The sequence below is a fragment of the Manis pentadactyla genome, chromosome 4 (assembly GCF_030020395.1).
Source record: "Manis pentadactyla isolate mManPen7 chromosome 4, mManPen7.hap1, whole genome shotgun sequence".
Classification (NCBI taxonomy): domain Eukaryota; kingdom Metazoa; phylum Chordata; class Mammalia; order Pholidota; family Manidae; genus Manis; species Manis pentadactyla.
This window is the reverse complement of record NC_080022.1, coordinates 113,935,653-114,007,741: the sequence shown is the minus strand read 5'-3', so window position 1 is coordinate 114,007,741 and position 72,089 is coordinate 113,935,653.

Genomic DNA, 72,089 nt, shown 5'->3' with positions numbered 1-72,089 from the left:
ATTCAACTTTCATGAAGCTCTGAGAGTAGTCCAATTCAGAGAGACAGAAAGTAGAATAGGGGTAGCCAGGGACTTGAGGAAAAAGGAATGGGAATTATTGTATAATGGGTACAAAGTTTCTGTTTGGGATGATGAAGAAGTTCTAGAAATGAATAGTGGAGCTGGTTGCACAACATTGTGAATGTCCTTAATGCCACTGAACTGTACACCTAAAAATAGTTCAAATGGTAAATTTTGTTATGTGCATTTTGCCACAATAAAAAAAAAGAAACTAAAAAAAGACATAATGGACACTGAGGTAAAGTCAAACTAGCACAATGAGTTTATAGAATTAAAAGTTTTTTAAAGCTTTTGGAAATGGCAAATGAGAAATAATTTTCCATCCAACATTCATACAATCCAGTTCCTTAGACTTTAGGAACAATAAGTACCACAGACAGCCTACAAGACAGAGTTAATGTCAGATCTTCTCTAAAAAACACTTCTCAGCTCAACTGACTGAGAGAGGATTTTTTGAATACATGGTTACAGGTATGGGACTAACACTATAGCAGGGTCTAAATTCACAGCATGGACAGATTATTTGCTACCCCTAAACACAAGAAATCCTTAGGCAGCATTCAGCCAAGAAGCATAAAATATGTTGAGTTTATAGCCACATACATACACACAGGAACACACACATGACATATATGTGCACACATGCATTCACACACACACACAGATGTTCCAGGTGGAAAAGCTTGTCCTCAAAGTAAGATTTATTTCCATTTATTTGAGAACCCTACTGTTTAGTAGATACCCATTTAAATTTGATAAATTCAGGGAAGACCTCAGCCTGGGCAAAACCTTCGGCTTAGCTATGATGGATTTGGTGGTGGTCATGGCCCTATGAAATAAGGTCTCTTTCATCCTACATCATTTGTTCTTATTCCACTGTTCCCTCTCCATACTAAGCTGCTCAGCATCTTGGAGCCCAGCCCTGCCTGCACAGGGTGTAATGGCCTGATTGGGGATGAAATGAGGAAGAGGAAGGCAGATTCTCTCCCCCTCAAGATAAGTCTGTGAGCCCTGAGCAGAGGGGTAAGTGCCCATCAGAGAAAGACTAGAGTTACACCTTTCCATCTGTGATCCTTCAGTGAAAGGGCATCATGAGCTCTGTGCACATAAAGAACATCCTACATTCACCACTTTCTCAGATTGAGCACCACTGATGAAGACACCCCTAGCCCCCCAACCCCAGGAAAGGGCCCATGTCTGTGCAAGGGATTCTGTCCCAGGTCCTCCCCAGCTCCAGCCTCACCAGACAGAAAAGAGATGGTTCCACACAGAGGTAGGGAGTATGGCCTCCATTCCCTTGCTGTGGCAGACTTTGGCACTTGGAGTAATTGCTCATAAAGGCTTGTGCAAAGTTACAGCACTTACAACATTGCATTTAACTCAGTTGGTCCCTATGTGCCCATTATAATTGTGAGATTCCAGAAAACAGTTTGAATTCTCTCAGTATTGCCACATTTTGCAAGTATTTGGCACATATTCATATGCTGAGTAAGTCAGCAAGGAATTGTCTAAGGAAGTTTAAGATGCAGAGTTAGGGCTTCCTGGGTCCTTTGTGGGGAATCTGTCCAGAAACATGCTGGAGCCTGGGCATGAGGAGGATGTCAAGGTCTGGGCCTCACCAGGATAAAAGGGCCTTTCCCCCTTTTTGTTGTCCCTGTTGATGATTCTTAACTCTGTGCACTATAACTCTGGCTTTATTATGCTAAAAGGGCCTTTGTTCCCTTTCCTGACCTCAGGTACTATTACAAGAATTTAATTTATTAAATTTGTTTATCTAGTTAATTTGTCATTGAAGATTTCTTTAGTCTCTTCACTCCTTCCTGATTTCTTGGTCTTTCCATTGGCTACACAAGCAGAGGGTACAGGGAAAAATAGGGGAATGACCAGAACTGAGTGCAGGTGCTGGGATGGAAGAGAACTGAGGTGTTGGCACACAGTTCAATGTTTGGTACAGAAATGGCAGGATTTAGGGCCTGACTGGAGGTTGACAGGTTAGAGAAAGGGAGTAACCAATGATGATCCACAGGTCTCAGACTTGTGTCAGGGTAGACTGGTGTTATTTTATCTCTGAACTAAAGAATACAGGACAAGATGCTAATTCAGGGGAAACTAACAAGGGCAACCTTAGACATGCTAAGTTTAAAGATTTTATGAAGTTTTCAAATGTATAGAATGCTTAGATCACTGTACAGGTAAGGAAACTTTCTTAAACTTTAGGGTCAAATATACCCAGATTTTATTCCCAATTCTGCTATTTTTAAACTGTGAGCCCAAATTATTTAACTTCTCTGAGCTTCTAATTCTTCATCACAAAAGGGATGATGTTTTAGCCCTCTCTCATAGCCAGTGAGTGCTGTGAGAGGTAAATGAGATAAAAGTGTCAAAGCCCAGTACCTAACACAGAGAAAGTGTTGAGTTAATGGTAGCTTCAGTGGCGATGAGGACAAGGAGGATGGTAATGGTGAGGATGGTGAAGAAAACATCAGCAAGTGATCAGTATATTATATCCATTTTTCATCTCCCACTATGCCAGGTCAGTGGTAGCAGACTGCAAGCTGGACCAGAGTCACCTAGCAGCTGTCTGCTGTGGGCAAACCTCAGCCATTCCCCAGAGATGTCTTCCAAATCAGTGTGGAGCTGCCCCAGCAATTTACAGCTCCAGGGGGCAAAAATTAAGTTAAGGAAGTTTAAATAAGGAAAGAACAAAGTAAAATTGTTTTAGTATTTACTCAACATTAATATTATTACCTGGTATCAGTTCTACATAATTCCAATATTGTGCAAATAGAAGAGTCCTAATATATTAAGGAATAAAAAGTTATCTCCCAATTTTGGAAAATTAAGAAAACAAAGGGCAACTCACAAAAGAACTGTAAATAGACAATAAATATGAAAATACATCCAACTTTTAATGAACAACAATAAAAAAATCTTTTCCACCTGTCTTTTTGTAATTACCAGATCCTGGGCACTGAGGTTGTCAGAAGTGGGCACACATGGCAGTGGTACTGGGCAATGTAGCACTGTGACTTAAAAAGTCATTGGATTTGACAGGATAGTAACTATTTCTAGGAAAATGCCCTCAGTTAAGTCACCAGAAATTTGATTTAAACTGTATTTCATTCTTTAGAGGAGCAATAAAGTAGAGCCTGCTTCAATGTCCAACAATAGTGGAGCAGTTAACTAAAATATTGTGCATCCACAATATGGATGGAGTATTGCTCAATTATCAAAACCCCTTTTAAGGATGGACAAATTCCCATGGTGTAATGTGTAAAAGCAGCATATATAGTATGCTGATGATGTGGATTTTGTATTCACACAAAGACATAATACTTTTCATGTTTCTGTAGTTTTAAAAAATTAAGGGAATGTGCATTAATGTAGTTATCAGGAAATAACTAACTTTATTTTAAAAAGAAATTATAAGGTAGGATAGAATTCCTAAGAATTAGGTCCTTTCACAACCTGGTCCAGATGAGTAGGGTGAAGCTTCAGCACAGGACAGGATATCCCCTTCATTTTATCAGTGAAGAAACAGACGTCTCTGCTCTCCCCTGGTCACCCCAAGTCAATGACCACTACTGCAAGGAAGAGGGCAGCCCCTCAACCAGAAGGAAAAAGAAGGGGGACTAGCACCCATAGCAGCTCTGCCTGGATCAGGCTATGCTACAGCAAACAAACTAAGGCTGTCCCACTAGCCCCAATGTCAAAGGTGATTTTTCCCTCCCCACTTGCAGTACCACTGCTCACAGCTCTCTACCAACATTGGGTCAGTTTTGTGGTTGCTTTAAAAACAACCTAGTTCCATTCTGTACATGTGAACTACTTATGGATGTCCAAATGCTCCCCTGTCAAAACCTCATTTCAAACAAACAAAAAATGCAGACATTATGGGGATGCTTCCGTGGATCTTTTCTAAGTGGAAAAGGGATGCTGGGAAAGCCACCTTATTTTTGAGTTCTGCTCTCAGCCTACATAAGTCCCCTTTATATAAAAACCTTCTGCCTATCATTGTCTTGGGAAGGAGAACAAAGCAGGGGAGAGGCTTCCCCACACTTTGAATGTTCACCTGAGAAGTTTCCAAGCACCCCAGCCCAGCACTCAGCTACCTCTGCTCCTCCTTCTCCACTCATCTAAAGTGAATAAGGGTGTAGAGGGGTATGGGTGGAAGAAATCCTTTGATGAGAAACAGTACCATAGGATTTTTATGGTCATATTGCCCAGTTAGGCAAGTTGAAGTCCCTGTTTTCTTCCTAGTTGTCAGTGCATTTAAAATTAAATTGAATTAGGAAGAAAAATAATAATAAACTTGGAGTCCTTTTAAACTCAGGGGACATTTTAGGATTTTTATTGTTAAATGTACATGACCTGTAATGGGGACTTCACAAGCTGTGCTATGTTGTTTAGTGAACTGTTACCTCATTAATTTCAAAACTATTTTCCTCTTGTAAATGGTCCCCACATTTGCCCGAAGGGTGATTCCAGGGATAATGCCATTGTGTAACTAAATTCCACATCACCATAGTAAGTGTTAGAAGAAAATGACAGCTTTGGGTGATAATTTGTTTCCCTAACAACACACACACACACACACACATGCAGATACACAAACACTTACTCACACATATTTACTCCCATGTTTTTTCTACCTCCAGACACCAATACAACCTGGAGTCCAAAAACAGCTGTTATACTTATTTTATGTAATTTGAAAGTAGGAGGAGTAAACACTGAAGCAATAAGTCTATTTAATTTGGATGTCTACCCTAAGAGTGACCAGATGACTGTATCTCCTTGATGAAATTCCTCAGGATATCTGTGGAGGGGAGTATGAAGAAGGGAAAGTACAGGATTTGGATTCTGATGCTATTAAAAGAGGGTTGTGCTACTTCCTCTATAATGAGATGAAGATAATAATCACTTTTGTGGCTACATAGAAATGCTAGAAATAAGATTAACAGTTAAAGAAACTGTGGGCTAAACTTAAAACTAATAAAAATGATTATATATAGGAGAGAGAGAGATGGGACAAAGAAGAAGGCAGAAGATTATTGAATGTATCTTGTTAATAGTTTAGACTTCAGAATGATGGAAATGTTTAATACATGATTAAAAACTAAAGTAGAGGTGGAGCCAAGATGGCGGCGTGAGTAGAGCAGCGGAAATCTCCTCCCTAAACCACATATATCTATGAAAATATAACAAAGACAACTCTTCCTAGAATAAAGATCAGAGGACACAGGAAAACATCCAGACAACATCCACAAATGCGAGAACCCAGTGACTCGTAAAGGGGGTAAGATACAAGTCCCGGCCCAGCAGGAACCGAGCGCCCCTCCCCCCAGCTCCCAGCGGGAGAAGAGTAGGCAGAGCGGGAGGGAGACGGAGCCCAGGACTGCTGAACACCCAGCCCCAGCCATCCGGACCAGAGCGCCGACACAATGCGTGCATGGCGCCCTGGATACTAGGGAAACAGGGCAGCAAGAACGGTGAGAGGATACCGGAGGCCTGGCGCCAGAGAACATAAGAAAAGCGAGCGGCCATTTATTTATTTATTTATTTTGCTGTTTTGTTTTGGCGAGCGCTTTTTGGAAGTCTTAAAGGGACAGGAAACCCAATACTAGGGAAAAAGGGCAGCAAGACCGGCGAGCGGTATCAGAGGCTGGCGCTGGAGAACTAAAGAACAGTGAGTGGACAATTTTTTTTTTCTTTGCTCTTTGGTTTTGGCGAGCGCTTTTTGGAAGTCTTAAAAGGATAGGGACCCCAATACTAGGGAAACAGGGCAGCAAGACCGGTGGGCAGGTGCCTGACACTGGCACCAGAGAATAAAGAAAAACGAGCAGCCATTTTTATTTTTTAAATTAAAAAAATTTTTTTTTGTGTGAGTATGTGGTTGTTGTTTTGTTTCAGCAAGAGCTTTTCGGAAGTCTTAAAGGGGCAGGGCAGGACACTTAATCCAGAGTTAGGGAATCTGGGGATCTCTGGGCATCCTAATCCCCTGGGCTGCAGGGAGCACGGAGGCCCATTAAGGAGATAAATAGCCTCCCAGCCGCTCCCCCTCCAACACGACTCCACCACTTTGGAGCAGAGCCCGAGCAAGGCCACACCCACAGCAACAGCGGAGATAAACTCCGTAGCAGCCGGGCAGGAAGCAGAAGCCTTGTCTGCGCGCAGCTGCCCAGCACAAGCCACTAGAGGTCGCTGTGCTCCCAGGAGAGGAGGGCCACAAACCAACAAGAAGGGAAGTTCTTCCAGCCGTCACTCATTCCAGCTCTGCAAACTATTCCTATCACCATGAAAAGGCAAAACTACAGGCAGACAAAGATCACAGAGACAACACCAGAGAAGGAAACAGATCTAACCAGTCTTCCTGACAAAGAATTCAAAATAAAAATCATAAACATGCTGACAGAGATGCAGAGAAATAAGCAAAACATATGGGGTGAAGTCCGGAGGGAGACCACAGATGCCAGAAAGGAGATTACAGAAATGAAACAAACTCTGGAAGGGTTTATAAGCAGAATGGATAGGATGCAAGAGGCCATTGATGGAATTGAAACCAGAGAATAGGAACGCATAGAAGCTGACATAGAGAGAGATAAAAGGATCTACAGGAATGAAATAATATCAAGAGAACTGTGTGACCAATCCAAAAGGCACAATATCCATATTAAAGGGGTACCAGAAGAAGAAGAGAGAGGAAAAGGGATGGAAAGTATCTTGGAAGAAATAATTGCTGAAAACTTCCCCAAACATGGGGAGGAAATAATTGAACAGACCACAGAAATACACAGAACCCCCAACAGAAAGGATCCAAGGAGGACAACACCAAGACACATAATAATTAAAATGGCAAAGATCAAGGACAAGGAAAGAGTTTTAAAGGCAGCTAGAGAGAAAAACGTCACCTATAAAGGAAAACCCATCAGGCTAACATCAGACTTCTCAACAGAAATCCTACAGGCCAGAGGAGAATGGCATGATATATTTAATACAATGAAACAGAAGGGCCTTGAACCAAGGATACTGTATCCAGCACCACTATCATTCAAATATGAGGGTGGGATTAAACAATTCCCAGACAAACAAAAGCTGAGGGAATTTGCTTCTCAGAAACCACCTCTACAGGACATCTTACAGGGACTGCTCTAGATGGGAGCACTCCTAGAAAGAGCACAGAACAAAACACCCAACATATGAAGAATCGAGGAGGAGGAATAAGAAGGGAGAGAAGAAAAGAATCTCCAGACAGTGTATATAACAGCTCAATAAGTGAGCTAAGTTAGGCAGTAAGATACTAAAGAGGCTAACCTTGAACCTTTGGTAACCACGAATTTAAAGCCTGCAATGTCAATAAGTACATATCTTTCAATAGTCACCCTAAATGTTAATGGACTGAATTCAATAATCAAAAGACCCAGAGTAATAGAATGGATAAAAAAGCAAGACCCATCTATATGCTGCTTACAAGAAACTCACCTCAAACACAAAGACATGTACAGACTAAAAGTCAAGGGATGGAAAAACATATTTCAGGCAAACAACAGCGAGAAGAAAGCAGGGGTTGCAGTACTAATATCAGACAAAATAAGACTTCAGAACAAAGAAAGTAATAAGAGATAAAGAAGTACACTACATAATGATAAAGGGCTCAGTCCAACAAGAGGATATAACCATTCTAAATATATATGCACCCAATAAAGGAGAACCAGCATATGTGAAACAAATACTAACAGAAATAAAGGGGGAAATAGACTGCAATGCATTCATTCTAGGAGACTTCAACACACCACTCACCCCAAAGGATAGATCCACCGGGCAGAAAATAAGTAAGGACACGGAAGCACTGAACAACACAGTAGAGCAGATGGACCCAATAGACATCTACAGAACTCTACATGCAAAAGCAACAGGAAATACATTCTTCTCAAGTGCACATGGAACAGTCTCCAGAATAGACCACATACTAGGCCACAAAAAGAGCCTCAGTAAGTTCCAAAAGATTGAAATCCTAACAACCAACTTTTCAGACCACAAGGGCAGAAAACTAGAAATAAACTGTACAAAGAAAGGAAAAAGGCTCACAAACACATGGAAGCTTAATAACACGCTCCTAAATACTAAATGGATCAATGACCAAATCAAAATGGAGATCCAGCAATATATGGAAACAAATGACAACAACAACACTAAGCCCCAACTTCTGTGGGATACAGCAAAAGTACTCTTAAGAGGAAAGTATATAGCAATCCAAGCATATTTAAAAAAGAAAGAACAAGCCCAAATGAATGGTCTAATGTCACAATTATAGAAATTGGAAAAAGAAGAACAAATGAGGCCTAAGGTCAGCAGAAGGAGGGACATAATAAAGATCAGAGAAGAAATAAATAAAATTGAGAAGAATAAAACAATAGCAAAAATCAAAGAAACCAACAGCTGGTCCTTCAAGAAAATAAACAAAATAGATAAGCCTCTAGCCAGACTTATTAAGAGGAAAAGAGAGTCAACATAAATCAACAGTATCAGAAACGAGAAAGGAAAAATCACGACATACCCCACAGAAATACAAAGAATTATTAAAGAATACTATGAAAACCTATATGCTAACAAGCTGGGAAACCTAGGAGAAATGGACAACTTCCTAGAAAAATACAACGTTCCAAGACTGACCCAGAAAGAAACAGAAAATCTAAACAGACCAATTACCAGCAACAAAATTGAAGCGGTAATCAAAAAACTACCAAAGAACAAAACCCCCGGGCCAGATGGATTTACCTCGGAATTTTATCAGACATACAGGGAAGACATAGTACCCATTCTCTTTAGAGTTTTCCAAAAAATAGAGGAGGAGGGGATACTCCCAAACTCATTCTATGAAGCTAACATCACCCTAATACCAAAACCAGGCAAAGACCCCACCAAAAAAGAAAACTACAGACCAGTATCCCTGATGAACATTGATGCAAAAATACTCAACAAAATATTAGCAAACCGAATTCAAAAATACATCCAAAGGATCAAACACCATGACCAAGTGAGATTCATCCCAGGGATGCAAGGATGGTACAACATTCGAAAGTCCATCAACATCATCCACCACATCAACAAAAAGAAAGACAAAAAAAATATGATCATCTCCATAGATGCTGAAAAAGCATTTGACAAAGTTCAACATTCATTCATGATAAAAACTCTCAGCAAAATGGGAATAGAGAGCAAGTACCTCAACGTAATAAAGGCCATCTATGATAAACCCACTGCCAACATTATATTGAACAGCGAGAAGCTGAAAGCATTTCCTCTGAGATCGGGAAGTAGACAGGGATACCCACTCTCCCCACTGTTATTTAACATAGTACTGGAGGACCTAGCCATGGCAATAAGACAAAACAAAGAAATACAAGAAATCCAGTTTGGTAAAGAAGAAGTTAAACTGTCACTACTTGCAGATGACATGATACTGTACGTAAAAAACCCTAAAGACTCCACCCCAAAACTACTAGAACTGATATCGGAATACAGCAAATTCCCAGGATACAAAATCAACACACAGAAATCTGTAGCTTTCCTATACACTAACACTGAACCAACAGAAAGAGAAATCAGGAAAACAAATCCATTCACTATAGCATCAAAAAAAATAAGATACCTAGGAATAAACCTAACCAAAGAAGTGAAATACTTATATTCTGAAAACTGCAAGTCACTCTTAAGGGAAATTAAAGGGGACGCTAACAGATGGAAACTCATCCCATGCTCGTGGCTAGGAAGAATTAATATCGTCAAAATGTCCATCCTGCCCAAAGCCATATACAGATTTGATGCAATCCCTATGAAACTACCAGCAACATTCTTCAATGAACTGGAACAAATAATTCAAAAATTCATATGGAAACTCCAAAGACCCCAAATAGCCAAAGCAATCCTGAGAAAGAAGAACAAAGACGGGGGGATCTCACTCCCCAACTTCAAGCTCCACTATAAAGCCATAGAAATCAAGACAATTTGGTACTGGCATAAGAACAGAGCCATAGACCAATAGAACAGATTGGAAAATCCAGACATTAACCCAAACATATATGGTCAATTAATAGGAGCCATGGACATACAATGGCGAAATGACAGTCTCTTCAACAGATGGTGCTGGCAAAACTGGACAGCTACATATAGGAGAATAAAACTGGACCATTGTCTAACCCCATATTCAAAAGTAAACTCAAAATGAATCAAAGACCTGAATGTAAGTCATGAAACCATTAAACTCCTGGAAGAAAACTTAGGCAAAAACCTCTTAGACATAAACATGAGTGACCTCTTCTTTAACATATCTCCCTGGACAAGGAAAACAACAGCAAAAATGAACAAGTGGGACTATATTAAGATGAAAAGCTTCTGTACAGCAAAAGACACCATCAATAGAATAAAAAGGAACCCTACATTCTGGGAGAATATATTTGAAAATGACACATCCGCTAAAGGCTTGATGTCCAGAATATATAAAGTGCTCACATGGCTCAACAAACAAAAAACAAATAACCCAATTAAAAAATGGGCAGAGGAATTGAACAGACAGTTCTCCAAAAAAGAAATACAGATGGCAAACATACACATGAAAAAATGCTCCACATTGCTAATTATCAGAGAAATGCAAATGAAAACTACAATGAGGTATCACCTCACACCAGTAAGGATGGCTGCCATCCAAAAGACAAACAACAACAGATGTTGGCGAGGCTGTGGAGAAAGGGGAACCCTCCTACACTGCTGGGGGGAATGTAAATTACTTCAACCATTGTGGAAAGCAGTACAGAGGTACATCAAAATACTCAAAACGGACTTACCATTTGACCCAGAAATTGCACTCCTAGGAATTTACCCTAAGAATGCAGTAATCAAGTTTGAGAAAGAGCAATGCACCCCTATGTTTATCACAGCACTATTTACAATAGCCAAGAATTGGAAGCAACCTAAATGTCCATCGATAGATGAATGGATAAAGAAGACGTGGTACATATACACAATAGAATACTACTCAGCCATAAGAAAAGGGCAAATCTTACCATTTGCAGCAACATGGATGGTTCTGAAGAGTATTATGCTCAGTGAAACAAGCCAAGCGGAGAAAGAGAAATACCAAATGATTTCACTCATCTGTGGAATATAAGAATAAAGGAAAAACTGAAGGAACAAAACAGCAGCAGAATCACAGAACTCAAGAATGGACTAACAGGTACCAAAGGGAAAGGGACTGGGGAGGATTGGTGGGTAGGTAGGGATAAGGGGGGGAAGAAGAAGGGGCATATTAAAATTACATGCATGGAGGGGGTGGGAGAAAGGGGTGGGCTATACAATACAGAAAAGGCAAGTAGTGATTCTACAACATTTTGCTATGCTGATGGACAGTGACTGTATAGGGGTGTATAGGGGGGACCTGGTATAGGGGAGAGTCTAGTAAACATAATGTTCATCATGTAAGTGTAGATTAATGATACCAAAAACAAAAACAAAAACAAAGGCACTTCCTGTGTGGTGACCTCCAATGAGTTCTACACAGAGGTATAAAGGGCATATAAAATTGTAGGCAAAGGGTCTGTTTGTGTTTATACAGAGGATCAAAGCCTAATTTTCTACCCTGAAAATGAACTAAGATACGATATGAAAAAGAACTTCCAACATCAGCACTCTCAGGAAGACTCATGCCAGAAGATGATCATCAAAAAACCCCAACAAAGATCCACGCACTGCTACAGCTGTAGATGCACTCATCCAACCAGTTCCTGGACTTGCCATGGGAATGAAGAAGGAGATATCTATGCTGGCCTGTGCATACAGTAAAACAACAAATTTGACTGGATCTATACTGTTGGAACTCAACCAAGAATTAGGAGAAGTGCAAATTGTAGTGCTCCAAAATCTTACAGCTACAGACTATTCACTGTTAAAAGAACATAGGGGATGTGAATAGTCCCCAGGAATGGGTTGTTTTAATTTGTCTGATTTCTCTCAGACTGTTCTAGTTCAGTTGGACAATATCCACCATATCATAGATAAGTTTTCACAAATGCCTAAGGTGCCTAACTGGTTTTCTTGGTTTCACTGGAGATGGCTGGTAATTACAGGTATGCTTTGGTTATGTAACTGTACTCCTATTATGTTAATGTGTGTGCGCAATTTAAGTAGTAGTTTAAAACCTATACATGCTGTAGTTACTCTACAAGAAGATATATCAAAGAAATAATCAATCTTCCCATGTTTTCTTCCGCCTGCTACTTCTATAGCTTTTCTTCTTCCTTCCTAATTACAACCCTTAAATAGAATTCGTGCCTCATATCAAATTTAGTGAGTATCATAATTCTTCCAAGTGGTAAAGATACCTCAAGACAAATGCTGGGCATAGAAGCCACAGGGCATAAATATGCAAAGAAGTAAAAAGCTAACCTTTTCAAACAATAAGGCTTCTCTCTCACTTACCAACTTTACATTTCCCTGTATGGCCCCGGAAGATGACTGGTTAGCCAGAGACGGGTAAGATTCCTCAAGGGAAGAACAACCTAAGACAGGCACCGTCGGAGGGGGGCCATCAGGTGAGAAATTGGGGATCAACAGAGGTGAGGCTTAGAACTTCACCCCCCCTGTTCTGAGAGAAATCTTCTGCATCCGTGGATGTTTTATTGCCCTTGTCTAGCTTGGATTAACATAGTCTACAGGCACACACCTGATCATCTACATTTGCTCTCTTACAAAACTAAACTATGTTTTCTACCTTTATCTTGTAGCTACCTATCACTTCAGCATTTTATTAAAAATAATATTAATAAAGAGAGAAATGTGGTATCCACATATAAATCAAGTATAAAAATCAAATGAGTATTCATATTTGAACTGACTGTTCATAGTTCATAATGCATGAGCAAAACCAAAAGTTTCTGTGATGACTGCCCTTGTACTGTTCACCATGTAACTTATTCACTATGTAAGAATTTGTTCTCCATGTAAGAACTTGTTCGTTATGCTTCAGAAGTTTGGAGACTGACGAAAACTAGGCTTGGTGTGGATTAATGATTGTGCATTGAGCATTGACTCCCCTATACAGAATTTTATTGTTGTTAACCACCATTTGATCAATAAATATGAGAGATGCCCTCACACACACACAAAAAAAGTACACAGTTCCAATTGTAAAATAAATAAGTAACCGGGATGTAATGTATAGCATAAGGAATATAGTCAAAATATTGTAACAGCTTGGTATGGTGATAGCTGGTACCTAGAATTATCATGTATATAAATGTTGAATCACTGTGTTGCACACCTGAAACTAATGTAATACTGTGTGTCAACTACCCTTCAATAAAAAATAATTATCTACAAAAAAAACTAAAGTATTAAATTTAAAAATCTCTAAATAGCAAAAAAATCTACAACAAATGAGTTTGACTGGTTGATGATATAATTACACTGAGAAAGTAATTACTTCAAGCAACTTTCTATTTTGACTCAACATCTCCATTCCAAAGATCAAAATGCCTCAAAGAAACCTTCAATAGCACTGAATGGCCTTATTAGTAGTAGTAGTATTGGCATTATCATTTGAACAATAGGACAGCTCTGTTGTAGAATGAAACAAAAAAGGACCAAAAGTTTAAGAATGAAAGGAAAAAGATACAAGAATAATATGAAAGAAGAATATATATCCTAAAATGTCAATTTAAATTTAAATATTATTCATTTGTAATATTTTTTATTGACAAATAAAGGTCTTCCCTAGTGTTCTCCACTAAAAAGACATAGCAGCAATAAAAACTCAGTAGTGCCCACAGGAGAGGTATAAAGATGGTGACTTGAGAGGTGAGACAGAAACCTCCTCCCAAAACCACATATAATATGAAAATACAGCAAATACAACTATTCCTGAATCAGCAACAGGAAAGAAGGCTGCAAGCAGACTTCCTACCCATGGGGAAAACAGCAGACCTCAAGGAAAAGGGTAAAGTACCAAAGCCATGGTCCAGAGGGATCCAAGTCCTTCCCCCACCCCTTCTGACCAGTGGGAGGAAGACAAATGGAGTGGAGAGGGGGTGGAGAACTGGGATTGCTGAACACCAGCCCTGGATATCTACTCTGGGAACATGAACCTACATTACATGGTGCTGTGGAGATTAGTGGGGTTGGAAAGCTAAAACAGGTGGAATACTTGGAGAGACTGAGATTTCAGCTGCTTTTGGAAAACAGGAATCCATATCCAGCTGCTATTGGGTGAAAGAAAGGCAGGCAGTCTGAGAGACTTCCTCCCAGTGAGAGGACTGATAAAGGGGCAAGGATTGCACAGAGCTTGCAGCTCAGGAGAAAGGACAGATGGACAAAATTTTCCAGGTGCTTTCTGCCCAGCAGGTAGGGAGTTTTAGGATCTTCAGGTGCTCCATCCCCCTGGATGGCAATGCAGCTATGAGGCCCCCCCACTGTGATACCTAGCCTTCTGCTCCTTCCTCCAGATCAGCACTGGATCACAAACTGGCTGCCCCTGCCATTGCACCAGGCCAGGCAGAAGGCATCCCTACCTACAGCAGCTACAACTGCAAAGCATGGAGGCTTCTCCCTGCATGCTCAGCCCACTGGCCCTGGCAGTGGGGTCAGGCACTGCAGCCAGGAAGCAGGAAAGAGCTCTTTCCTCATGACAGGCACCAGCACTTCTCTCCTGCAAACCGCACCATCACTCCAGGGACCAAGCAGCTCTAGAGAGTAGAGCTTCTGGGCACTAGAGGGCACCATCTACAAATATGAAGGGTCAAAAGAATATGGTTCAAACCAAAATACCACAAACACCAGTAAAAGTGCAAAGTGAAACCAAACTCATCAATCTTCCTGAGAGCAATTTCAAAATAAAAATCATAAACATGCTCATGGAGCTACAGAAAAATATTCAAGAGCTCAGGGAGGAATTAAAAAATGAGATACAAACTTTGAGAAAATATAATACTTGAAATGAAACATACAATGGAGAGATTTAAAAGCAGGTTAGATGAAGTAGAGTAGATGGTAAATGAAATAAAATTAGAGAACAGGAATACAAAGAAGCTGAGGCACAGAGAAAAATGGATCTCTGGGAATGAAAGAATATTGAGAGAACTGTGACTAATCCAAGTGGAAAAATATTTGGATTATAGTGGTACCAGAAGAAGAGAGAGGAAAAGGGATAGGAACTGTCTTTGAGGAGGCAATTGCTGAAAAATTCCCCAATCTGAGGAAGGAGATAGTCTCTCAGGCCTTATAGGTGCACAGATATCACAACACAAGAGACCCAAGGAAGACAACACCATTAGAACAGATGGACCTTACAGACATCTACAGAACACTCTACCCAAAAGCAGCAGTATATATATTCTTCTCAAGTGCACATTGAATATTTTCAACAATAGATCATATACTAGGCCACAAAAAGAGTTTCAGTAAATTAAAAAAGATTGACATCGTATTAACCAGTTTCTCAGACCACAAAAGTATGAAACTAGAAATAAATTATACAAAGAAAACAAAAAGCCCACAAACACATGGAGGATTAGCAACATGCTACTAAATAATCAATTATCAATGACCAAATAAAAACAGACATCAAGCAATATATGGAGACAAAGGAAAAGAATAATTCAACACTCCAGAATCTGTGGGACACAGTGAAGGCTGTGCTAAGAGGGAAGAATATTGTAATTACCTCGGGAAATAACAACAATCCCATATGGACAGTCTAAACTCACAGTTAATGAAACTAGGAAAAGAAGAACAAATGAGTCCCAAAGGCAGTGAAAGGAGGGACATAATAAAGATTAAAGCAGAAATAAATAAAATTGAGAAGAATAAAACAATAGAAAAAATCAATAGAAGCAGGAGTTGGTTCTTGGAGAAAATAAGAAAAATAGATAAACCCCTAGCCAGACTTATTAAGAAAAAAAAAAGTCTACACACATAAACAAAATCAGAAGTAAGAAAGGAAAAATCACTACAGATACCACAGCAATACAAAGAATTATTAGAGAATACTATGAAAAATTATATGCTAACAAACTGGATAACCTAGAAGAAATGGACAACTTTTAAGAAGAAGACAATCTTCCAAGGCTGACCCAGGAAGAAACAGAATATCTGAACAGAACAATTAACAGCAATAAATTGAGTTGGTTATCAAAAAACTACCTAAGAACAAAACCCCTGGACCAGATGGCTTCACCACTGAATTTTATCAAACATTAGTGAATACCTAATACCCATTCTCCTTAAAGTTTTCCAAAAAGTAGAAGAGGAGGGAATACTTCCAAACTCATTCTATGAATCCAGCATCACTCTAATAACCAGGCAAAGACACCACAAAAAAAAATCACAGACAAATATCCCTGATGAACATAGATGCAAAAATACTCAACAAAATATTAGCGAACCAAATGCAAAAACACATTAAAAATATCATCCATCATGATCAAGTAGGATTTATTCTAAGGATGCAAGGATGGTACAATATTAGAAAATCCATTAACATCATCCACCACATCAACAGAAAGGACAAAAACCACATGATCATTTCCATAGATGCTAAAAAAGCATTTGACAAAATTCAACATCCATTCATGGTAAAAACTCTCTACAAAATGGGTATAAAGGGATAGTACCTCAACATAATGAAGGCCATATATGACAAACCCACAGCCAACATCATACTTAACAGTGAGAAGCTGAAAACATTTCCTTTAAGATAGGAAACAAGACAAGAATGCCCACTCTCTCACTTTTATTCAACATAGTTCTGCAGGTCCTAGCCATGGCAATCAGACAACACAAAGAAATAAAAGGCATCCAGACTGGTAAAGAAGTTAAACTGTTACTGTTTGCAGGTGACATGATATTGAATGTAAAAAACCCTAAAGAGTCCACTCTAAAACTACTAGATCTAATATCTGAATTCAACAATGCTGTGGGATACAAAATTAATACACAGAAATCTGTTGCATTCCTATACACTAATGATGAACTAGACAAAAAAGAAATCAGGAAAATAATTCCATTCATGATTGCATCAAAAAGAATAAAAATAGGAAGTGAAAGAACTACACTCTGAAAACTGCAAGACACTCATGAGAGAAATTAAAGAAGATACCAATAAATAGAAACACATCCCGTGCTCATGGTTAGAAAGAATTAAAATAGTCAAAATGGTCATCCTGACTAAAGCAATCTACAGATTCAATGCAATCTCTATCAAATACCAACAACATTCTTAAATGAACCAGAGCAAATAGTTCTAAAATTCATATGGAACCACAAAAGACCCCAAATAGCCAAGCAATCCTGAGAAGGAAGAATAAAGTTGGGGGAATTATATTCCCTAACTTCAAGTTCTACCACAAAGCTGCAGTAATCAAGATTATTTGGTACTGGCACAAGAACAGACCCATACATCAATAGAACAGAAATGAGAGCCCAGATATAAACCCAAGCATATATGGTCAATTAATATATGATAAAGGAGCCATGGAAATACAATGGGGAAATGACAGCCTCTTCAACAGCTGGTGTTGGCAAAACTGGGCAGCTACATACAAGAAAATGAAACTGGGTTATTGTCTAACCCCATACAAAAAAGGAAACTTGAAATGGATCAAAGACCTGAATGTAAGTCATGAAACCATAAAACTCTTAGAAGAAGACATTGTCAAAAGTCTCTTGAATATAAACATGAACAACTTTTCCTAAATGCATCTCCTCTGGCAAGGGAAACAAAAGCAAAAATGAACAAGTTGGGACTATATCAAGCTAAAAATCTTCTGTACAGAAAACAATACAATCAGTAGAACAAAAAGGGATTCTATAGTATTGGTGAATGTATTTGTAAATGACAAATCCTGCAAGGGGTTAACATCCAAAATATATTATTAACTCATATTCTTCAACACCCAAACAGCAGATAATCCTATTAAAAAATGGGCAGAGGATATGAACAGACAATTCTCCAAGGAAGAAATTCAGATGGCCAAAAGACACATGAAAAGATGTTCCACACCATTAATTATCAGGGAAACACAAATTAAATAATGACAAGACAAGGAACACAAATTTAAAAATGAGATATCATCTCACAGCAGTTAGGACGGCCAACATTGACAAGACAAGGAACAACAAATGCTGGTGAGGATGCAGAGAAAGGGGAACCCTCCTATACTGCTGGTGGGAATGTAAATTAGTTCAAACATCATGGAAAGCAATATGGAGGTTCCTCAAAAAAACTAAAAATAGAAATATCATTTGACCCAGGAATTCCACTCCTAGGAATTTACCCAAAGAAAACAAGATCTCAGATTCAAAAAGACATATGCACCCCTATGTTTATCACAGCACTATTTACAATAGCAAAGATATGGAAGCAACCTAAGTGTCCAGCAGTAGATTAATGGATAAAGAAGAGGTGGTACATATACATAATGGAATACTATTCAGCCATAAGAAAGAAATAAATCCTACCATTTGCAACAACATGGATGGTGCTAGAGGGTATTATGCTCAGTGAAATAAGTCAGGCAGAGAAAGACAAATACCAAATGATTTCACTCATCTGTGGAGTATAACAACAAAGCAAAACTGAGGGAACAAAACAGCAGCAGACTCAGACTCCAAGAAGTGACTAGCAGTAACTAAAGGGGAGAGGTTGGGGGGTGGGTGGGGAAGGAGGAAGAAGGGGATTGAGGGGTATTATGATTGGCACACATGGTGTGGGGGGCATAATGGGGAAGGCAGTGTAGCACAGAGAAGGCAAATAGTGACTCTGTGGCATCTTACTATACTGATGGATGGTGACTGCAATGGGTATCAGGGGGGACTCGATAATATAGATGAATGTAGTAACCAGTGTTTTTCATGTGAAACCTTCATAACAGTGTATATCAATGATACCTTAATAAAATAAAAAGTTAGTAATGCCCATATTAAGGTCTTTAAATATTATTTGCCACTATAAGAAAACAAGGCTACTCAAATGCCTGAGGCTGGATATGAGGCAGGTGATGTGCTGGATGACCCTGGAACATCTTATGGTACCAGAAAGCAAGGAAACCACAGTAGACTACTGGGATTGTGTCAAAGAGATACAGGAAGCTAAGAAATGAGACAATTTGATAATCAAAAAGAATCATCTTTGCACTGAATCAAAATTCTTTAATGGTTACTGATGGAAATTGTTTAGGCCACCAATTCATTGTGATGCTGGGGTTCTTGCTCATAGAGTCAAAGAATGAACTTCTCAAACACAAGGTAGTAGAGCCAGGGAGAGGCTCTTATTTAGACATAAAATGAGAGGACAGAGCTCCTGGCATACACCAGGAGGGGACAAGAGAATCTGTGCTTGCGTATTGTCTAGGGGTTTTATGGACAGTTGAGGATTTTCAGGAATCTGATAAAGAGCCAAGGGTGCAAACTTCTTAAGTGATCACCCAAATATTCGTATTTGATGAGGTTTTAAGCTTTTATATTTCAGGTAATTTTGCAAAATTAACACAAGTAATTTACTGCTCTGATTCCTTCCCAAGATAACAGCTTCCATCTGGGAGCGTATCAATCAAGACTGCTTGCCCTGTCCCGAAGGTGAGCTAAATTATTTATTATCTGTTTGCTAAAGAATAAGTGAAGAATCTTACTTCTTAACTTCCTGGGTTTTAAAATGTAATCTTAGCTTTAAGATGGAATCCTTCCTGCTTTTGCTATGCTGTATGGATGGGATGGCTTACTAGAATAATTGCCCTGGTTGCAGTTTACTTGATTAGGGGATGGAGGAGGAAAAATATCATATGGGAAAAGTTAAAAAAAATAAGCTGGGCCTTTTAGGAGGCTTAAGTGAGTTTTACAATGGCATGATTTGATTAACATAATAAAGACATGGGCTATGCTGAGATACTTTTCTTTACCGGGAAATATCCAAACATCCCAGGCCAAGTTACTCCTAGCTTTTTGAGCTTTAACTGACCTTACTGAAGAATGCCTACATTCCTTCCTAGTTTGATTCAAGTTTTTACCCTAGAGAATTAATGTATCTCTGACTTTGTGTAATGTTTAATACGGAGTTTTGGTAGGGGTTCTCTGCACATTGTTACATTGTTCTGACTATAATTATCTTGCTTTGCTTTTTTCCAGAGGCTCTCACCCTACTCTGTCTAAACCCACAGTCCCTGTTGATAGAATCTGGACAGGAGTACCACCTTTCTGAAAAAGCCCACCCACCACCTCAGAGAGACCTAAGTGTCATCTTACTGAGGCTACAAGCATTCTCCAGAGGACATGTCATCAAGCCACAAGCCCACCTTTCCCCTGACCTCTCCCCTCAGAAACCCCACCAGAAAACTGACCATAAAAAGCCTCTTGGCATGCAAGAGACTCCTTCTTTTTTCTGCTGGCCAGGACAGAGGGGCCCCTCTCAGGTTCAGCAGTACACCTGCCCGAACTGTGTAGTTCACTTCCCCTTTTCATCTGGTGCTGAAACCCGGGATTAGGAGCCAAGCACTGGGGCTTTTTTGCAGAGTAGGAATCAGTGGGCAGTGGCAGTTCATCCCAAGCTAATGCCTAGTTGCTGAGAGCCTCCTGTGTCACTCCGTTTCCCTTCCCTCCTTTACTCAACACCCCCTCATGAATTCCAGTTCAGGGACCATCTTGCCAGACTTCAATCTATATATCCACCACCAGCCACTAATCCATTGCAAGTCCCAGGAGGATAAGATTTTGGCCTCATCAACTCTCTCTTGGTACTGAGAGAAAGCTGATCTGGTTTCCTTTTCCCTTTCATCCTTTCATCCTTTCTCTTCCTCTCTGTTCTCCAGTTGAGAACACTGCTAGGGTATCTCCTGCATTCTGACTAGGGAGGACGCTTCCTTTCAGTGTGCAAGAAAATCTTATCTAGCTCTGGGAGACTATGGAATCAAGCTGATCACAGGGAGAAATCCCTGTGGCCTGTTTCCCAAACCTCGGCCACCCTTTCTTGTTGAAATAACAGAGAGAACTATGAACAAGGGACGTTCAGCAAGAAGCAGCATTTGTTAGTCCCAGCCCTGGCTCCATGGATTCTTATCCAAAGGCTGAGCCTCAAGTGCAGGAGGGCCATGTCTTTTACACATTCACTACAGGGTTATGGGTGAGTCAGCACCTAGGAACCATTGCAGTGGGAGCTATTAGGTCACTACAGGTATATTCAGAATGCTAGTTATATTTTAATCTCTCTCTTTAAAGATTACCCGGACACCATATTACAAACTAATGGCTTCCATGACTATGATCAACAAGCTGTTCCATACCACTGAGTCCCAGTGGAGGGGGGATACATTGTTGCATTGTTTCAGTCTCAAGCACCCAAGCACCTTGTGATTCCTCTACAATCCTGAATCCTCAACATAAACTTTTTTTTGTCTCCTTGGCTTCCACCACACTCTCACCCTCCCACAATGGACAATTCTCCCTCAAAAGCATCAGAGACACCCCCTCAGCTTTCTCCTATGTAATATTTCCCAATCGGGATTAAAAGGAGACATTAATCTTAAAAAATGGTCTTTTACTCCTCTTTCGTGTGGCCCAATACAAACTTGATAACAGTCACACAGGCAAGCTGAGGGCTATTTCAATTTTCAAATTCTCTGAGATCTTAATAACTTCCTCTGTTATGGAATTTACTGGAAAAATCTGGACTGGATCACTGATCCAGTGGCACTCGGAGGTCTTGGAGTGTTGAGGTTTATTTTACACTGGCGGGCTCAGAGGGGAGCAATCTTCCAAGGTCTGAGCCTTGAACAAAGGCAAGGGGAGCAATCTATATCTTTCTTCTTCTGTATCTGTAACATTCCTATGTGCACAGCAAGCAAGCTAGGAAAAGTAAGTTTAAAGGGTGAGCTTAGGGAGTGAGTGCCTGGCAGAGCCCAGGAAATAAGGGAGTGTTGTTTTTGCTGAGAAGCAGAAGGAAGCCACCTGGACTAGATTGCTATCCTTGTAAATTTTCCCCTATCACCTCCAGAGGACTGGCAAATGGTCAGACGTTCCTTAAATCCAAGACTTCTTCACCCTCCATGAGCAACCTCCCTTTCTCTTCAAATCCTTCTCACTGATAACCTTTTGTACTTTTTCCACTGAGTTCCTTCTATTGTCATGTCTACTCTATTTTTCATTTAGAGAAGGGAAACGGAGACTTTTACTCTGATGGGATTATTCTCTGGTGGGATCTGCAATTCCCACTTAACTGTGACCTCCCACTGAGAACCCACCTCTCCGGCCCAGCTGCAGCCTGCAGGGGCACATAGCCCAGAGCCAAGGGCCAAAACTTCTAACTCTGAAAAACAGTTTTTTCTCACAGCTGCCTACCTCAACCCAGGCAACTGGAGATGATCTTTGCTAACTAGTCTGGTAGTCTCCCCAGTGACCATAACTTCCTATTGTCCCCAGATGAGGCTCCCAGATCTCCAGCAGGTTTGCCTGTCCAGAACCCTCCCTTATGCCTTTTTTTACTAACTCTAAGAGCTCAGGTGAGAGCTTAATAAAACCCTCTAAAGTTCTCCTCTCTGAACAAAAATCCCGTGCCCCTACCCTGACAACATGGTATATTTACCCATCTCTTCTCTCTTCTGTTGTGCTTGGCCTGGCTGATGACTCTCCACCTTATAGTCGTCCTCCTTCCCAAAGTCCAAATCCCTACCCACCATTGGCTTCCCCTGAACACCCTTTCCCTCCTCCTTTTCCAGCAGTCTTCCTCTTTTAATCCAACCCCCTCTCCAGACCTGCCCTTTTCCTCCACATCAGACATGCTCTTGCACTCTCACTTGCACCCAATACCTTCCCTGGCCACTTCTCACCTTATACTACCCCTCTGTAAGGAAGCAGGCACTGAAAGGCCCATTTGAGTTCACTTCTCTTTTTCAATTAAAGAACTGAAGCGTATTAAAGAAAAGATCAGGAGAGTTCCTCCTTGTTACTCAAATGTACGATCTCACTTGCGGAAACATTCACCTCATGCTGAGTTGCACCTCCAGCACCCTGCTAATCATGCTCCAGCAGCTCGAGTGGTCTCCAGGGCTGAGCCCCCAAACCCTAATTGGACATAACAACTCAGTGACCATGGTAGAGCAAGTCATGATCATATGATCACTTGCCTCCTGGAAGGATGGAAAGAAATAGAAATAAATAGGTCAACTAAGAGTACCTCAGGTAAATGACCCAGGGGGCAAATGAAAACCCAGCCCTTTTTACGTTTCCCACTCTTACCCAGATAGTTATAAAAAGCTCCAAAATTAGAAAATGTACTCCAAACACCTTTAAAAAAGCTTGTAGACCCTGCCTTTAAAGTTTTCAACAACTGGGATAAGGAACAAATATTCAGAAAGAAAAGCAGGCTGTGGGTAAAATTGTAACATTTTCAGAATATCTCGCCAGCCTTTAGTACATCTGCATACCAATAAATGTTCAGAAGTGGAAAGAAATGTGGCCTTAGTGCATTTGCATCATTCCTCAGGGATGGAGAGGCATTCATCTCCATATCAGTGGGTAATTCCTGGGCAAAGGAGGGCTTATCTGTACCTAATGTAAGACCTACAGGCCTTATTCCGGTCAGTGTTTCCCCCCTGTGAGAAAACGAGGGCCACAGCAGATCGATGCAACAAGCAAGAGGTTTATTATTCCAGCTACCTGGGGTCCAAGTGTCTGCCCGACACAGCGGGTTTCAACAAGGACCCCGAGCACTCAAAGCCAAGGGTTTATATAGCATTTTCAAAGCACTCAAAGTAATTTTCCACAGCAACACATTATTTTTGCAAGTCACACATCCTGGGAGTTAAGCAAGAGCAAGATAAGACCACTCCTCAATTGCCAGAGCGGTTCTGCATGATAAGCTGACCAGTGTCACAACCGCCCACAGCTTGGTTTGCACGATTAGTTGACCAAGTGTCACAGCTGCCCACAACCTGGTGTTCATGATTAACTTGTTTTTCAAGCCTTACCCAGTTTCGGTTCTTCTTTCTAAGTCACATACTCAGAAAATGGCTTCTTGGCCCCTCCCCTCTTCTTCTTGTATCTATTTCAATCATGAAACTAGAGGTCATCTTCTTGGTCAATACTCTGATAGTTCTGTCTCAACATCATGATTTGCACGGTGTTAATGCATTCTTTGATAAAGGTAACTAGGCAGTTTAGGATGCAGGGGCCAAAGGTTAGAATTAATATTAAGATTATTAGTGGCCCTACTAGAGTAGAGATGAGGGTAGTGAACCATGGCGAGGAGTTGAACCAGGACTCAAACCACCCTTGATTTTGTTCTCTTTCTCTTTTTCTTTTAGTCAACCCTTCTCTAACTTTGGCCATAGAGTCTTTTACTACTCCTGAATGGTCTACATAAAAGCAACATTCTTCTTTAAGGGCAGCGCACAGTCTGCCTTGCTGGAGGAACAACATGTCTAAACCTCTCCTATTTTGTAGAACTACTTCTGACAAGGAAGTTAAAGAGTCTTGCAGGGTGGATATGGATTTTTCTATCTCTTCTAAGTCTGCATCTATGGCTTCTCTGAGACTGTGGTAATGCTTGCTTTGGAGAACTAGTGAGGATGCGCCTGTGGCTACTCCCGCTGCTCCTAGGCCGAGGCCTAGTAAGGGGGAGAGAGTCAGACCTAGGGGTTCTCGTTTGACTCGAGGCAGAGACAGGCCTAGTTGGGACAGGACCTCATCATAGGAATGGTAAATGAGGCAGGGTATTAGCTGTACTAGTACACAAAAGTCAGAAGTTTCATCTAACTTCTGGGAATGAACACATGGAGTGATTCCGGTTTGGCAGGCCAACCACCTGTTAGATGGGGGAATATAATAAGTTGGGGTGGTGCTTATTACTTCTGTCCTGTTGCAGAGGGAAGTGTAAGTTTTAGGAACTTTCCCAATGCAGGTTTCTTGTCCATTTACAGAGGATAAAGTGAGTCTTGGCCCTTTCTGCTGCCATCTACACTGGGAGGGGTCAGAAGACTAGTTGAGAGCATTAACAAATGCTATACCTTCGTAGTAAGGGGGGGCAACATCATAGCATAGCCAGCAGGAGCGAGTTAGCTCAGGACGGGAATTGTTGATAACTTGGAAAGCGCCTCTGATTAAACTAAGGAGCTGGGATTGCTGGCTTTCTATAGCGGGGGCTGGTGTCCAAGCTGGGCTCAACAGGCTCTGGGTGAGGGACTTAGGGGGCTGTGTTATCTTGAGGGGCTGTCTAGGGGCTTCAGGTGCTTTAGGATTCGGTTTCAACAATTTATTTGGACCTAAGGCCATGGTGACCATTGGCTGAACTTTTAATTTGACTCGGATAAGGGTTCCAAAAGGAGAGTTCTGATAGAGATATAGGCCCCAGGTTAACCCTGACTGCCATCAGGTGTCTTTTTTTCCCTGTCCTGTGAACTGGAGCCTGAGCAGATTACAGTCTTGATTGTACCTACTTAGGGTGCACAGTTTAACAAATGAGAGAGTGATGAGCTGGGGAGTTACTTGCCACTTCCACTCTCCATCATTGGTGGTAACACAACTCCAGCGTGCACAGTATCGGGACTCGGCCCCTCCGCACTGCTGCTTCTCTGGCCCTGTTCCAAACCCCGAGCACGCATAAAACCCATTTCGACTCACAGAGACTCGGCGCTGTTTTTCTCGCCAGTCTCCTCCTCCCATTCCAACATGACAGAGCTGGGGGGCGCAGGGAAGAGGGGGGCCTGAATACTGACTCCTGTCCTTACCACCCCTCTTTTCTAAGTCTGCTACTCTGTCTAGGTTAAAGTACAGGTCAGAGAACCACATGCCTAAGGGGGTCGTTTGGGAAGTGCGGTTGTATATTTCATGTGTTTCCCAGTTCTCTATTTCCCAGGTGAGCTGATAGGGGGTATGGGAGTTATCTATTACAATAGGGTCGCTGGGTGCAATAGGGGAAAGGCATAGTATAAGTAACATTAGTGGGATAGGTGTGAACGGTGCAGTCTTAGCTTTTGAGGATTGTCCTTGTCCAGCTGACGTTGTCATTCTGGAATGCAGTTTTTGAGAATGTGCGCAGGTCAGCTAGGCAGCGTTGGTGTCTCCGGACGTGCACCTGGTTACTTTAGAGGTTTTCTGGTGATTTTAGGCTGGAGAGGGTTCTCAGTAGATTGGGCTTTCCACGCGAGATGGTCATCAGCTGTCTCGGCTGAGACAACAGGTTTCACATGAGATGCATGGATCCCGGCGGCGATTCCATCGACATTGACTGCTGCAGGGGTGGTCAGCAACACTAAGTAGGGTCCTTTCCACCATGGCTCGAGGGTCTGTGCTTGGTGCCATCTTACAAACACAAAATCTCCAACTTGGAACAGGTGGGCTGCTTCTGAAGTGCCGGGCTCGTAGACTGCTTTTAGTTGGGTCCACACTTCTCTTTGGACTGTCTGGAGAGCTTTCAGCCTATTATATAAATCACGGTTGTCAGTCTGGGTAACGGGGAAGGGGTCATGCAGGCAAGTAAGCAGGGCGGGGAAGCCGTACAAGATTTCAAAGGGGGTTAGATTGAGACAGGTAGGGGTATTCTGAGATCGGAACAAGGCTAGGGGAAGGAGCACCACCCAGTCTGAGCCAGTCTCTGTGGTCAATTTAGTTAAGGTCTCTTTTAGGGTTCGATTCATTCTTTCTACTTGCCCTGAACTCTGGGGTCTGTACATACAATGTAATTTCCAATCGGTCCCCAAATACTTAGCGACTCTCTGACTTACCCGGGCAATGAAAGCGGGTCCGTTGTCAGATCCTATTACCTTAGGTATCCTGAATCGAGGAAATATTTCTTCTAGTATTTTCTTTGTTACTACTGCAGCCGTTTCCTGTCTTGTTGGAAAGGCTTCGACCCATCCTGAAAAGGTATCTACAAACACTAGAAGATACTTAAATTTATACTTTCCTGGTTTAATTTCAGTAAAGTCTATTTCCCAAAACTGTCCAGGCTGGTTCCCCTTGCCCATTTTCTAGTCCATTTCTTCTTCCCAGGCGAATTTGTTTCTTGACAAGGAATGCACGGCTTAACTACTGATTCAGCTATCTGCTGCAGGTTCGGCAGATACCACCTGGAGTTTAAGACAGTCTGAATAAGTTTGTGCGCTCCTAAGTGTGTCCAATGATGCATCTGTTTGATATGGCTTTGGCAGTTGCTTGGGGTAGGATGATTTTTTCATCTTGGGTGTACCAGGCTTTCTTCTGTTCATCAAAATAGTGAGTACGGTCTTTGGAGATTAGTTGTAGATCTGCAGGGCTATATTGATAGGGTGGCAGGTTTGGCTCAGGCGGGGTTTCAGAGAGGAAGATTTCTACTGTCTTTAAGGCCGCTTCTCAGGCTGCCTGATCAGCCATATTATTGCCTACGGTGATGTGGGACTTCCCGTGTTGGTGACCGGGGCAATGAATTATACTTACTTTGGCTTGTTTATGCAGAGCTTCTAAGAGTGCTGTGATTTCCAGCTTGTTTTTTATTTCTCTTCCTTCGGAGGTGAGGAGTCCTCTTTGTTGGTAAATGGCTAAATGCGCATGTGCCATCGCAAAGGCGTACCTACTATCTGTATAGATGTTAATTTTCTTCCCAGCGCCCAGTTCTAGCGCTCTCGTAAGAGCAATGAGCTCAGCTTTTTGCGCAGAGGTTCCCTCGGGGAGGGGCTGAGCCCACACTATTTTTTCTCCATCTACTACTGCTGCTCCTGCCTTACGCTTTCCTTGGTCTAGGTAGCTGCTTCCATCTGTGAACCAGGTGGCTTCAGCGTCTGGTAAAGGCAGGTCAGTCAAGTCTTTACGCCACCCATGGGCTTCGGCTAATACTTGCTGACCTTCATGCACCGGGGGTTCAAGATCGGGATCTGGCAGCAAAGTGGCCGGATTGAGACTGGTTGGTGGAGAGAATGTCACCCGGTCGGAATTGAGTAACAGGGTCTGGTAGTGGGTTATCAGGGCATTTGTAAGCACCGATGTGGGGGCTGCTGGATTATGCTTTCTAGGGCGTGCAGAGCAGTCATGGTTAGATTTTGCCCTAAAGTTAATTTGTCCGCATCTTTGACTAGCACTGCTGCTGCGGCAATTATTTTTAAACATGCAGGCCAGCCGGTGGCTACTGGATCTAGTTTCTTAGACAGGTATGCTATGGGCCGTTTCCATGGTCCGAGCTTCTGAGTCAGCACTCCTTTGGCTATCCCCCTGTTCTCTGCCACGAACAGGTGGAAAGGTTTTGTCACATCAGGGAGTCCCAGAGCTGGGGCAGACGTCAATGCTAGCTTAATGGCATTAAACGCCTTCTGTTCTTTCTCTCCCCAAGAGAACAGTCCAGCTTTGGTGAGAGGGTAAAGGGGGCTGCCATCTCTGCGAACCCGGGGATCCATAGTCTGCAAAATCCCACTGTCCCCAGGAATTCTCTGACTTGCTTAGGAGTCTCAGGCGGAGGGATATGGAGAACAGTCTCTTTCCTTGCATCTGACAGCCACCTCTTCCCTTCTCATAACACATAGCCCAGGTAGCTTACCTGTCGTTTGCAGATTTGTGCTTTCTTGGCTGATGCCCGGTATCCTAGAGTTCCTAATTCTGCCAGAAGTCTCTCCGTCCCTTTCAGACAATCTTCTTCTGTTTCGACTGCAAGCAGAAGATTATCAACATATTGCAGCAAGGTTACCTGGGGGTTAACTTCTCGATATAGTGCCAGGTCTTGGTTGAGAGCTTCATTGAAGAGGGTGGGAGAATTTTTGAATCTTTGCGGGAGCCGAGTCCACATGAGTTGCCCCGTCACCCTCCGTCTGGGTCTCTCCATTCAAAGGCGAAAAGCTCTTGACTCTTTGGCGCAAGTGGGAGGCAGAAGAAGGCATCTTTTAAATCTAAAATGGTATACCAGCCTTGGAGAGGTGGCAAGGAACTTAAAAGATTATAAGGATTAGGAACCGTGGGATGAATGTCTATTACCTGCTTGTTAACTTCTCGCAGGTTCTGCCTGGCTTCCTGACAGGAAGGAGTGTGGTGTTCCGTGCAGGTTGACATCTGCGAAATATCCCCAACTGGAGGAATCAGGTGATATGGGGCCGGATTCCTTCTCTGGCTTCTCACAGCATAGGGTACTGACGAACTGCTATGGGGGTGGCTTGTGGTTTTAGTTCAGCATAAACAGGTGGCCTATGTTTAGCCTCCCCATTTCCCACCGTCTCTGCCCATGCCTGAGGGAACTTTCTTAGCCACAGGCTGAGGTCTCCTGAGCCTGGGTTCTCCTTTTTGAATTCAAAGAGTGTATACTCATCTTCTAACATCACAGTCAGTATCTGGATGGGGTCATCTGAGGGCTTTTTAAGCTGCGGCCGCTCTGGCAAGAAATGTATCTGGGCTTTCATTTTCGTGAGCAAGTCTCTTCCTAATAAAGGATACGGGCTATCTGGGATCACGAGGAAAGAGTGAGACACTAATCCTGTTCCCAGGTCTACTGTCTGTGCAGTGGTCCAAGAATACAATTTATTTCCCGTTGCTCCCTGGACCCATGATTTCCGATTTGAGAGCAATCCGTCAGCCTGTTGCAATACTGAATGTTGTGCCCTGGTGTCTACTAGGAATTGAGTAGGCTTCCCCTCCACAGTTAAGGTTACCCTAGGTTTGGGGAGGGTCTCCGAACCCCGTCCCCCCTAATCACTGTCTTCGTGCATGGTTAGAATTTTGGGGTGGGCAATGGGTTTTTCCCACTGCTGAGGTTTCTTTTTCTTGTTTGGGCATTCTCTGGCCCAATGTCCCTTCTCTTTACAGTATGCGTACTGATCTTTATCTAGCTGTTGTCTCCTGCCGCCTGGCCCTGGTTTAGGTTCTCTGGTCTCTCTCACAACAGTGGTGAGGATTTTATGGAGGTTGCATTCCTGCCATCTTTCTTTCCTCAGCTCTCTTTCCTCAGTCTCTCGCAGCTTCCTACCCTCTTTGTCTTCTTCTGTCTCTCTTTTATTATACACTTTATCTGCCACCTGTACCAAGTCTCGCAGGGTTTTGTCCTGCAGTCCTTCTAGCTTTTGCAATTTCCTCTTGATATCTTTACTAGACTGATCTATAAAAGCTACAGTAACTGTGGCTTTATGTTCTTCACTGACTGGATCATATGGAGTGTACTGCCGAAAAGCCTCCATGAGTCTTTCTAAAAATGCTGAGGGGAATTCGTCAGGTCCTTGAAGGACTCCCCTTACCTTAGCCAAATTGGTGGGGTGCCTCACTGCTCCCCGGAGACCTGCCATCAGAGCCTGGCAGAAGACTTCCAGGTGCTCCTTACCTTCCGGGGTGTTGAAGTCCCAATCAAGTCTGGTCAGAGGGAACCCTTCCTCGATAATGGCTGGGTTCTGAGTGGGTCACCCATCAACTCCCGGTAAATTTTTCCGGGCCTCTAGGAGGATCCAGTCTTTTTCCTCTGTTGTAAACAGGACCTGTAACAACTGGTTGCAGTCATCCCAAGTGGGCTGATGGGTGAAAAGTAAAGATTCAATCAGATTGGTCAACCCTCTGGGATTTTCTGAAAAAGGGGGATTTTGGGTCTTCCAGTTGTAGAGGTCTGAGGAAGAGAAAGGCCAATACTGTAGGAGTTGCTGGCCATACTCAAAGGGGAGGCCGAGGGCTCGAAGGGGAAGTGCCACAGTGGCCCCTGGTGAGGGGGCCCGGTGGCTCCTTGTTCCTCTGGCTGGGCCAACATTCTGCCCTCCGCTGGCCTGAAGGATCAGAGGAGGTGGGGGAATGACGGGAATGGGAGGGACAGGAGGAACGGGAAAGGGAGGGGGGCAAGGAATAGGGACTGGTGGGGTGGTAGGTTAGAGGGGAGCTGTAGGAGGATATGGAGGGGGAAAATCGAGGAGGGGGAGATCTGCATCGGGGGGTGAAGGCAGAACTTTCTTAGGTTCTTTTGGGTCGCTGCGGAGTGCAAAAACCTGTGAAGATGGGTGGGGTAAGAAGGGCTGAACCCAAGAGGGGGGTTCTGTGACTAAGTTTTCCCAGACAAGAATGTAAGGAATTTGGTCTTGGTGTGCATGGGATCCGGTACTGAAAATTTTTTTCTTAACTGTCTGTATAAGGGGAAGAGAGAAAGATCCCCTGGGAGGCCAGCCAACCTGAAAAACTGGCCAATCGGCCGAGGCCAGAGTGTTCGATTTATCCTTTTTAACAAGAACAGACAGATTATGTGCTCTACTCTTTACATCTCCCCAGTGTCTTAAAGTCAAGTCTAAAGGAGTCATCTGCATCTGTCCCATTTTTTCCATCAACAACGAAACTAAGATAAACACAACAGCTAACAAACAGGCGCCTACAAAGAAGAATCTCATCGCGGCCGCGGAGGCAAAACTGAAAGTAAGTTGAGGGCCTGTCGGACTGCAGTGGCAACCGACTTTCCTCACAGATGAGGACCTTGTCCTCCAGACGGGGGCAAGCGTCGTCTGCCAAGACCCCTGGTCGGCGACCTGCCAGCGCGTCCGCCTAAGTCAATGCCAACCCAGATACAGATTGGAGCTCCTACAGGCTTATACAGGCTTGTTCACGAACAAAAACACTGAGTGCGCTCACCAGCTGGCAAGGCACTTTCAGATTAAACACAGAACGTTATTACAGGTTTGGCAAGAGACACACGAATACAAACACAGTAATACCTGGCTGGGGGAAGCCTCCGATCATTGGCTAGTCGTTCCTCCGGGAGGGGGCACGCGATCTCTGATGAGCCCCCAAATGTAAGACCTACCGGCCTTATTCCAGTCAGCATTTCCCCCCGGTGAGAAAACGAGGGCCATGGCAGATCGATGCAACAAGCAAGAGGTTTATTATTCCAGCTACCTGGGGTCCAAGTGTCTGCCCGACACAGCGGGTTTCAACAAGGACCCCGAGCACTCAAAGCCAAGGGTTTATATAGCATTTTCAAAGCACTCATAGTAATTTTCCACAGCTACACATTATTTTTGCAAGTCACACATCCTGGGGGTTAAGCAAGAGCAAGATAAGACCACTCCTCAATTGCCAGGATGGTTCTGCATGATAAGCTGACCAGTGTCGCAACCGCCGACAGCTTGGTTTGCACGATTAGTTGACCAAGGGTCACAGCTGCCCACAACCCGGTGTTCATGATTAACTTGTTTTTCAAGCCTTACCCAGTTTCGGTTCTTCTTTCTAAGTCACATACTCAGAAAATGGCTTCTCGGCCCTTAAGCTGGCTACTCTTATGTTAACCTATTCCCATTCTTTCACTGAGAGGTGAGGGGTAAGGCCAGTTTTCGGTTCTGCTGGAGCAGGAAAGAGAGAAACGGCCCCAAACTGCAGTTTGTGAGCAATAAACGGATTTTAAACTTTCTTTCTCCCTTTGATTTCGGTTTTTAGAGGTATTTTATTCCAGGATTTTCTCTCCCCGGATTTACACAGGCTAAAGCCAAATATCAGATTATGGCCTCCTGACAGGCCTGCAAAAGTCTCCACCCCACACCCTCCTAGCAACGGTTTCCTCTGTGGCAATCAGGGCCTCAGAACAAGAGCTTGCCCTAATCCCAGGCCTCTTACAAAGCCTTGTCCTTACTGCACACAGTGGGGTCACTGGAGAGTGAATTGCCCTCTAGGGAAGTCAGTTCCTATCTTGAGTTTTCTCCCCTCCAGGTGACCTGACCCATCTAGAGAGGACCTGGTGGGCCTCAGGGCCTTGTCTTCAGTGACTGACTTGGCCCAGATCCCAAGGCCTGACACCAGCAGATCCATGGGTAACAATGGTGTTGGCAGGAAGGAAGTCAGGTTTCTTTCCTGGTTGACACTGGAGCCAGCCTCTCTGTCTTACTGAATAGTCAGGACTTTTGCTCCCCTCCTCTATCTTGGTTGTTGGGATGAAAAGCTAAATAGAAATTGAAAGGTTATCTCGCTGTGACCCTCCTTAACCAGAAGGCCTCAGGAGACACAGGCCCAAGCAAGAGATTTTATTATCTGAAAGAGAAAGTGGCTGCCCCAGAGGGAGAGGGTGGGGGAGGGAGTGAGAGAGGGAGCAGCAGCGTGGTACAGAGCTTTTATTGTGGCAGATCTGCTTGGCCTGTTGCCTTGGGAGGGGGTCGGGATGTTTAGAGATAAGGTGGGGTAAGTCCAGGCAAGCCCCAGGCAAGCCCAGGCAAAATTCTCACCTGCTTATGTGCTTGGGACCATGCGATAAATGGAGGATAAATTACTATTTTCTTATATTCCTCCCTTTTCTGTTTTATAAGTGGTAGAGGATTTGGGAAGGGTGAAGGTCAGTCTTCAGTAACTGCTTCGTGCTAATTAGGGGCGATTAAGTTCATTTTTGTATTGATGGGGGGCAGTCCTCAGTTGAGCCCTTGGTCTGAAGTGGCAATGGCATGTTCCAGGTTTAATAAGGATCATTGTCTTTGGAGAGGAGTTGGTAATCCTTTAATACAAGCTGGTTAAAGGTCTGGTTAGAAATTTTTTGCATTTGGGCTGATTGCTATGTTTGCATAGGGTGGCTGAATTATAGTATTTTGGGGGACATATGTGTAGACAGCAAAGCAACCTGTAGGGTAAAGGGAATCCTTGATGGAGCAATCTTTTGGACAGTCTGAAAGAGAAGAAAGGGCTGGTGTTGGGAAAATAGGTCTCGTGAGAGAATAAGTGTTGAGACCAGGGTTAACAATGTTGAAGCATGATGCATGGCTGTTGTAAGGGAGGTCTTAGGACTCTGTGCTGGCAGAAACTTCTTCAGTGATGAGTGGAAATGGAGATTGAAAGGAAAGGAGTGTCACACAGCAGCAATTCACCGGAGAATTCCGCTTTATTAGGGAAAGGTGCTGGGTTATATACGAAGGGGCATGAGCTGATTGAGGTGTCACTTCTACAGGGCTGGTGGCTATAAGCTAGGTGCTGAGATTAGGGGGGCGAGGGGTGATTGGGCTTCAGGTAGTGCCGGCGGGAAACGAGGACCCGGAAGAGAAGCAGGAAGTTCGCCATGTTACGGGTGGGGGCCCTTCATTGTCCCCTTTCTCCTCTATGGGGTTATGGATGTTGCTTCCTCTCTGACTGCTTCCTGCTGAACGGGGGCAGAGAAGGGAGTGAGGGCTTGAGGACTGGGAGGAAAGGGATGATAGGACTCCCCACAGTAAGGACGAATAGATGTGGACTTCTAAAGGTTGGAAATCAATGAAGGTTCCCTGTAACCATAGGTCAAGGACTTGTTGATTCTAATGGTGCTAAGAGTCTACAGGTGCCAGAAGCCAGGCGTCTGTGGCCATTGTTCCCAGGAACAGTTTCCAGTGGACAGAGGGGTCCATCTCAGCGTGTGGTGAGGAGGTCATGTGAGGGTGAGGGATCTTCTGTGGCTAAAAGCTGGTAGTTCCTGAGTAAAAGCTGGTTGAAAGTTTGATTAGAGATTTTACCAACTTGGGATTTGATAAACTTTACAAGGCAAGAAGAGACAGGCGAGGAGAATGATTATTATAGGGCCTTCAATGGGCCAAAGCCAGGTAAGGAAGGGGTTTGTTAGTATTGAAGAGAATGGGTTGGAGGAGTAATAATGTGGGTACCAGGAGTTACCCATGTAGTGAATGGCGCAAGACCAGTAGGGACATCCTCCGTAGGTGTCTGGCCATCGCCTGCAACAAGCTTGTTTTTGGTCATAGAGGAAGCAGAGGTAGGGAGAATAAAGGTAGCTGGCAGTGAACACTTCAGTGGAGGGAGGAAAGTGGAGGTATAAAGGCTCGGAGCAGCCTTTCAGAGGGCAGTCTGATGTGGCAATGAGGGCAGTAATTTTTCTTTGATGCTGTGCATAAGTCTGCTGACTTTGAATCGCCATACAAAGGAGGCTGGGGTGGTGGGGAAGACAATAGGAATGAGGAAAAAAGCGAGAGAGAGCGAGGGAGCAGTAAAGGAGGAAGAAGTCATGATTCGGATATGGATGACAAAGGGGGTGAACGGGATTTTGGAGGAAAGAGGACAGTAAGGTCAGGAGTCTGGAGGGAGGGAGAGTCTGTAAACTTTTGTAGGTTAAGAGGTCTTTTAGGTGATGTGGGGCAGAATGGTAAGGGGCGCCCCGATTGTCAGTTTATGAGCTTCTTTCTGTGAGAGCTGTTCAACGGCTAATGCCCATAGTCAGGGAGCCCATCCCCGAACTGTGGGGTCTAATTGCTTGGAAAGATAAGCTACTGGGGCAAAGGATGGGTCATAATATTGGCTTAGGACTCCTAGAGCTTGACTGGACCTCTCATGAATGCATAATGAGAAGGGCTTCGACAAATCAGGAAGATGGAGAGCTGGGGCTTCCACAAGGGCTCGACAGAGCTTAATGAAGGAGTGTCGGGTTGAGGAGGATAATGGTTCTTCAGGGGGGCCCTTGCTGAGGTCGTATAGGGGTCTTGCCAACAGGGAGAAGTTAGGGATCCACGCTCTAAAATACCCAGCCAGGCCTAGAAAGGAAAGGATTTCTGTCTTGGTTTTGGGAATGGGCAGGTCAGAGAGGAGCCGTTTTCTGTCTAAGGTAATGGTTTTCTTTGTTAAGATAGAAGGAATCCGAGGTAAGTGACAGAAGGGGAAGAGAATTGAGCTTTGATGGAGGATACCCGGTAACCTCTGGAAGCTAGAAGGTTAAGTAGGGAGGCAGTGTCAAGTTGATACTGTTCCCACGAGGGACTGCAGAGTAGAAGATCATCCTTGTATTGTAATAAGGTGGACTCGGAGTGATCATGATGAAACTGTTTGAGGTCCTGAGCTAGGACCTGTCCAAAAATATAAAGACTATCTCGGAAGCCTTGTGGCAAAACTGTCCAAGTGAGTTGTTCAGAATGTCTTGTGTATGGGTCCGTCCAGGTGAAGGTGAAGAAATCTTGGGAGGAGGGTTCCAGAGGGATAGGAAAAAAATGCGTCCTTGAGATCTAGGACTGAGAAGTGGGAGGCCGAGGCAGGGATCTGCGATAAAATGGTGTATGGATTTGGGACTAAGGGATGGATAGGGATGATGGCCATGTTGATGAGGCGAAGGTCTTGGATGAGGCGGAAAGATCCGTTGGTTTCTTTAACAGCTAATATGGGGGTATTAAATGGGGAGTGAGTGGGTCTGAGGTAATTTTTGTTTAAAAGATCTTGAATGATGGGTTGAAGGCCTATGAGTGCTGAAGTGGTTAGGGGGTATTGGGCCTGACAGATATACTGAGAGTGGTCATGTAATTTGATAGAGGCAGGAGGAAATAGAGCCACGGAGGGGCTTTTAATGTCCCAAACTTTGGGATTTACAGGGTGTATGAGGGCGGAACTGGAGCTTTCATTGGGTAGAGGGGTGTCGTCAGCTATGAGGGCCATTAGAAAAGGAGTACTGGGGGCTGTGGGAGTGGATATAGTTATGGAAACATGGAGGAGAGAAAGGATGTCCCGTCCTAGTAAGGGATGGGACACTGGGGCATAACCAGGAAGGAGTGGGAGAAAGGTATGGGATTGTCCTGGATTGTGCATAAAAGGGGGGGGGTTAATGGGAAAATATGTTTACCTCCTACCCCGACTATAGGAGTAATGGCAGGCGTGGTAGGGCCCCGGTATTCTCGCAAGACTGAGAAGGTGGCTCCTGTATCTAGGAGGAAGGAGATGGGGTGACCATCTACTATTAACGTAACCCTGAGCTCCTCTTTGGTGATGGAAATGGTCGGGTAAGAAGCCCCCGGGCCCCGTCAATCTCCTACTGCCAGTCCCACTATGGCGGGCTTAGGATGTGGGTTGTTCGTCCAGCCTCCCCTTTGGGTGGTTGGGCAATCAGACCCCCAGTGGCCCTTTTTGTGGCATCTGGGGCATGGGGTGGTAGGAGATCTGGGGGAGGGGCATGCCCCTAACCAATGTCCCTCTTTTCCGCACTTGAAACAAGCTCCTTGGGGGGGCTTGTTTGTAGAGGAGTGCCCAGGTTGCGGTTTTATCAGCTGGGCCAACATTTGGAAATTGGCCTGATCAGCGTTTTGTTTATGGCGTTCTTTCTCCTCCTCCCAGTTATGGAAGACTTTAAAGGCCACTGTTAGTATCTGTCTGTGGGGTAGCGGGGCCCTGTTCTAACTTTTTGAGCTTAGCTTTAATGTCGGGGTAGCTTTGAGCTAGGAAGTATGTCATAAGGACATGTCTCCCGTCAGACGTTTCTGGGTCTAGGCTGGTATACTGTAATAGGGATTGAGTGAGTCTGTCCAAGAACTCAGAGGGAGTCTCCTCCCTCCTTTGAATTATGTCTTGGAGCTTTTGAAAATTGACTACTTTACGAGCTGCCTTTTTCAGACCTCTATGAAGCAGGAGGCGAAAATATCTCGAGAGCGGAGACCCACGGCAGTGTCATAATCCCAGTGTGGGTCTTGTTCCTGGACAGCGGTGGGGCCAGGGGAATAGGTTGGGTCAGTCCTGTGGGTTTTGGTGGTGTGCGTTTGGGCGAAGTCCCAAACTCATCTACGCTCTTCAGGAAGGAAGGTATTGGCCAGGAGCATGAAAATGTCATGATGTGTGAGGCTGCATGACTGGAGGGTCCATTGAAACTCCCTGATATATGTCGTGGAATCAGTGGAAAAGGAACCTAGGCGTTTCTCAAGTTGGCCTAAATCTCCTAAGGAGAAAGGGACGTTAACGCGCATGATGCTTTTGGATCCTGCTACCTCCCGGAGGGGGGCGATAATTTTGGGAGGCCCTCGGGACCGAGTCTGAGGGGGACTGAAGGGTTCAGGCTCAGTCTGTGGGGGAGAAACAGGTGATGGGGGCAAAGACGGAGGAGGCTCCTGGGACTTAGTTAGAGCGGGGCTGAAAGGCTCAGGCTTGAACTGCAGGGGGGTGAGGTGGGGGAAGAGATGGTGGTGGAGGTAGGGGAGGGGCTGTTGGAGAGGAGGGGGAAGGGAATGAACGGGAGGCTTCTGTAGGAGAGACGGCTTGCAGGCTAGGAGAACTTGGGGGGAGGTGGGGGGAGGAGGAGGCGGTGGTGGCGATGAGGGCGGGAAGAGGCGGAAAGTTTCAGTATAGGGAATCTCCTTCCATTTTTTCAGGTGCTGCCAGTAGTTAAAGAGATCACGAGTGATGTTAGGATCAAGAGTTCCCCTTTGCGGGCCACTGGTTATTGTCTAGGTGTATGTCGGCCAATCTTGGGAGCAGTATTTACGGAGAAATTTTGATTTTATATCAGGCATCAGGAAGAGGGTGGCTAGATACTTGAGCAGGCATTCAAGAGGTGAACTTTCAGGAAGGGATGAGGAGGCTCCCATGGCTAAAGGACAGTGGAAACAAACAGGGGAAGATGAACGGAGATCCTCGGACTGGGAGCAGACCACAAGGATACAAAGGGTGTCCCGGATGATCCTTGGTGGTCTGCAGAAACTCGTATATGAGTCGGAATTTCTTAGGAAAAGTGGGTCATCACCCAGACTTCTCTAAGAAGGCAGAGTGCCAGAGTCACGAGGAACCTAGTACTAGGAATTTTCGGTGGAAGGAACGAAAGGATGGGGGGAAGGGAGCTTTCTCATCCGCAAAGGAGTCACTCGTTTATGGCTGTTGGAGGAGGGGCCTGAGGGTCCACCACAGCTATGAAGGCCTAAGGTGGGGAGAGTTCTCTCCTCGTCCCTGAGCATCAGGGCCTTGCCAGACGTTCATGGTCAATGGCTCTGTGATAGCTCAGAGCGGCCCGTTCCTGGGGAAAACTTACCCAAAGGCCAAAGAGGAGTGGTGTGAGAAGCCAGCACTGGAAAAAGAGGACAAGGGCAAGCTGCTGCTGGTGTCGGGGGAAGATGGGGCCCAGTTGGGGTGTCCTGTCTCCCGGGTTTCGGCACCAATGAAAAGAAAGGAGCGACACACAGCAGCAATTCACCGGAGAATTCCGCTTTATTAGGGAAAGGTGATGGGTTATATAGGAAGGGGCATGAGCTGATTGAGGTGTCACTTCTACGGGGCTGGTGGCTATTGGCTAGGTGCTCGGATTAGGGGGGCGAGGGGTGATTGGGCTTCAGGTGGTGCTGGCGGGAACCGAGGACCCGGAAGAGAAACAGGAAGTTCACCATCTTATTGGTGGGGGCCCTTCAGAGATGAGCATCGTGAAATGTGGAGAGTAAGAGGTCCCATTAGGGTGAAGAGTAGGAACATGTTGGAGATTTGGTGGGAGGGGAATAAGTGGAGACAAACGGTTTACTGTGGGAGTTGTGTATCCAGTGGGAAGACCATGGAGTTTAACTGCAGTTGGCGTGGAAAGGATTACTGTGTATGGTCCTTGCTGTAAGATAAATTTTAGCTGAAATAAGCAGGCAAAGAGAGGCAACAAAGGGCCAGGTAGTTTATTTGAATGCAAATTCCCGGGCGAGGTTTCTTAGTCTACAGAAATGGAGGCTGGGAAAGTCACGCCCAGCAGGGCAGGCAGCAAGTTTTTAAAGAAGGTAGGGGGAGGGAGAGCTTAGATTTACAGTGGTGTGATTGGCAAGCCTAAGACACATTTTTCAGGTTGGGAGGGGGGCAGCAGCAGGGGACTTTGACATGTCATCAGTGTCTGATGTTCTCCACCCTCCCCCCAGTGCCTTCAACCTTACATTCAAGCCTTTTGGTCAGAATGGGCGATGACTTCATCTTGCTACTTATGGCTGCCAAGGGGCATCATGGGGAGGGTTTTGTAGCATGTAGTTACATTGTTCTGACTGCAAATATCTTGCCTTGCTTTCTCCAGAGGCTCTCACTTTATTCTGTCTAAGCTTATGGACCCTGTCTCATTCTCTCCTCTACAGATAGAGACTCTAGATGCTGCTAGGGAAAAGGAGCGATGACCACTCTGGCTGCTTCATGCTGAGAGGGGGCGCAGTAAAGGGTGCAGCTAGGTCTCCATCACTGGTCAGTTGAGAGGGCCTCGGAAGGTTGGTGCATCTATTCTGGGTTTCATTTCTATTACTCTTTGCAGTTTTGTGGCTTCTAGGCAAGATAGAACAAATTGTTATTAGGTTAAGTAGCAACATCTGGAGTTAGTTGGATTTTCCATTCTGGAAGGACAGACTTGATGAGATTAAGAACGCATGGCTGAATATGAGAACTAGAAATATGAAGATTCTAATTGAGAATCACAGCCAGGTATCATGGGGAAACTAGAATTCTGGATCGAGTTTACATCTCAATGACTAGTATAGATAAGACTGCATTATTGAAACAGTAATTTTCTCTAAAATCACCCTCATTTTCATTAGAAGTAACTTGGTTAACAAAATAAGTAACACTTGGCTTAATTATTTGCATAAGTGCAGCAAGAAGAGCAATTGATTACATAGGCTCTTTTAAATATGCTTTGCTGGAACTTTTTGTAAAGAATTTCAGATTGAATTTCTGAAAGCCAAGCCAGACTTGCCATCAGGTTGTGCCTGCAGTACCTGTACATTTGGGTGAATTCCTCTCTTCTTGAGGTTCCCAAGAAATTCCTGAGGTTCCTGCACCTGCCAGGAAGTGACCTACCTTACTCACCTGGTAAGGCTGCTGGAAACTGTAAGCAAGGTACCAGGCCAGTTCTTCTAAGGGGCTTTGTTGGCTTTGTAAAGCCAATCTTAGTTCCTTAAAGCTGTCTGTTCATATCTGAGTTTATGCACGTGTCTCTCAGGTATGACATTCCAGTCAAAGCCTTGTTAATATAACCAGTGTGTCTAATTGGTCTTCTTACAAGGAAAGCAGATTCTTATTGAACTTGTGCAAATAAACATACTGCCATGAAATATAAAAATAGTCACTGAGAGTTTTTTTTCTAATTCTTGAGGGATCAGGTAGAGAGAAATATAAAGTCTCAATTCTGCTTATGAAGGCAGTCATCTACTAAACTGTTGTCAGCTTACGAGAAAAAGCTTAAAACACTTTATCAGCAACATTTGAAACAAAAAGCTACACAATCATCTTCTTTAGTTTACTTAATCTTATGTAACTAATACTTGTTCTGCTGAAAACTAGTTCTTTACTAGCTTGAGAGTAATAAAACAGTGACTATAAATAATAAAAGACTTAGAAATGACAATGGTTAAAGATCTGATGAGAGCTGACAGTAAGACAGTTGACATAGGAAATTCTGATATTTCTGTAACACAAAACATTCAGTATAAAGTTTAGCATTATTCTTTTTGACAGTGCTTTCTAGGTAATTAAGCAGGTAATTAAGCTAAATTAGCCAAATACTTTCTCCAATGAGAAAAATTTCCTCTGACATGTTCCAGGGGCCCTCTGGAAAATATCAGAGTTAACTAGAGGTAAAAGTACCTTTTTGAATTTGATTTTGGGAAGCTGTTAAACGTTTTAAGGCACTTGCTTAAATAGGATTATAGGTTGCTATGAAGTAATACTTATCTATTTAACCAGAATGATAACAAAATACCTCAAAGGCAAATAAAGTTACGCAGTTGTTAGCAAACTTTAGCTTTTAGTCCTTTTAATATTAAGATCTTTTTTTCTTAAATACTCTGATAACTCATTGAGCTTTAAGCATGAGAAACTGCTTTGATAAAACAATTAGAGAACTTTTTGCAATGTTTCAATATTGAGAGCAGACTAACAGTTAAGAAAACTTTGTCTTTTTAACTGAAAACAAAATTCTAATTTTGCTGTGTACTTGATACCAAGACTCATTTGCTTTAATTTTATATAGCATGACCATATTAAATTCTTCTACAAACTTTCTACAACTTTCTTTTTATATTTAGAGTTCTCTCTCTAAATAAACAGCTGTACTTCAGAACAAAGTTACTTTCTTTTATCAAGACACATTCTTTAGTGTGCAGAAATGTTTTCCTTATTACTTTAAGTAGTTTTAATTAGAACTTAAAACTATTAGGTACCTTAATTTTTAGTGAACACTGAGAAGCAGGCTATTGTAAACTGTTACATTAGAATTCTTTAGATTGACAAATTTATGAGCATTTTATAATTTCTGTAACTATGAGCTTCACAGCACAATCTCTCACTAAACATAAAGTATATCTTCTTAACTTAGCAAAACTTTAAGGTTTTAGGTTACCACAAATATTCTCAGGCTGTATGTAGGTATATGCACTGTAACACACAATTAAATAGGTGTTCATTTACCACACTTATTTAGTTCATTCATTCATAACAATTATGCTAGGTTACTTACAAGAACTTTACTGAATATTAGACAAAGCCAAGCCTTTAAGCATTTTATTCTTAAAAGATTTAGCAAATAACATCAACTTAAATGATGTTAGGTAAACTTAGGCAGCTGATAACTACAAGGACATGCCTGCCTCAGCCAAACCCAAATTAGCATTAATGCTTAACATTTTTTATCAGATTTTCTGGAAGTTTTAGAATGCCCAATTTTCACAAGCACTTATTTTTAAATCAATTTTTATTAATACCATCCAGAAGTAGGAAAATATTTTTCATTTACACACCTAGACACACAAGCATACAAACTGAGACACAACTACAGTCAGCAACACCTCCCACACAGAAACATACACACAGACAAACCAATATAAAGACTTGAATCACTGATATCTAATTGCTTTCCCTCTCCTCAGCTTCTTGTCCATGGCTTCTGCAACCAGAGGGTGGGAGGAGCATGTTCTGGTGGGGGAAGAGGGCAGTGAAGGTGGAAGGTGAGGGGGACGGGGTGGTGCAGCCACCAGGAGAGCAGAACAATGGCATGGTTGAGAATGTAGGACTTTAAGATGGCGGCGACACGTGTGAAGACAAAGGACTTAAAGATGGTGGTGGAGAGAGGGGAAGGGGATTGCGAGCTGAGGGAGGCAGGTGACTTGAGGACTTCTGGTAGATCTGAAAAGGAAGAAGGACTGGGCAGACTAAGAGGCTGACAATCTTTAACTGGAGATCAGGCTAGGAGAACCTGAGTCATTGAACACTTAACATAAATGTCTGGGTGGGAGCGCAAAGTCCAAAAAGTCTGCACATATGGGATTTCACTCTACTCTCCACTCCAGTGGCAATAATTAATCAAGTTAGTGAGGAGGCTAAAATTGAAAGTTCCCTCAGGGGGCCAGCAAGATTGATTATCTGAGAGATACTGAGGCCCAGACCCAGAGTAAAGAAAGACTAGCTTCCGTTTGCAAACTTCCCGGGACAAATATAGAGTAGCCAAATTAGAAATGAGACACCACAACAGGGTCTGAGCCTCCACTTTTGAGGGCTGTTTCCCCATGTCTGCACCACTTCCCAACTAACGCCACTGAGAGGAGCTCCCAGCGTCCCAAGCACGCCAAGTCAGGGGAGATGTCCTGGGAGCCTGGGTGAGGGATGTCTCCCCCACCACAGGGCCAGGGGCGGGCCGAATGCCCACAGATGTCCTGGGACCTGGGGTAGGGACGTCTCCTGTACTGCAGGGCCAGGGGTGGGCCGGATGCCCGCAGAGTGTGGGCTGGATGCCCAAGGGGCAGGATGCCCTACCTGGACATATGTACAATTTCTAACGGACCAGGTGAAATGGAGTTAGGAAGGGAAACAGACCAGGGGAAACTGAGGGACTCACCAGAAAATAGTCCATGTAGCAGAGAGCAGGCTGAGGTCCTGGGTCAAGGAAGGAGGTAGCAGGACCACCGGTGGCCGGTCAGAGCCCTGCACTCACCCTCCTTTCTGGGATGGCAGCACCAAATGTAAGATAAATTCTAGTCTTAATAAGCAGGCGAAGAGACACAACAAAGGGCCAGGTAGTTTATTTGAATGCAAATTCCCGGGAGAGGTTTCTCAGTCCACAGAAATGGAGGCTGGGAAAGTTGTCCCTAGCAGGGCAGGCAGCAAGTTTTTAAAGAAGGTAGGGGGCTGGGAGAGCTTAGATTTACAGCGGGTTGAGGAGTGGCTAGCCTAAGGCACATTTTTCAGGTTGGGAGGGGGCAGCAGCTGGGGACTTTGACACATCATCAGTGTCTGATGTGCTCAGCCCTCCCCCCAGTGCCTTCAACCTTACACTTGCCATTTGGGAGTTAAGGGATGGTGTCTTTGTTGTTTGGAATGGGCATGGTTTGGAGAAGTTTTTTCCTGTCTTTGGTAATGGCCTTGCAGCCCAGGGAGAGCTGAACTCCCAGGTATGTGACTTGAGTGGCAGACAGCTGAACTTTGGAGGGTGAAACCCAAAAGCCATGTGTGGGTAAAATTGTAACATTTCCAGAATCTCTCTCCTGGCTTTAGTATATCTGCATATATCAATAGGCATTCTGAGGTGGGAAGAAGTATGGCTTTGGTGCATTTGTATCTTTCCTCAGGGGTGGAGAAGTTCATCTCCATATCTATGGGTGATTACCTGGGCAACAGAGAGCTTATCTGTACCTGAGAGGTGAGGGGGGGTGCCGGTGTGGTTGCTGCTTGAGCAAGATAAGTTGGCCTGGAACTGCAATTTGTGAGAAATAAATGGGTTTTAAACTTTATTTCTCCCTTTGACTAATTTTACTTTTTATAGGTATTTTACCCTGGGATTTCCTCTCCCTGGACTGACACCATGTTCTGAAAGTTTAAAAGGAGAATAGTATCCTGCTGAGAGGTTTGTAGGGACAGACTGCACAGGAGATCATCTACATATTGAAGGAGGGTGGAGCTCAAGAGAGTAAGGGATTTGACGTCTTGTGCTAGAGCCTGTCCTAAAAGGTGGGGGCTATCTCTAAAGCCTTGTGGAAGGATTTGTTAAGTGGTCTCTGAATAGTAAAAATTAACTTAACATAAGGAATTTCCTGTCTTGACTTTTCTCTGGGATACCGGTGTCTTGGTCAGGGAGCATATCAAAAGTCTGCCTGCTCAGCTCCCAAAGTGGGCTGAGGTATTGTCTATTTGCTAAAGAATCCTGCATCTTAAACTTCCTGGGTGTTAAAATGGAACCTTATCTTTAAGATGGAGTTCTCCCTGCCTTTTATTATGCAGTCTACAGCTGGGTCTGCATGCTAAGTTAGTTGCTCAGTTTGCAAAATTACCTCATCATATGTGAAGGAGGAAAGACAGCACATAGGCCTGGACCTTTTAGTATGCTAAAGTGAACCTTACACATGGTCACAAATGATTAGCATAATAAAACATATGCTACTCTTCTTTACCTGGGGAACTTTAACTGATCTCACTGAAGAATGATTCTAGAGCTTAATGTTCAACATAGTTTTAGTAGGGGGGTTTCCTAGCATGTAGTTATGTTGCTCTGACTGCAAATATCCTGCCTTGCTTTTTCTAGAGGCTTTCACCCTATTCTGTCTAAGCCCATGGTCCCTGTCTCATTCACCCCTCTACAGGTAGAGACTAGTTGCTGCTAGTGAAAGGGGGCAACAACCGCTCTGGCTGCCTCATGCTGAGAGGGGGCGCAGTAAGGTCTCCATCTCTGGTCAGTTAAGGGGGCCTCAGAAGATTGGTGCTTCTATTCTGAGTTCCATTTTGTGAGAAACACACTCACTGGTCCAAATTCAGTAAGTGGACACGGAGACAAAGAGAACAGCGGAGCAAGGATTTAATGACAGTCTTGCAAGATCGGTTGTCTGGTGGGCAGGCACACCTGTGGAGTTTGGTGCCAATAATTTATCTCCTAGTGGGTGAGTCCCTCCCCTGGTTCCTCATTGGCTGAGTACTACAGGGTTCACAGTGTTCCCCGGACATCGCCTAAGCCCGTTATATCTTTCCTTTACATTTGTCTTATTCTTATTGGTAGGTTTAAAAAACTCAAACAGGTATAGCCAGGCCCTTATCAATTCCCCCACCCCCAGTCTCAGCCCGAGCAGCTTCCACCACATGGCCCTTTGTTAATACCTTACTGTTAAAATGTTTAAACATCCTAGTGGGAATAAATCACATTTAGGTTTTATACTCTTTCCTAACAGTTCCCCCCTCTTTTAAGAATTTCTGATTTTATTCCCAGTAATGTATTTTAATTTATGCTTGGTGCTTTCTCAAATTTCTCTAATCCTCATAGTTCAAATTTTCTTCTAATAAGATTTGGGGTGTAGGTCATAGGTATTTGCTTGTTTATGGCAGCCTTCATAAGCTTTTGAGTCAAGCCTCTCACACAAGGTATGATACAGCATCCTACAGCAGTTAAAAGTCTCACAACTATAACAAGGGATGTTAAAACAGAAGCAACTATACCTTTCTATTTTACAAACCATCTTTCCAACCTGTCTATAAAAGGGTCACTGGTGCCAGTTTTCAGCTAATTAATTAGATAAAGTGGTGCCTTGTAATGATCTACAACTTCTATGAAAAAAATTTTTCATTGGATGTGGAGAGAAATTCCAGTGTAAATGGAATGGCCAATTGGACTAATGCACAAGTCCTAGTCCAGGTGGGTATCACAAGCTTCCCTTTCCACAGTACTTTTAGGCTGGAGGAAGGAAAAACAAGGACATGCAAACAGAACAGAGAGATGCCATAGAGGGAGAACAGACCAGACCCCAAGGTCCGTGCCTTACATGGAAAGGGGACAGCTCTTCCTGAAATCCATCCTTCTGATGTGCCAACTAAGACCCGGATGTCAGCCTCCTCCCTCTTGGAAAGAAAACAGTTTCTAGTTGTCTATTATGTCACCTTTAGCCAATCATACCTTTCCACAACCCCTAGGATAGCTTGCCCACTCCTCCCCCTCCTAATCCCTTATAAGCCCCCACCTCCCTGACCGGGTGTGACTTCCCTGACCTGTAGTACCCAGACCACAGAACACCACCCAGGAGTGGCATTCAAATAAACTACCTGGCCCTTTGTTGCCTCTCTTCACCTGCTTATTTCAGCTAAAATTTATCTTACAAGTACCACCAAACATCTGCTCAGGGGATGTGTAATTTCGAGAAGTTGCCCTCTTTAGAGACATTTAGGACATGGGTACAAGTCAGTATGTTCCCCACAGGAGTTGCGAAACCTTCCCCTTGCCTGGAGAGGCATGAGGAGTGATTCATTTTCTCTATGGAAAAAGAGGGGATTGCCCTTGGGTCTGACTTCTTTAGTGCCTGAAAGAGTAAAGACAAGCCCTTGCAAGTCTCATTTCCCCAAGCGTCCTTGTCCTGGTACAGGGCCAACATGCAGTTCACCCCAGTGGGGTCTGTGTCCCAGCAGAGAGGGAACGGGACCACGTGCGCCTGTAGCCATTTAGCAGCACATACGTAACAATTGCTTTTATTCAAAGCGAGTACTGAAAATTTAACCCACTCTACCCAGGCGTGTATGGTGTCTCCATAACCTATCTCTATTTCAAGAGTCTGTTTTAGATCTTTTATCTCTGTTACAGTAACTAGTCTAGGGTCATTATGGGGAAGCTCTGGCTTATTTCTCTCAGGATTGGGGGTGGCCACTATGGGTGAAGTCTTGCCTTCAATTAAATTAAGACTAAACCTTTCCACAGGATCTACTCCAAAGACATCTGCACTGAGTCCATAAACATGAGGGGCAATTACAGGGTCTGAGTCTAAGTCTTGAGGTTTATGTATACTTAATAAAAGGGGTTTACACTGTCTGTCCTGGCAATTGTCAGGAGGAATTCCTTTAGCTAAGTGGAGCTTTCTTTTTAAAGACTTTTCTGCTGCATGAGGGGCTGTCCACCCTTGAAACCGGGTAGTCCACCAAACACTGCTTCACCTTGGACATGGGGCCTACTTGCCTTTTTATTCTATTAAGATTTGTCCATTCAGGACAGAGATACTTTTTATCTCCAGAAAGCTATTTTTGGTCATTTGTGTCACCACAAGAGAGAACCTGACAAGCACCAAACCTAATGGTTTGGGAGCTTGATGTTTTAGTAATATTGATTACCAATTTGACAGGATAACCAGGAGTTCCTTCCCATCTTAGGGCTCTCTGTGACTTGCATGTGAAATACAGAGTTAGGATAAAAGTTAACATTTTAGTTTCTTTTTAGTTTCAGCCTTAAGGGTTGGTTAGCCACCTGGGACACTTGCCAATTGTTTTGTCCCCAGATCCCCCAGTCAGTTTCTTTGGTGTAATGAGTCCAACCCTTTCCAGCCGTCCTCACTGTGGTGTCCATGATCAGGAGCACTTGGTAGGGGCCTTCCCAGCTGGCTGGAGTCCATCTTCTTTCTTGGATTTTACTAACACCAGGTCTCTAGGCTGGAAGCAGTGAGTGAAGAACTCAAGTGGGGGAGTCTGGGTGAGGAGTCCTTTCAGCTTGAGAGAAGATAAGTTAGAAGACATGGCCAGCACATATTCTCTTAAAAACTGATCTTTTGTTTCCATAGTGGGCAAGTCTGTTGCCCTTCCCAGATATGGTAGCTCATATAATAATCATTATTCCCTGTAGTTCTTTTGAAGTAAAATGACTCCCGTTATCTGAATCAACATTTTCTATTAACTCAAACCTAGGAATAACTTGCTCTAAAAGTACCTTTATCACTGATCCTGCCATTGCAGTTGTTAATGAGTGGGCCTTCACCCATCCAGTGAGATGGTCAACAATCACTGCTAAATATTTAAGCTTTCCCACTTTCAGCATCTCAGTAAAGTCAATCTGAATACTGTGGAATGGTCTTATTCCTGGGAATCTCTCTCCAGATACTGGCTTTCTCATACACTTCTTAGTAATTCTTTGGCATATTATGAAGCTCCTACAAACCTGTTTAGCAATGGTATAAATGCTAATACACCCATAAACCTTTAGCAAAGCATCACACATCGCCTGAGGACCTCAATGTCTCCCCCTGTGTAACATGTTCATCAGCTCTCACATAATAGGCTGGCCAATCATTTCTCTCCCATCTGGTAAAGTCCACTGCCCTTTCTCATCTCGAAGTGCACCCACCTCCTGTAGCTTCTTAATCTCCTTCTTGGAAAACTTTGGGATCAATGAGATTTTAGGGATATTTGGGGTGAGGTTCAAAAATCTAATTTCATCCTCAGATGCAGCCTCTTTAGCAGCTACATCAGCAATTCTATTACCCATAGCTTCACAAGAACTTCCTTTCTGGTGACCATTCACATGCGTTATAGGAATCTCAGCTATAAGTAGATTTTCCAGAACCTCTTTAATTAATTTCCCATGAATCAATTCTTGTCCTTTACTATTTATAAGACCTATTTCTGTCCAAATTTTTCCAAAGGTATGGACTACTCAGAAGACATGTCTGTGTAAATGGTGCCTTCCTTATCTGAAAGTAGTTTTAAGGCCTGATTAAGAGAAAATAACTCACAGGTTTGAGCTGACCAATGATTGGGTAATCTCCCATTTTTGCAGATGTATAACTGGTCTCCATCAATGTTGACATAGCCATTATGTCATTTGCCCTCTATCATCCAGGAGGACCGATCGATAAACAGTTTCATACCCCCACCTAGAGAAGTTTTCCTTAAATCAGGCCTAACTCTAGTATGATACTCTATGAGGTCCATGCAACCATGGCTTAATTCTGATTGACCTTAGGCCTCCCCTGTCCATAGGAAGCTGGTCAGATTGAGACAGGTGTCTGTGGTTAAGATCAGGTCATCTTTTTCAAGTAAACTTGCTTCATATTTTAAAATTTGAGAATTTATTAGCCAGTGCCCACCCCACTGATTAAGTAAGCATGACCCAAACCTGGTGAGAAGTACTGACTGTGAGGGTTTCTCCAAGTTAATTTCCTGCTCTCTTCCACCAGTAAGGTTATGGCTGCGATGGCCTGAATGAATACAGTCCATCCTCAAGAGACAGGGTCCAATAGTTTAGACATAAAGGCTACTGGTTGTTTCTTTCCTCCCCAGGCTTGGGTCAAAACCCCTACAGGGAACCTTGTTCAACAGTAACAAACCAGTGAAACGGCTTTTCTAAAGATGGGAGTGCCGACTAAAGATTGCTTTCAATTACCTTAGAATTTGCAGTTCTCCTGGGGTCCATTGGAGAGGGTCTGGCTCTCCCTGTAACAATTTGAAATACAAGCTTCTAGCCTCTCTTCTAACACTTTTTGGGCTTCTCTCAATAATTCTTCTCTAGGTTTTTCATTCCATCCACCTAAATTCTTTAATTTCTTAGATATATCTGGCCAATTTTTGGTTACAAAATTGACTTTTAAAAGATCCTGTCCTACCTGAGCTTCTGGGTCAAGTTCTGAATATTTTCTCATCTGGTCCCTGAGTCTCTATGAAAATACAGTTGGGGTTTCTTCCTTTTTCCATTGGACTTCAAACACCTTAGAAACATTTTGAGATCTTGGGGCCGATTCCCTAATTCCCTTTATAATTAGCCCTCAAAGGTGCTGCATTTTAATTCTATCACCTAGATTATTATTATCCCATCTAGGATCTACATTTGGGAACTTTTGTTCTGCTGACTGGACACCCTGGCCCGGAGGGTGTTTTTATTCCCAAATGGACACAGCAGCTCTCCTGATCACCCCCTCTAACCACTAGGGAATGGGATATTCATGATGGACATCAGTTCAACCTAAGTATATATATTAGGTCCCAGGAATTGATCTAGTTGGTCCACTAGGCCAAGGGGATCTTCTCACAATGCTTAAAATTTCTCACCTCAGTACCCATGAGGGGAGCATTAACAAATTTCCCCTTGTCCTAGTGGGACGTCTCTCCATGGAAATGTCTTGGGATTCCTGGTGGACTCCCCAGAAGGCAAGGGAAACTCTAAGTCCCTCTTACCTTGTTAAGTCCAGGGAGAGGAAATCCTGGGGCAAAATACCTCTAAAAACTGAAATCAAAGGGAGAAATAAAGTTTAAAATCTATTTACTACTCACAAGCTGCAGTCTGGGGCCATTTCTCTTTCGGGCTCTAGCAGCAGCCAAAAACCGGCCCTCCCCCTCACCTCTCAGGTACAGATAAGCCCTGTTGCCCAGCTAATTACCCATTGATATGGAGATGAATTTCTCTCCACCCCTGAGGAAAGATGCAAATCCACTAAGGCCATACTTCTTTCCACCTCTGAACGCCTGTTGATATATGAGTGGGGTGGAAAGAGAAAAAGGCCAGGAAAGTCCACTAAAAAGACCCAGAGTTAATTAATTAGAGCTCAAAAAGACAGGAGCAACTTGGCCTGGAATGTTTGAATATTCCTCAGATAAAGGAGAGGATACCTCAGGATAGCCTGTCTTTATTATGTTAATCATACAGGCCCAGCCTATTCTTTTCTTTTTTCTTTACTTTACCTATATGCTATTTTTTTTCTTTCTGACCCCAAATAGTCTGCAACCCAGGCAATCAATTCAGCATGCAGGCACAGCCATAAACAACATAGCAAAAGGCAGGAAGGATTTCATCCCAAAGATTGCATTTTAATACCCAGGAGGTCAAGAAGCAAGAATCTCAACTTTCTCATTAGCAAACAGACAATAACTCAGCCCCCCTTGGAAGAAGGGCAGCCAGTCCTGATATGATCCCAAACCAGGAAGCTGCTCCTGGGAGTGGACTAAAAGCAGCAAATTTCTTGTATTAAGTTAATTTTGCAGAATTACCCAGAGGACTGATAAGAAATATAATGTCTCATCAAAGATACTCGAGACCACCTAACAAGTCTACACCTTCAGGTGCCAGCCACATTCCTAAACAATCTTTAGAAAGGGAACCCCTAATCCCTGGGGTGCTACTCTCTCTGAGGCCACAAGCACCCTCAAAGTGCACAAACTTTTAACTTAAAACTTTCTATCTCCAACCACCCAGGGTGCCCCTCTCTCCTGAGGCAGCCTCACTTTCTCCAGGAGTAACTCCAAACAAATAAAACTTTCACTCTGCCTCACCGCTGTGTCCCCGCCTCTCAACTCTCCTCTGTGGCCCTGGCGGGGAAAGGGACTGAGGAAAACACACAATGCTCTCCCAACACCAGGGCTTGTCCTGGGAGGTCTCTTGTACTTCCTGCTCCCTAGCTTTCCCTTCCCTGGTGTTGAGGGGAAATAGAGGAAGCACCCTTGGTAATCAACAGAGTCCTCAGGTGAACTGGAGGCTTTATTACCATCAAAAAAATAACTCAAACCTGGCAAAGCCAGTTTTCATCTAATCTAACTTAAATCCAGACAAAACAGCAAAATTTGATCATCTTCTGTTTGTCCTTAACCCAGTACAGGAGGCGTCCCCCCAGTACCGTAACCTTCACCCCAGCAGGCTATCTGGGGGAATTCCAAGGGAGCTCACCTGGCTCCCTTTCTCTGCTTCCCTAGGCGTAGAATTTGTATTTCCCATCCTTCAAGAGGTCCCTGTGTCCTCAGTCCCCCATAATGGAAGTTTCTTGCACACACCCCGGGATTGCACATCTCAGCCACACACACTCGATCTCTGAAAAATGTCCAACCACCAAGAGAGTACTTATAGCCCAATTTTCCCACCTTGGCTCGTGCACGAGGTTGCCTGGTTGCTGCGGTGCCTGTGTTTTCTCCCCTGCGTCAGTCACGCTGTCTCCGCACAACAGTCTCAGGTCTCCCCTCGGCTTCCGTGCAAAGGTGAGATGCCCAGACACAGCGGACTGCCCAAAGCCCGGCGGGATGCGTCTTCCCACTCCGCTTGGGCCCCCACCTCGCACAGGCAAGAGGATCCTGGATGAGCCCCCAAATTGTGAGAAACACACTCACTGGTCCAAATTCAATAAGTGGACACGGATACAAAGAGAACAGCGGAGCAAGGCTTTAAATACAGTCTTGCAAGATCGGGTGTCTGGTGGGCAGGCACACCTGGGGAGTTTGGGGCCAATAATTTATCTCCTAGTGCGCAAGTCCCTCCCCTGGTTCCTCATTGGCTGAGTACTACAGGGTTCACAATCTTCCCGGGACATCGCCTAAGCCCGTTATATCTTTCCTTTACATTTGTCTTATTCTTATTGGTAGGTTTAAAAAACTCAAACAGGTATAGCCAGGCCCTTATCAATTCCCCCACCCCTACTCTCAGCCCGAGCAGCTTCCACCACAAAGGTGGCCCTTTGTTAATACCTTACTGTGAAAATGTTTAAACATCCTAGGGGAATAAATCACATTTAGGTTGTATACTCTTTCCTAACACATTTCTATTACTATTACTATTTGCAGTTTTGTGGCTTCTAAGCAAGATAGAACAAATCATGTTATTAAGTTAAGTAGCAACATCTGGAGTTGGATTTTCCATTCTGGAAGGACAAACTTGATGAGATTAAGAATGCATGGTTGAATATGAGAAGTAGAAATTGTAAAACTTTAACTGAAATGATAGGAGAAAACTGAAACATCTGGAAAATCATAGCCAGATATTTTGAAGAAGCTAGAATTCTGCATCTAGTTTATGTCCAAATGACTAGTATTAGGATTTAGTATGGATAAGGCTGCATTATTGAAACAATACTTTTCTCTAAAATCACCCTCATTTTTATTAATGTTGGGTCCGCGTAATTGACCTCCAAATAACCAGGAGACGCGTGGATGCAAAAGCAAGAGCATTTATTGGGTAGCCAGTATGCTGAGGTCTCACACTTGCAGGTGGAAACCCCAAAGTACAAGTTCATTCTTCTTTTATACACAGAAATGAGGCCATGCGCAGAGCGGGCTGTGTGCAGAACGGGCCATGCGCAAAATGGGTCATGTGCAGAGCAGGCTGTGCACAAAATGGGCCATGTGCAGAGCAAGCCATGACCTGTTTCTCACAAAATGAATTTATTTTAAAAAATGGAGTAGCTTATGCCCAGACTCTTTAGTCAGGACTCTTCATTCCCCCCTTGAGTTTTGTTCTATTTCAAATCTTTGAAGTAATGGAATAGGGTCTTCCTTATTCGAGGGCCTGTGCTGAGATCTAAGAACCATGAGTTGGACGGTGGAGATCTGTTTCTGTACAAATTTGAGGAGGGCATTGATAAGGCAGGGGTCACATGTAAGAGCCAGTATCAGAAGTAAGAGGGGAGCTGCCACTGCTGATAATAAAGTTGTTAGCCAAGGGGACCAACTGAAAAGACTTTCATACCAGTTTTGGGTGGCTGCTCTATTTCTCTGCCGGTTTTGAATTCTAGTTTTTAGTTCAGTCAAAGAATTTTGAATAACACCTGAGTGATTGGTAGAAGCAACACTGTTCTCCTAAGGCTACACATAGTCCTCCTTGTTGCAAGAGCAGTAAGTCAAGTCCTCTTATATTTTGTAGTACAACCTCTGTTAGGGAGGACAAAGACTCTCCTAGCTGGGCTAGAGTAAGTTCTACTGTTTGGAAATCATGGTCGATAGCATCACTGAGGGCTTTGTAATTTTTATCTTGGAGGACTAGAGATGCTATGCATGTACCAGCACCGGCCAGCCCAGCCCCCGAAATGGCAGAGACTACTATGGTGGAAATAATTTCTCATTTTTGCCTGCTTAGACTCCTTTGACTTAGGGAATAGCTATCAATTATTTCTTCTTCACCATGCACTACTATCCGGGGGATGAGTTGCACGAGAATGCTGACATCATCATGAGTTCTAAGGGTGTCAGCATGGATACAAGCAGTTATTCCTGTTTTACAGGCCCACCAAGTGTTGGGAGGGGCTACTAGGTATGATTGGATCTCGGAATTAACATTTAGGGTCTGGCTACATAAGTGAGGGGTAAAGAAGCAGTCGGTTGGTGGCAACACAAAGTCCTTGCCCTGTGAGGGCTTGTAGGGTACCTCTAGGAGCACACTCAAAATTCCCTTGGGACCACCAGCATTTGGAGGAGTAAGTCTCAGTAGAGAAATTGGCTACTAGAGCAATGTTATCATAGAAAGGGGGTCTATAGTCTAGGCAAAGCCAGCAGGATTGGGTTACTTCTGGTTTGGAGATATTTAATACCTGATAAGTGGCCTCTACTAAGAGGAAGAGGCTGGGTCTGGTTAGGGACAGGGAGAAGGTTAAATGGTGTAGCTTTGAATCTGACCTTGGATCTGTTCTAGGTGAAGGGTAGGTAGGTCCTGCAGTAGATTTCTGAAGTTCCTCCAGGAGTGGAGGAGGAGGCACTGGGTTCGGTCCCCAAATGACTGGTGGTTTATTTAAAAGTAGGGCCTCCCAGAACATAGTCATAATAAGAGCTCCGGGGTCTGCTCCCTCTGCATAAAAGTGAAGGCCCCACATCCTCCCTGATTTCCATTCTTCCCACTTAGTTTTTCTAACGGAGGTGAAGTGAATGCAGATCGGTTTACAGTCTGGGTTACTCCAGCAGGTAGGCCCCTTAGTAGACTAACTTGTATCCAATCACCTTGTACAGAGGGTTTCCAATCTATCTTTCCCATAGACTCACAGCCCCAGACAGCAGAGAAGTGTTCTGGGCCCCCACATTTAGCCTGCTGAGACTGGCTTCAGCTATATCTGGGACAGACATAGAAATTGTGTTGACGTGTCAGGTCTCTGTACCCTGGGGTCCTACACCCTATTCCTTGGGATGGGCATGGGTACTTGGGGTCCCCTCTTAAGCCCCAATTTGTCCCAAACAACTTACAGACATCGAAGTACAGATTGGGGAACCATGACTTAGGGTGTCCTTCTTGTTCTGTAGAGTTAATATTGTCTCCAGTCTTGGACATGATGATGATCCACTCAAGTCTCCTTGGGTAGTGGGGACTTCCGGCCACTGCTGCCCCCATTAGTTCCAGGGTTAAAGCCTGGAGAACTAGAAGCGGCCACATGTCGGGTAATTTTTACTCTCAGAGGGTCAGTCGAATGGACTCGAATTGTCCATGTAGACTCTTGATCTCTAGGAGCGGCCTTGACCTGAGTGTGATAGATCCAAGCTGCTATCCCATCAACTTTGATCGCTGTGGGAGTGCTAGGATGATTGTGTGAGGTTCTTTCCAACGTGGCTCTAACATTTCTTTTTGATGCCTTTTGATCAGTACCAAGTCTCCAGGTTGGAAATTGTGGGGCTCCGGGGGAGGCTTGTAGTACACCACCTGTAAGATATGATGTAAGGCTTCTTGGACCTGAAACAAAGCTTGTAGGGAGGAAAGAAAGTTTTTATCTTTTTGCTCAGCTAATAGATCAGCTCGCAAGTTGGGAAGAATCGGGAGAGGCCTGCCAAATAGAATTTCAAACAGGGTCATGCCTAGTCTATAGGGAGTGTTCCTGACCTTGAACAGAATGAAGGGGAGGAGAGTCACCCAGTCACCGTCAGTTTCTAGGGTTAATTTGGTTAAAGTCTCCTTAATGGTCCGATTCATCCTTTCTACTTGACCTGAGCTTTGGGGATGATATGCACAGTGTTAGCTTCCAATTAGTCCCCAATATATGGCTCAGCCCTTGTGTTACCTGAGAGACGAAAGCTGGTCCGTTGTCTGACCCAATAAAAGCAGGAAGGCCATACCTTGGAATAATATCTTCCATGAATTTCTTGGCAACTACTACAGCAGTTTCTCTTTTGGTTGGAAAGGCTTCTACCCATCCGGAAAAGGTACCTACAAGTACTAGCAAATACTTGTAACTATATTTTCCTGGTTTGACCTCAGTAAAGTCTACTTCCCCATAGGCTCCAGGTCTTGTACCTCTTTTTTGGACCCGCTTTTCAGTTGTTCCTCCCTTTGCGTTGACCAACTGGCAGACTTTACACCGAGAGACTACCTGACTGACTAATAATCGGAGGCCATGGACCCAGAGATGGGAACTGTGGAGCAGTTCTGTCATTTTACACTCTCCCAGTTGTGTGACCTGATAAATGTGTGAGACTAGTTGGGCAGCTAGGAGGGAGGGTAGAATGTAGTCCCCTCTTGGGTCCCAATACCATTGTCCATCTTTATGAGCATAATGTGGTACCCGCTTCTGGATCTCAGACAGATCTTTCTGAGTGTACTCTTGTACTTCCGGTAAAGTGGGAGAAATAGCAGTTGGGGAGGGTTGGCTGCTAACAGGGCCTTGGGTGCCTCTGCTAGGGTGGCTTCCTTGGTTGCCAAGTCTGCTTTATTATTTCCTTGGGCCACTTGCCCTTCACCTTTTTGGTGCCCGGGACAATGTATGATAGCAATCGCCTGGGAAAGCCAAATGGCCTGTAGCAAATCTAGGATCTCTTGCTTGTTTTTGATAGTTTTTCCCTCAACTGTTAATAGTCCTCTTTCTTTGTAAATGGCCCAGTGTATGTGGGCTGTGGCAAAGGCATACCTGCTGTCAGTATATATGTTTAGCCGCTTACCTTTTGCCAATTGAAGAGCTTTGGTGAGAGCTATCAGTTCTGCTTTCTGAGCTGATGTTCCTGAGTGTAGGGGGTATGCCCATACGACTTCTTTCTCTGTAGTCACTGCTGCCCCTGCATATCTTACCCTATCTTTGATGAAGCTGCTTCCATCCATGAACCAAGTAGTATCGGGATCCAACAAGGGAACATCTCCCAGATCGGGGCATGTTCCCTGTAGGTAGCTGAGGATCTCCTTGCACTCGTGCGAGGGTGAATCTAGATTTGGATCTGGTAGCAAGGTGGCTGGATTCAATGTTTTGCTAGCAGCAAAGTGGATACAGGGTGGATTAAGGAGCAGAACTTGATAGTGGGTGACACACGAATTTGACAGCCATCAGTTGGGAGGGCCTTTTAAAACTCCTCCAATGGTGTGGGGTGTCATGACCACAAGATTCTGGCCCAGTGTCAACTTGTCTGCATCTTTAACAAGAAGTGCAGTGGTGGCTGTGATGTGGAGACATGGTGGCCATCTGATGGCCACTAGGTCTAATTTCTTTGATAGATAAGCCACTGGTCTCACCCAGGGGCCCAGCTTCTGGGTGAGAACTCCTTTTGCCACTCCCCTCCGTTCATCTACATACAGGTGGAAGGGCTTGGTGACATCTGGGAGGGCTAGGGCTGGGGCCTGCAGGAGAGCCTCTCTGATTTTGACAAAAGCTTCTTCCATCTCAGGCATCCATGCAAAGGAGGGTCCCTGTCCTCAGGTGGCTTCATATAAGGGCTTAGCTAGTTCAGCAAAACCAGGAATGTTTTTCATTCTGTCAGGGACAGAACCCTGCTGTCCCCGAGAACTCCCTGACAGCCCGTCTACAGTCTGGCCTTTGTAGCCGGAAAATAGTCTCTTTCTGACCTGGGATAGCCATCGGCTTCCCCCCTTGTGTTTATATCCCAAGTAGGTGACTTCTTCTAAACAGAGTTGAGCTTTTTTAGCAGACGCTAGGTACCCTTGTTTTCCCAGTGTCATAAGTAAATCTTTAGTGACCGTCTGACATTCGATTTCTGTCTGGGCAGCTATGAGTAAATCATCTACATATTGAAGCAGGCTCACCTCTGGGTGGAAACACTGGTACTCACTCAGATCTTCATGGAGGGCCTCATCGAAGATGGTCTGTGAGTTCTTGAATCCCTGAGGCAACCCTGTCCAGGTCAGTTGACCATTCAATCCATTCTCTGGGTCTCTCCATTCAAAAGCAAACAGCAGTTGACTCAAGGCAGCTAGTGGTAAGCTGAAGAAAGCGTCCTTTAGGTCTAGGACAGTGTATATGACCCTGTCAGGTCACAGAGAGCTCAAAAGGGTGTAAGGGTTGGGGACTGTGGGGTGGATGTCCTCCACCCATTTATTAATTTCTTGTAAGTCCTGTACTGGACAGAAGTCATTTGTTCCTGGTTTCTTAACAGGCAGTAGAGGGGTGTTCCAAGGTGACAGGCATGGGACCAGAATTCCTGCCTGCCTGTTGCAGGTGTCAGATATGAAGGGCAATGCCCACCTTTGCTTCTTGGGGGATCGGATACTGCCACACACAGACAGGAGTGGCAGTGGCCTTTAGTTGGACCACTATCGGTGCCCAACACTTTGCCCATTCAATGCCTCCTGTCTCGGCCCATACTTCTGGGATCTCTTTTAGCCACTTATGGAGGAGTTCGTAGTTGTCTTTTTCTCTTCTCAGGTTAGGGTAAAGTCTATTTTCATCATTAAGTGATAAGGTAAGAATGCTGACAAGGGCTCCGTTCTGGTCATTTACAGAAACCGAGTCACCCTCAAAGTGGAAGTGGCTCCCACCTTGGACAGCAAATCTCTCCCCAGAAGTGGGTTGGGGCACTCAGGGATAACCATGAATGAGTGGGATACCCATCCCAATTTTAGGTCTAAGGATCTTCAGGTAGTCCATGAATACCGGATAGATCCTGTGGCTCCTTGTACCCAGGACTGTTTGGGAGAAAGGGGCCCCATGGGATTCTTAAGAATTGAATGTTCTGCTCCAGTGTTGACCATAAAAGTCACTGGCTTCCCCTCCACATTCAGGGTTACCCAAGGCTCGGGGAGGGGGACCAAACCCTGCCCCCCTCAGTCATCTAAGCCTTCCATCTGGAGGACCATGGGTTGTTTCCTGGCCTCTCTCTTTGCAGTGGGCACACTGGTCTTTTTGCAGCTGGTTCTGGCCCTTGGGGGAGGCTTTGGAATCTTGAGGACCCCGTTGTTCAGTCAGCCTTTTTAATTCTCGGTTCCGGGTAGGACCTTCTAACGAATTAGCCAACAAAATCTTAGTTAACCCATGGGTCTGTCGCTCTTCTGGGGTGTCTCGGTTATTGAACACTTTCTCAGCCACTGCCAAAAGTTCGGCTAGCCTTTTTCCTTCAAAACCTTCTAATTTTTGTAACTTCCGCCTGATGTCTGGGGCTGATTGACAAAGGCCAAACTTACCACAGACCAGTTTTCATCAGCTTCTGGGTCCAGGGGAGTATAGGTCCTGTAGGCTTCCAGCAGTCTCTCAAGGAAAGCTCCAAGAGAGTCTATGGGCTTCTGTTTCACCTGACTTACTTTAGACAAATTGGTGGGACAGCGTGCCGCCGCCTGGAGACCCCCCATCAGAATCTGGCGGTAGACAGTGAGCCTCTCCTTACCTTCATCTGTATTGAAGTACCAGCCAGGCCTACTTGAGGGGAATCTGTGTTTATAATATCTTAACCCATGGTTGGTCTCCCATTGACCCCTGGGACTAGTTTCCAGGCTTCAGTCAGGACTCTCTTTCTTCAGTGGTGAAGAGAACCTGTAAAAGCTGATGGCAGTCATCCCAGGTGGGCTGGTGGGTAAAAAGGACTGAATCTAACAAGTTTATAAGTTTACTGGGTTTCTCAGAGAAGGGGGGGTTCTGCATTTTCCAATTATACAAGTCACTGGTAGAGAAAGGCCAATGAACTAAGAACTGTTGGCCATTGGGGCTCAGTGGGCCCACCACCCGCAAAGGTAGGGCCACGGTGCCTGGGGTGTTCTTGGGATCTCTTCGGTCTCGAGAATGAGTATGGGGAGGACTAATCAACATGGATGTGTCCTCTGGGTCAGGTTCCTCTTCCATAGGTGAAGGTTCAGGGGGATTGGAAAGAGGAGTGGATTCATATGATGGCAGATGGGGAAAGGATGGATCTTCTAAAAGGGGGTCCGATGGGGGGAGGACAGGGTAAAGAGATGGGGCTGAAAGAATGGAGGAATTGGGATTCAACTTGCAGTGTGCCTTAGAGAAGTGTGGAGCTTTAGAGGATGCAGTGGCCACGAGGGTCACCTTTAAAGGTGGAAGAAGGGGAGCCAGCCATTTAGGTTGACTTTCCACTAGAGTCTGCCAAGTGGTGATGTAAGGAACCTGGTCGGGGTGCCCAGGATGTCCATATACAAGGTCCTTGACCCTGAAAATGGTGGGAAGGTCAAAAGTGCCCTCCTCAGGCCACCCGACTCCGAACTTAGGCCATTTGTTCCTGCAAAAGATAGAAAGTTTACCCTTTTTGACAGTAAAACCAAGATTTTTAGCCTGGGTTCGAAAGTCACTGAAGCAAGATATGAAGATAGACAGGGGAGTAGAGGGAGTAGAGTGCGACTGGCCGATGCCAAAGAGAAACAAGAAGACAAGACAGACAAATATGAGTATACAAACAGAGAACACAATATAAGGGCGCCTCTTTCCAAAAAGAAACCAGACAAAGAGGGACGGCCTTTCCCGTAAAAGGGCTCCGTCACGCTCTCCAAAAAGAAACAGAAACCAGGTGTGGGAGGACGGCCTCTCCAGTAAAAGGGCTCTGTCAGGGAGAGACCTCCCTTCTCCCACCAGACTGAAAAATAATGTCCAAAAAACAGAAGTGAGTGAGGGACGTCTCCGTGCTCACCAAGGTGCGGGGAAAAATAGTGCATCCACCTAGTCTCCAGACCGCCAGATCAGGTTTTCCACCAATAAAAGGCACAAATACAAGGACACACGGCACATAAACAGGCAATCAAACACTGTAGTCACACTCACACTTATCCGCACGCTCCACACGGTCGCCGGTTATGGGAGCACAATCCCAGATGAGCCCCCAAATGTTGGGTCCATGTAATTGACCTCCAAATAACCAGGAGATGCATGGATGCAAAAGCAAGAGCATTTATTGGGTAGCCAGCATGCTGGGGTCTCGCACGTGCAGGTGGAGACCCCAAAGTACAAGTTCATTCTTCTTTTATATGCAGGAATGAGTCAGAGTGGGCTGTGCGCAAAATGGGCCATGTGCAGAGCAGGCCATGACCTGTTTCTCACAAAACGAAGTCATTAAAAAAAATGGAGTAGCTCATGCCCAGACTCTTTAGTCAGGACTCTTCAATTAGAAGTAGCCAGATTAAGAAAATAACTAACAGTTGGCCTAGAGAGTCTCTTCGCAGCCTATGGCTGGTCAACTTTGACTGAAAGCAACCAAGGTACCCACTTAATTGGACATACATTGCAAGGATGGGTGCAGCAATTAGGAATAAAATGGACGTGGTCCTGAACATTTCGACACATGGATCGGTGATGCCTGGCTCTTCTGGCACCTTGGAGAAAAGGCTTGGAAGCTGGCCTCCTTTGATTCCTGGAATAACAGGAATTATTATAACAAGGCCACAGAAAATGGCCCCCCATAATCATGGTTATTTGCTTCTACAATCCTTGTGGCCTGGATGTGCCCCAGGCTGCAGCTGCCATGTGATGGCTAGAAAGGACGAGTTTTGGACTTAATCTGCATGGGACTTTGAACCTAGCTGAATCCTTCAGCTTGAGAATTACAATTGTGTTGCTGTTGTCAAGAAAAAAATGCTTAAAGAGAGGCTTAACTTTGTCCAATGTTCGGTAAAAGTTTTGTGAGTAATCTAGCATGGTTGTTAGAAATGAGTAAACAAGTGTAGAAACATTTTGTGCTTAGTGAGAGATTGTGCTGTAAAGTACATTTACTTAATCTGCATAGGCTGAATCCTCTGGTTTGAGTATTATGATTTCATTGTTGCTGCTATTGTATGTCATTAGTTTGGTTGGAAGAGGGGGAATGAACAAATTGTAAGGTGAGATTTATGGAGGGGTGGTTTGTGGGTTTAATTGTAATATTTCCAGAATATCTCACCTGGCTTTGGTACATCTGCATATCAACAGGTGTTCAGAGGTAGAAAGAAGTATGGTTTTCATGCATTTGCATCATTCTTCATGGGTGGAGAGAAGTTCATCTCCATATCAATGGGTAATTACCTGGGCAAAGGAGGGCTTATCTGTACCTGAGAGGTGAGGGGGAGGGCCAGTTTTCAGCTTCTGCTTGATCCTGAAAGAGAGAAACAGCCCCAGACTGCAGTTTGTGAGCAATAAACGGATTTTAAACTTTATTTCTCCCTTTGACTGATTTCGGTTTTTAGAGGTATTTTGCCCCAGGAATTCCTCTCCCTGAACTTACAGGCAGTACAGCTTACTAAATCACAAATTGTCTCTATTGCTTGGGACACAAAAAGTCTTCTATAGCCTCACACCACCAATGCCTTAAAATAGTCCTGAAAGATTCTACTCAAGCTGTTGCAGTTAACCAATACTCCCTGAGCCCCATTGGTCATCTTGGCCTCCAGCCTATCATCAACCACCTTTTTAAGGCCCAAATCCTCATTCCTACCCACTCTGCTAGGCAGAAGAATAGATATGAGCATGGTGGAAAGAGAATAAGGCCAGTAAAGCCCACTAGAAGGGAATCAAAGAGTTAAAATATTCTTGTGTCCTGTGAATTTGCCTTAATAACCATCAGGCTGGAGACTCTATGACCAAAGAAATGTGGGCTACACTCCATTTGCAGCCAAATATGATTGGAGAGAAATGTGAGTTAAACCTCCATTTGCAAGCTGGATCCTACCAAACTGTTGCCAGCGCTCATGGGAGTTACAGTCTAGAATAACTGTGGTCATTATGTCTCAATCTATATGTTTGCATGTCTAAATGTGTAAATGGAAGATACTTTTCTACCTCCAGATGGTGCTACTAAAAATTAATTGATTTCAAGACAAGTGCTTATAAAAATTGGGTATTCCAAAAATTCCAGAAATTCTGATAGAAGATACTCAGCATTAATGCTAATTTACATTTAACTAAAAGACACATGTCCTTATGGTTATCGGCTGCCTAGGTTTACCTAAAGCCATTTAACTTGATCTTATCTGTTAAATCTTTCAAAAAAAATGCTTACAGAGAGGCTTGACTTTGTCTAATGTTTGGTGAAGGTTTTGTGAATAATCTAGCATGGTTAGGAAAAGTGAACTAAGTAAGTGTAGCAAGTAAATTTCTTGATAATTGTGTGTTACAGTATGTATACCTAAAAAACAGCTTGAGAATCTGTGGTAACCTGAAACTGTAAGACCCAAAGGCCTTATTCCGGTCTGTGCTTCCCCCCAGTGAGGAGACGAAGGCCACAGCAGATCGATGCAACAAGCAAGAGGTTTGTTATTATTCCAGCTAGCTGGGGTCCAAGTGTCTGCCCAACACAGCGGGTTTCAACAAGGACCCCGAGCACTTAGAACTAAGGGTTTATATAGCATTTTCAAAGCACTTAACTCACAGTAATTTTCCACAGCTATACATTATTCTTGCAAGATATACATCCTGGGGTTAGGCAAGAGCAAGATAAGACCATTCTTCAATTGTCAGGGAGGTTCTGCATGATAAGCTTGGTATGTAGGATTTACTGACCAAGGTTAGCTGACCAAGGGTCACCGCTGCCTTATTCTGGTGTTCATGATTGATTATCTTGTTTTCCTAGGCCTTACCCAGCTCCAGTTTTTCTTTTTAAGTCACAACCTCAGAAAACGGCTTCTAGGCCCTTAAAATGGCTACTCTTATGCTAACTTATTTCTATTCTTACATTCCCTTCTTCTTTTTGTAACTATTTCGATCATGAAATTAGAGGTCATCTGTTTGGTTAATGCTCTGATAGTTCTGTCTTAACACCATGACTTGTACGGTGCTAATGCGTTCTTTGATAAAGGTAACTAGGTGGTTTAGGATGCAGAAGCCAAAGGTTAGAATTAATATTAAGATTATTAGAGGCCCTACTAGCGTAGAGATGAGGGTAGTGAACCAAGGCAAGGAGTTGAACCAGGACTCAAACCACCCTTGGTTTTGTTCTTTTTCTCTTTTCTTTTTTGCTAACTTTTCTCTAACTTAGGCCATGGAGTCTTTTACTACTCCTGAGTGATCTACGTAGAAGCAACATTCTTCTTTAAGGGCAGCGCACAGTCCACCTTGTTGGAGGAATAACATGTCTAAACTTCTTCTATTTTGTAGGACTACTTAACTTCCAGGAATGAACACATGGAGTGACTCCAGTTTGGCAGGCCCACCACCTATTAGATGGGACAATATAATAAGTTGGGATGGTGTTTATTACTTCTGTCCTGTTGCAGAGGGAGGTGTAAGTTTTAGGAACTTTTCCAATGCAGGTTTTTTGCCCACTTACAGAGGATAAAGTGAGTCTTGGTCTTTTCTGCTGCCACTTACACTGGGAGGGGTCAGAAGACTGGTTGAGAGCATTAACAAATGCTATACCTTCGTAGTAAGGGGGAGCAACATCATAGCATAACCAGCAGGAGCGAGTTAGCTTGGGACGGATGGCAGGGGGTCCTTGATTAAAGATAATCTCCTGCCTTGATTTCTTTCTGGGACACTGGCACTTTGGTCCAGGCGCACATTAAAAGACTGCGTGCCCAGCCTCTAAGGTGGGCTGAGATATTGTCTATTTGCTAAAGAATCCTGCCTTTTACTATGCCATCTACAGCTGGGTCTGCATGCTAAGTCAGTTTCTCAGCTTACAAAATTATTTAGATCAGGAGGAAAGACAGCACATAGGCCTGGGCTTTTAGTATGCTAAAGTAATCTTATACACGATTACAAATGATTAGCATAATAAAGCATGTGCTACTCTTCTTTATCTGGGGAACATTAACTGATCTCACAGAAGAATGATTCTAGAGCTTAAGGTTCAACATAGTTTTAGTAGGAGGGGGGTTTCTAGCATGTAGTTACATTGCTCTGATTGCAAATATCCTGCCTTGCTTTCTTCAGAGGCTCTCACTTTATTCTGTCGAAGCCTATGGTCCCTGTTTCATTCTCTCCTCTACAGATAGAGATCCTAGCTGCTGCTAGGGAAAAGGGGCGATGACCGCTCTGGCTGCTTCGTGCTGAGAAGCGGGCACAGTAAAGGGTGCAGCTAGGTCTCCATCACTGGTCAGTTGAGAGGGCCTCAGAAGGCTGGCGCTTCTATTCTGGGTTTCGTTTCTATTACTATTTGCAGTTTTGTGGCTTCTAGGCAAGATAAAACAAACTGTGTTATTAGGTTATGTAGCAACATCTGGAGTTTGATTTCCCATTCTGGAAGGAGGCTGCGTTATTGAAACAATACTTTTCTCTAAAATCACTCTCATTTTTATTAGAAGTAACCAGGTTAAGAAAATAATTAACAGCTGGCTTGATTATTTGCACAAGTGCAGCAAGAAGAGCAATTGATTAAACAAGCTCTTTTAAATATGCTTTGCTGGAACTTTTCGTAAGGAATTTCAGATTGAACTTTTAAAGGCCTCTTGAGGCCAGACAGCCAAGCCAGACTTGCCATCAGGCTTTGCCTGCAGTACCTGTAGATTTGGATGAATTCCTTTCTTCTTGAGGTCTCTGCACCTGCCAGGAAGTGACCTTCCTTATTCACCTGGTAAGGCTGCTGGGAACTCTGTAAGCAAGGTACCAGGCCAGTTCTTCCAAGGGGCTTTGTTGGCTTTATAAAGTCAGTCTTAGTTCTTTAAAGTTGTTCACATCTGAGTCCATGCACATGTCTCTCAGGTATGACATTCCAGTCAAAGCCCTGGCAGTATAACCAGTGTTCTTAATTAGTCTTCTCACAAGGAAAGCAGATTCTTATTGAACTCGTGCAAATAAACATACTGCCATGGAATACAAAAATAGTCACTGAAAGTTTTTAAACTCTGTAGGGATCAGGTAGAGAGAAGGATGTTTCAATTCTGCTTATAAAGATAGTCATTTACTGAACTGTTGTCAGCTTAAGAGGAAAAGCTTAAAACACTTTATCAGCAACATTTGAAACAAAAAGTCACAAAACTATCTTCTTTAGTTCACTTAATCCTATGTAACCAATACCTGTTCTGCTAAAATCTAGTTCTTTACTAGTTTAGGAATAATAAAACAGTGACTATAAATGGCAAAAGACTTACAAATGACAATGGTTAAAGATCTGATGAGAGCTTACTGTAAGACAGTTGACATAAGGAAATTCTGATATTTCTGTAATACAAAACATTCAGTAACAAAATTGAGCATCATTCTCTTTGACAGTGCTTTCTAGGTAAATGTATATATATATGTATATATCAGATAAATAAGCCAAATTAGTCAAGTACTTTCTCTAATGAGAAAAAATTCCTCTGACATGTTCCAGGGGCCCTCTGGAAAATATCAGAGTTAACTAGAGGTAAAAGCACCTTTTTGCATTTAATTCTTTTGAACTGTCTATCATTACACATTTATTGTCTATATACTCAGCACAGTAAATGAGATATCTTAAAAAGGTGGGGCAGCAGGGGAGACTGCTGCTGTCAGTTTTTAAAGACAATATATAGAAAGTCAAAATAATTCTAGGTTACCAAGCATTCTTGAGAGAATGGTAGCAGATGGTAGATTCCTCTGCTTTCATCTTCAGGAAGGGAAAGAAAGCTACAATAAGAATTCACTTTTAGCTGAAAGAACTGTCCAAACTCAAGGCAGAGTATAATATCACCAGGCATACAAAAGACCTGTTAGAGATACATACAAAGAATGAATATGGCTATAGTCAAATTCAACTTAAAAGTTTAAGCAGAATCTCAAATTTAAATGTCTCTTTCCTTCACACAGATATTCAGATCTGACCAGAAATATGCTTTGAGATGAAAGAGATCAGGCATTTTACCTCTTCATTTAGGGATTGAGAAATGATGACCTTTGGCTTTCTAACCAGCCATTTCATTCATGGCATCAATAGTGGGTTGTGGTGACATGGAAATGTGTGCTGGATATTCGGATGGTTTAAAGATTATATACAATCAATAGCTTACAAACAGTGAAAATAATAAGAACATAACTCAGCATAAGTGTCCAAGACCAGATACAAAAAAGCAGAGAAAGTGCTTAAGTCTACAGGTCTTCCCTGAAAGCTTCAAGAATGTTTTACTCTTTAATAGTAGATAGAGCTTTTAATAGAATTTGCATAGCAGTTTATAAGATCATTTGCATTAAAAAATATGGAGAGTCTTCCATGTTTTTTTAAACATACAAACATATCCACAGCATATAAATTAAACAAGAAGACCTGGTGGTTCTCAAAACAATCTATTACAACCTTTCTCAAAAGTGGTCACACGTTTGTCTATCTAAACTTTTACAGTGAAACCCGTTTTTCTGGGAGAAACATAATCTTGTCCAGATTCTACACAGTTTAATTTTTAAGAATAAATTTTGGTTTGTTAACTAAGTGCATTTAATCAGCTAAAAAAAGCTTTGTTACCATTCTGCTTAGGAGGATAAATTAAGAAAACAAATAATCAGTAACAAGTTTAATCATTTGTTTCTTAGAGAGATTTTTCTACTTATAAAAATATAAGGAATAAATAATTCAATTTCTCATGCCATGCAATCGTTTTCAATAACAAAATATTTCAAAGGCAAATAAAGGTTACACAGTTGTTAACAAACTTTACCTTTAGTCTTTTTAAAATTAAGATTTCATTTTTTAAAAAATATTCTGGCAACTCACTGAGACTTTAAGCATGAGAAACTGCTTTGATAAAACAATTAGAGAACTTTTTGCAATCTTTCAACATTAAGAGCAGACTAACAGTTAAAGAAAACTTTTTTTTTTAACTGGAAACGAGATTCTAATTTTGCTGTGTACTTGATATCAAGACTCACTTGCTTTAATTTCACATAGCACGACTATATCTGTAAGAATACAGTAATTTATTCTTTACTTGCCCCATGGTCCCAAGCACATAAGTCGGTGAGAATTATGCCTGGGCTTGCTTGGGGCTTGAATGGGTTTATCTCGCCTTATCTCTAAACATCCTGACCCTCCCCCAAAGCAACAGGCTGAGCGGATCCGCTACAACAAAAGGCACCACGCTGCTGCACCACACTGCTCTCTCTCTTTGTCTCTGTCTCTCTGTCCCCCTCTAAACAACCAGCTGCACTTTAGAACAAAGCCACTTTCTTTTATCAAAAAACACATTCTTTAGCATGCAGACGAGTTTCCATTCTTTATACTTTCTCTTCTTAAAACATACATCTTTTAGCATAGAGAAATGTTTTCCTCATTTAAGCAGTTTTCATTAGAACTTAAAATCATTTGATACTTTAACTTTCAGTGAACACTGAAAAATAGGCCACTGTAAACTGTTACACCAGCATTCTTCAGATTGATACATCTATGAATATATATTATCATTTTTGGAAAAGTGCTTTACAGCACAATTTCTCATTTGGCACAAAATATCTCTATATAACTTAGCAAACTTTAAAAATTTTGGTTACCACAAAAATTCTCAGGCTGTTTGCATATATACACACTGTTATACTGTTGGATTCTCTCAGAGGAGGACGCGGCCTCAAATCACTCACGGAAGACGTCTCTTGATGCAACAAGCAAGAGGAATTTATTCAGAGGCCAGCTAGCTGGGGTCCATGTGTTAGCCCGACGCAGCGGGTCTCAACAAGGACACCGAACACACAAAGCCAGAAGTTTTTATAACATTTTCAAAGGGGCAGTATTTTCTACAGTCACAATACAGTGTTTTTTTTTTTTTCCATAGACACATAAATTTTCGGCTGACGCCTCATCCTGGGGGTCTGGTTAAATAAAATCACTTTCGGAATGTTTAGGGTGGTTCTAGCAAGATAAGCTTAACTGATTGAGGTTGGCTAACTAAAGGTCACTACAATTAACACTGGCTGACTAACTTGTTTTTCAAAGTTCTAGTAATTTTTCTCCTTCTAGGTTAGAAAATGGTGTTTGAGCCTTTAAGATGGCTGTGCTTATGCTAACTTTTGATTCTTCAGGTTCTACATTTCCCCACTTCTCTTTAAGGGCATTCCAATCATGGAATGTCTGTATCTTCCTGTTGGGTGAGTGAATGATATTGTTGCTGCAACATTAGTACATGAACGGCACTCACTCTTTCTCTAACAAAAGTTATCAGCCGATTTAATATGCAGGGTCCCAAAGTGAGGAGCAACACAAAGATGAGTAAGGGCTCAGCCAGAGTGGATATCAAGGTCGTGAACCACGGGGACCTAATGAACCAAGATTCAAATAGCCCTTGGCCGGCTTCTCGTTCTCTCTTTCTCTGGTCTAGCCTTTCTCTAAGCTTTGACATTGAATCTCTTACTACTCCGGAATGGTCTGCATAAAAGCAGCATTCTTCCTTTAAAGCTGCACACAATCCTCCTTCTTTTAGAAACAGCAGATCCAGCCCTCGTCTGTTCTGCAAGACTACTTCAGAGAGGGAAGTCAGAGATTCTTCAAGTTTAGTAATGGATTGCTCTATGGTTTTTAGGTCTTCATCAATAGCTGTCCTTAGTCCTTCATAATGTTGGTTCCCTTGGATAATAGCGGCTATCTCTGTTCTTACTCCGGCTGCGACTCCTATCTCTAACAACACAGCTAAGGTCAGCGAGACCGGCTCCCTCCTATATCTATGCCTAGGTTCAAATTCAGCTACGAATGAGAGGTCATCATGATACATCAACCTGGGCACCAGCTGAACCATGATACAGAAATCGCGGGAGGAGTTGAAGGCAGAAGTAGAGACACATGGGGTCACTCCAGTGTTACAAGCCCACCATCCTTCGGGAGGAGGGACTAGATACTCATTTTCACCTGAGGAGGTCACAGCTATGGTTTCATTACACAAAGCTTTATGGGTGGGGGGGACTGAAACTAAACATTTTCTTCTTCCAGTTACTTCAGTCAGAGTTAGCTTCTTGTGGCTTCTCCAGCTACAGATCTCGTGACGGGTTGTCCTGTTAAAATTGCCTAACAATCTCAATCCTTTATAATAAGGCGGCCCAGAAGAGAAACACAACTAACAGGATTCAATAGTGTTAGGGTTGGTGGTATTTAAGACCTGAAAAGCCCCTTCAAGGAGGTTGAGAAGGCGTTGTCCGGTGCCAGGAAGGGAAGGGGCTCAGCCAAGAGTGGAGGCGGAGGGAGTGGTGGCAGAGTCCATAGGTGGGGCTAGGGCCTGTTTTGGGGCTGGGGCTGGGAGACGCGGTTGATCCCGCAAGACAGCATTGGGTCCTACTGGGGCAGCTGGAAGGGCCTCAACTTTGAGCCTGATAGTAAATATGAGGCCTTTATCATATCTAGATTTATAGTATCTGTGCCCCCACTGTCTTCTAGTGACCCATCCATCATACTGGCGCCCCTTATCACTGAACGTGATATTTAAGGGGTTGCATAGCCCTGTCTGCTCACAGTTGGGGGATGTGTGGTTCAGGACTACTTTAAGGAGGTCTCAACTGGACACGGGGTTCCAATAAACATTACCCGTAGTTTCACAGCCCCAAGAGCTACAATAAAAGGATTCTAAGCCCCCACACTGTCGGGCTTGTTGGTGGGTTCGTCCGTCACGGGGGCAGACATAGAAAGGTAGTGGTTTTTATCTTATTGCGTGCTCGGGGATAACTACACCCGCTGTCTCCATAGGAAACCTGGCTCTGGGCTGCAGAATAATCGCGGTCTGGTGGTCGAATTAGGTGGGCCTGTCTCCAAGGTATATTAGGTATGTCCTAGGTATCTAATCCAGCAACTAGGGCACAAACATCAGGGTGCAGGGATGGCCAACAGGTCTTAAGGGGGGCAGTCTTAGAAACAGACCACACTGCCTCTCCTGTCTGAGAGAAAACCTGCCATGTCAGCAACCTGGGTTCATGGGGGTTAGGGTTCTGGAAGGTGGGAAGTAACTGGGTCATTAAAATTAGAATTGTTAGTGACACAATCATTTTTACACAAGCGAAATTTAAGAGGGTTATCAGTTCGAATTACTCGCCAGTCCGGGTCTGGTTGAGGCGCTTTCTTCAGATGTGAAGCATGTATCCAGGAAGAGATGCTATTTACTTTCACAGCTGTAGGTGTGGTCAAAAGGACGATGAAGGGTCTTTTCTACCGAGGCTCAAGATTTTCCATTCGATGTCACCTTACGTAGACAGAGTCTCCCACTTGGAACGGGTGAGGTACTGAAATGTCCTCTGGCCGATAGGCTTCTCGGATAGAGGCTCACACTTCTTTCTGCACAACTTCCAGAGCCCATAACCTTTCAAGCAGAAACTTATTAGTCACAGATTCAGGGGATACGTGGAGGTGAGCTGCATTTAGTGGAGCTGGGGCTCCAAACATTATTTCAAAGGGTGTTAGTCTAAAACGGCTGGGGGTGTTTCTAACTCGGAATAAGGCGAAGGGAAGGAGGACTAACTAATCATATAAACCAGTCTCTATGGATAATTTAGTCAGGGTCTCTTTTAGAGTTCTATTCATCTTTTCCACCTGTCCTGAGCTCTGGGGCCTGTATGCACAATGCAATTTCTAATCCGTCCCCAAAATCTTGGCCAATCCCTGACTTACCTGGGCAACAAAGGCAGGGCCGTTGTCGGAGCCGATTACCTTTGGGATTCTAAACCTGGGAAATATTTCTTCAAGGATCTTTTTAGACACCGTCTGAGCTGTCTCAGTTTTGGTGGGGAACGCCTCTGTCTATCCTGAAAATGTGTCTAGGAAAACTAGAAGGTACTTATAACTATACTTAGCAGGCTTGATCTCAGTGAAGTCAACTTCTCAGTAAGCTCCTGGGCGATTTCCTCGAAGTCTTTTCCCGGATGTTACTGGATTTTTACTCACATTTACTAATTGGCAGGGAACACAATTTCTTACAACCTCGTCAGCCAGTTTTCCTAATCTAATAACATGATAAG